The sequence below is a fragment of the Lactuca saligna genome, chromosome 5, assembly GCF_052625555.1.
Source record: "Lactuca saligna cultivar CGN05327 chromosome 5, ASM5262555v1, whole genome shotgun sequence".
NCBI lineage: Eukaryota > Viridiplantae > Streptophyta > Magnoliopsida > Asterales > Asteraceae > Lactuca > Lactuca saligna.
In genome coordinates, this window is record NC_136421.1 from 148,927,273 (window position 1) to 148,999,361 (window position 72,089).

Sequence of the window (72,089 nt, forward strand, 5' to 3'; positions counted from 1 at the left end):
AATCATGCTGATATCCTTTGCTACAAAAAAGCCATCCGTCTCAATCTTCCTTCGGGTCAAACTCTCATAATCTATGGCGATAAACTCAGCTCCAACCTTCGCATCATTTCCTGCATCAAAGCTCAGAAACTCTTGCAAAGGGAATGCCAAGCATTCCTAGCCAATGTAATCAACGAGAAACAGGAAATTAAAGACCTCGCGAGCATCCCCGAAGTCTGTAACTTTCCTGATGTCTTTCCGGAAGAGCTCCCAGGAATTCCTCCCGAACGTCAAGTCGAATTTCGCATTGACCTAATTCCTGGACCTACCCCCATAGCCAAGTCTCCATATCGTTTAGCTCCAGCAGAAATGCAGGAGTTATCCAGCCAACTCAACGAGTTACTCAGTAAAGGGTTCATCAGACCGAGTTCCTCACCCTGGGGAGCTCCGGTTTTATTTGTAAAGAAGAAAGATGGATCCTTCCGGATGTGTATCGACTAGCGTGAGTTGAACAAGTTGACCGTAAAGAACCGATATCCCCTTCCGCGAATAGATGACCTCTTCGATCAACTTCAGGGAGCCAACTACTTCTCAAAGATAGACCTTCGGTCAGGGTACCATCAGCTACGAGTTTAGGAGAGTGATGTTTCCAAAATAGCTTTCAGAACTCGATATGGATACTACGAGTTCGTAGTGATGCCCTTCGGTCTAACCAATGCACCGGCAGTGTTCATGGAACTGATGAACCGGGTGTCTCGTCCTTTCTTAGACAAATTCGTCATCGTGTTCACTGATGACATCCTTGTCTACTCCAGAAGTGTAGAAGACCACAAGCAACACTTGAGGTTAGTGTTGGAAACCCTTAGATCCGAGAAGTTGTACGCGAAATTTTCCAAGTGTGAATTCTGGATCCGGAAGGTAACTTTCCTCGGTCACGTGGTAAGCGAGGAGGGAATTCATGTGGATCCTTCCAAGATTAAAGCGATAAAGAATTGGTCGGCACCAAAGACACCCACATAAATCCGTCAATTCTTGGGTCTCGCCGGCTATTATCGGAGATTCATCCAGAATTTTTCCAAAATCGCCAGACCCCTAACCACTCTAACACGGAAAGGTGTACCCTTTTGTTGGAGTGAAAAGCAAGAATCAGCATTCCAGACATTAAAGCAAGCCTAGTGCAGCGCGCTAGTTCTGTCTTTACCCGAAGGGACAGAAGACTTTGTTGTCTATTGTGATGCGTCTAATCAGGGCTTAGGTTGTGTGCTTATGCAAAGGGGAAAGGTAATTGCTTATGCCTCGAGACAGCTAAAGGCACATGAGGTCAACTACACCACGCACGACTTGGTGTTAGGAGTCGTAGTCTTTACACTGAAGATTTGGAGACATTATCTCTACGGAACCAAGTGTACGATCTTCAGTGACCATAAAATCCTGCAACACATCCTCAATCAGAAAGACCTAAACATGAGGCAATGACGATAGGTAGAGCTACTCAGCGATTATCAGTGTGAAATCCGCTACCATCCCGGCAAGGCCAATTTGGTAGCAGATGTCCTTAGTCGAAAGGAAAGTTCGAGCCGTAAAGTGAGGACACTGACAATGACTATCCATTCCCAATTATCCATGCAAATCCGAGACGCACAGATAGAAGCCCTCCAACCAGAGAATGTGTCAAGCGAAGCCTTAAGGGGAATGGATAAGAAACTTGAGATTAGAGGTGACATAGTCTACTATTTCATTGACCGAATCTGGATTCCAAAGTCCGGAGGATTCAGGGAGATTGTCATGGAAGAGGCACACAAGACCAGATACTCTGTTCACCCAGGTTCGGACAAGATGTACCTAGATCTCAAGAAACAATATTGGTGGCCGAACATGAAAGCTGAGATCGCTACATTCATGGGCAAGTGCTTGACTTTCACCAAAGTGAAAGTCGAATACCAGAAACCCTCGGGTCTGTTCTAGCAACCTGATATAACCGAGTGGAAATGGGAGATGATTACCATGGATTTCATCACCAAGTTACCCAAGTGTCCGAGTGGGTACGATACCATTTGGGTAATTGTCGATCGTTTGACCAAATCCGCTCATTTCATTCAGATTAAAGAATCGTTTAAGATTGAAAGACTCGCACGGATCTACATCCAAGAGGTAGTTTGACTACATGGTGTACCTGCGTCCATTATCTCTGATCGAGATAGCAGGTTTACGTCCAAATTTTGGCAGTCTCTCCAGAAGGCTCTTGGAACTAAACTACACATGAGCGAGGCTTATCACCCTCAGACCGACGGACAGAGTTAGAGAACTATCCAAACCCTGGAAGACATGCTTAGAGCATGTGTCATCGATTTCGGAAAGTCGTAAGAAAAACATTTGCCTTTGATCGAGTTCTCGTACAACAACAGTTACCACACCAGTATCAAGGCTGCTCCGTTCGAAGCTCTCTATGGTCACAAGTGCAGATCCCCTCTGTGCTAGGCCGAGGTAGGGGACACGCAGGTAGCCAAGAGTCGATTCCCCGACGGTGCTCTCACTAGTCCTGAAATCATCCGTGAAACCACCAAAAAGATCATCCAAATCCGGGAACGATTGAAAGCTTCACGAGATAGACAGAAGAGTTACGTCGACATACGAAGAAAACCTCTGGACTTCCAGGTTGGAGACCGTGTCCTGTTGAAAGTCTCGCCCTGGAAAGGCATGATACGCTTTGGAAAGCGTGGTAAACTTAATCCGAGGTCCATTGGACCCTTCAAGATCCTCGCCAGGATTGGTCGGATATCCTATAAACTTCGATTACCTCACGAGCTTAGCAACATTTATCCCGTCTTCCATATATCAAACCTTAAAAAGTGTCTATCCGATGAAACCCTCGTGATTCCTCTTGATGAGATCGAGATCAATGAGAACTTAAACTTCATGGAGGAGCCCATCGAAATCATGGATCGAGAGATCAAACTTACGAAACAAATTCGCATCCTGATAGTGAAGGTTTGTTGGAATGCCAAGCGGGGACCGGAATTCACTTGGGAGCGTGAAGACTCGATGAAACAGAAGTATCCGCATATCTTTCCAAATCCATGATTTGTGTCTTAATTCTGAATTTCGGGACGAAATTCCCTCTAACAGGGGGATAATGTGACAACCCAAAGTTCGTTCCATTATTTGTAACCCGTTTTCATTAATAAAGCCGTTAAGTTCTAAAATTTTCCGATAATTTTGTTTTTAATAAATTATTGTGATTTCTATTAATGTTTTAAAAGTGTTGGAATACATTTTAGAAACATTAAAATATTTTCTATTTCATTTAGAAAATATTTAGTTTTATTTAATTCGTAAATACGACAACTTTATCGGGTGCGACCAAAAGCATCGTATAACGTTGGTATCGGGTAGAATTTCACCAGGTCACAAACTCAACCCCTATATAAGGGATTGAGTGACATCATTTTGAGGCTTTTACTCTCTCTCTCTCTAAAAACATTCTCTCACTACTCTCTCTCCCTCTCTCTAAAATCCGAAAACTTAGCCAAAATCATCCAAAACAAGCTCCAAATCACTAAGATAACGTCCCTAACTCATGAATTAGCATCTTAGACCTTCAAATTCGAAATTTTTATGAGGAATGAGACCATAAAAAGTGTTTACGGTCTAGGAACCTCCATAGGCCATGAACACCTCATATGAGGGTTTTGAAGCCTCAAAACCCCTCCAAGACACTTCTAGGGCTTAGATTCAGCCTAGAAACTTGCATGCATGAACTTAGGACCCCAAAATCGTATCATATGATGTATGGACATGAGTTTACGGCCCAAGCATGTTCTTGGACCGTAAACCCTCCTTCATGGACCATAAACTCATTTTAATGAGTCAAAATGCCCTTAAACACCTTCAAAATGGTTCAATGGGAGTGTAGAATCTCATAAACCTTCATGTGAAGCACCAAATCATCATCAAATGGGATAAACTTGAGTTTACGGCCCAAGAACATTCTTGGACCGTAAACCCACCTCCTTAGGCCGTAAACACCCGTCAAAGGGTGTTAAGGTGCCTTTAACCCCTTGAATAGCTTGGATTTGGACCTAGAATCGCATGTGATTAACCTACAACCACCAAAGCCCTTGATTCATGGACAAACATGAGTTTACGGTTTTAAACTCATGAGTTTAAGGTAGTAAACTCCCCAAGAGCATCTCCTTAGACCGTAAACTCATTTCCAAGGCCATTTCAAGTCTCGATCACTTCCTAAGCCATGGAATCGACCCTAGAACCTTCCCGTGTGCATTGTATGACCATTTGGCATCCAAGAACCCACCAACATGAGTTTATGGCCGTAAACTCACGGGGATATGGTCAATGGGCCGTAAACTCCATATTTAGGACCTACACACCCTTAGATGCTACCCGGATCACTCCTAACACTTGAATTGAAGTGTTTTCACGTCTTGGAGTGCATATTCATGTCTAATTAGTGGTTCAAAGTCTAATTAGATACAATTTCATATCATTTCATATTACATAGGAACCTCGCGCGTAATCAACCCCCGAACCATCACATAGCATCCAAACCGTCGCGTTTTCTCGTCTGGTGAGTTCATACCCTACCCTTTTTCAATGTTTTCACTGTTTTCAGGGGGAATACAAGCAAAGTACTAGTGATACTTGTACTCAAAACTTGTTTTATATACATTGTGTTTCATACTATATGTTCTTTTAACACTGACACTCGTAACAAACAACCGTTTGAACTTACAGGACACACTATCATGTTATTTGTGAATTACATTATAAATTATTGTATTTATATTTTCACAAATGTTTTCCCACAATATAATAGTTAAAAGCATAACATTTGAACATGGTTTTGTCCTCGGTAACACTTCACAGAGATACGCATGCGGAGGATAGTCAATTGATCTTTCAGTATTATCACTAGTAAATTTGTTAATACTATAATTGGAGACACGTCCTTGGTGAACACTCCACAGAGATACGCGAGGAGATTCACCCCCGTAACCAGAATCTCTTAGATAGGGAGCGTGACTTGAGTGTATAGATCTATACAGGGCTAACTACCCCGCACCTGGCTGCTAGCTACAGCCGAACGGAAAGGTTCAAGGGTGACGAAGGTCATATAGGGTGATGGACTATTTATTGCCCTAATTAGTCTATTTTATTGTTATGGAACTCGCAATTTGGATAACAGAGATTTACATAATAGTAATAATGGGTTAAGTAACTAGTTTACTTGGTATATGTTAGTTTTATAAACGTGTTAAAACTAATACATTTTCAGAGTACATCTTTTACATTACATTTTGGGTTGGTGAACTAAGACACACAATACAAGGATAACCAGGTTTTCAGTATACATCTTTCACATTACGAAATTATGGGATTTTCCTGGGATAACAGTTAAACATAACCAGAACCGTGTAACCTAACAGTTAATCAAACATTACTTTTAAGAAAATATGGGATTTTCTTGGGTTGTAACATTTTCAGAAACCAAAAGGGAACTCGTACATTTTCACAAAACAAAACCTCTTATGAACGCACCAGCTTTATGCTGATTTTCAAACTGCTTGTATTCTCAGGTCCGCGTTAGATAGGTACCCGATGATCCATTTTGGTGAAGATGGAGTGCGTAGAAGACTCGTCTTACTTTTGTTCATATATATACTATGTATCACAACTGTACAACTTTACTTGTGATCAAATGTAAATTTCTATATGTAATGTAATGGTTGTTTACTTTACTTACTATGTGCATTGGATTTGATACTCAACGTGGAGTCCGCCCCGGAAATGTTTCCGCCTTGGTTTTCGGGGTGTGACAGAGAGGTCTTTCAGCCATTGGCGTCGATGCAGATTTGGCGTCGTGAAACCCAAACTTGTCAAGAATATCTTCCACATACTTGGCTTGATGTAACAGTATCCCAGTTGAATTTTGTTTGACCTGAAGCCCCAAAAACATGGTCATTTCCCCCAACGAACTCATTTCTAACCTCTATTTCATAACAACTTCAAATTCTTTGCATAGTTGCGGACTGGTCGACCAAAAGATAATGTCATCAACATAGATTCGCACCAGTATCTGATCATTACCGACATGATTGATAAACAAAGTCTGATCGATAGTGCCATGGGAGTAACCATGCTCGAGAAAATGCTTTGTCAAAGTTGCATACCATGCTCGAGGAGCTTGATGTAACCCATACAATGCTTTGTCCAACTTGTAGACATGATTAGGAAACTTTGAGTCAACGATCCCAGGAGGTTGATCAACATAAATTTCTTCCTTCACCTTGCCATACAAGGAGGTGGTCTTGACATCCATTTGGTAAACAGTAAAGTTCATGCAGGAAGCATATGCTAGGAAGATAAGAATAGCCTCCAAACGAGCTATTAGAGCATAAACTTCAGTGTAATCAAGACCCTCGACCTGTCGAAACCCGCAAACCACCAATCTATCTTTGTTCCGCACTATAACTCCTGAATCATCTTGCTTGTTTAGATACACCCATCGTGTGTCAACAGACTTTTTTCCCTTTGGCAACTCAACTAGCTTCCAAACCCTAAGTTTTTCAAATTGATGTAACTCTTCATGCACTGCATCCACCCAAATGGGCTCATTCAGAACCATTTCAACATTCTTGGGTTCTATTTGAGAGATAAAGTAAGAGTAAAGACATGTATTGGCATCTCCACTCTGACTTTTGGTTTTAACGTCGTCGCCCAACTGGCCAATGATGTTGTCGATCAGATGATCACGTTGAATCCTTGAGGGTATTTCCTGGCTGATGTCATAAAGAGAGATATGAAGATTGTGAATATTTACACCACCCTCATTTGCTGATTGAGTCGCGCCAGACGACTCTGCCACAAACTCATTTGAAAAGTCTTCAAGAAAGATTAGCTCCATAAATGTTGAAGTAGCAGCGGAAGAGTCTTTGGACATGAACTCTCTTTCTATAAGAGTAAGTGGTGCTGTTTCAGCATCAGGAGAAGTATTCTGAACTGGAGATTTCAGACTATCAGGATGTACAAATGACTCCCCCTCAGGTGAAGCGAAGGAATCCCCCTCAGGTGAAGCAGGAGTCTCCCCCTCAGGTTGTTGAGAGGAAACTGTTGGAGGTCTATATACAACTTCTTCATCTTTGTCTTCAGAAACCTTTTTCGAACCAGAGATAGATACAAATGAGCTACCTGAAGACACATGTATAGATTTGAATAGAGATGTGTAATCAAACAGCCAATCCGGATCTACTCGAGCATTCGTCTCATTTTCTTCCAACTAGCGCACCTCATACGATTCCACAACTTGCTTTTTCTTATTGTTATACACCCGATAGGCGGTGCGAGCAGTATACCCTATGAAGTAACAATCATCAGCTTTGGCATTGAACTTTGGGTTGGACTCTAAGTGAAGAAGGGTGCAAGGGCAGTCAAATACACGAAAATGATTGACTGAAGGCTTGTGACCATATAGAATCTCGTACCGAGTCTTCATTTGAGCTTTGTTGATCAACACGTGATTCTGAACGTAGCAGGCAGTGTTTATTGCCTCACCCAAAAGAAGACTGGCAGTTTGGAGTCAAACAGCATCATCCTTGCAGCGTCTTTCAAAGTTCTGTTTCTCCTCTCAGCCACACCATTTTGTTGGGGTGTGTGAGTGGAGCTGTATTGATGCATAATACCCTTTTTTGCGCAGAAGTGATCAAGAAAAGAATTCTTAAACTCTGTTCCGTTGTCAGTACGAAGCGCCTTCACTCTGTTGTTAGTTTGGTTCTCAATTAACACAATGAATTTCTTAATCAGATCAGCAACTCCAACTTTATTGGATAGAAAGAAAACCGATGTAAAACGTGAAAAATCATTAATCACGACTAGACAATAGGAATTTTTGTTAATGCTGAGAACGTTTACTAGTCCGAATAGATCCATATGTAGCAATTGAAGCACCTGACTAATTTCGTTAACCTGTTTTGGTAGGTATGGTTTTCTATGATGCTTACCTTGGGCACATGACACACACTTCTCAAACGTGATAAAGTCCTTGACAGGAAAACCATAGACCACCTCATTCTTTGCAAGACAATTTAAGTTCTTGGCGTTAGCATGACCAAGTCTTCTGTGCCACAGCATTGCAGTTTGTTCGAAAATCCTTGAGAAGAGGCACGTAATTTGTTCTGCAAGATTGCTATTCATATCAACGATGTAGGCATTCCCATCTCTTTTAGATTTTACAAGAATCCACTCTTCAGGAATGACAAAGCCTGGTTTGAGAATCATACACTCCTTCTCAGTGAAATGTGTAGAATAGCCTTTGTTGCATATCTGAGACACACTCAACAAACTATGCTTCAATTCCGGAGAAAAGTTGACATTTTCGAAACTCAAAACCCCATTTGAGACAGTTCCTCTTTAAGTGATTTTGCCACCTTCTCCACCCTCAAAGGAGATATATCCCCCATTAAAGGATTGAATGTTGTGTAGTTGGGCGATATATCATGTCATATACCGGGAGCAGCCGCTGTCGACGAACCAGGGTCTGACGACATTCCCCCGCAACTGTCCCTGCAAGATGTGCGGGTTTAATTAGATTTGGGAACCCAGGTCATTATTTTCCTGGATGGTCCCGATGCCATCTCAGATTTATTATCATTTACGAATTTTTCAGAGGACATAGATGATAAATTGGAAGCTAATTTGGGCAACCATTGATAATTAGGTTTTATAACAGTCCCGTGTGGTTTTGAAATAGAATATTTATCAGTTTGCTTGAAGCATTTGGGTTTTCTAATAGAATTAGTTGAACACCCACTGCTGCTTCTTGACGAAACCAACCTTGGTTTGGCTGTGCTCGGTTTTGGCAAACGGCATGGGACTTTGTTATGAAAGACTTTTTTATGTTTTTGAAAAACAGCCCATTTTCTACTCTGATCATTTATCCAATCATCATACCGAGAACGATTTCTAGAGGACTTTCTAGTTAAAGACCTTTCTCTGAATTCATTATCTCCTCTTGGAAATTCGAAATGTACAAACATACGATTTTGACAATTTCTAGATATATGACCACCAACACCACAATTGAAACAAATCTATTTGTTATTGTTATAACTTGTGCTACATTGATCATATTTGTTTTCCATACTAACACCCTTGCTTATCTCACAAGAACAGGCACAAGAATTAGGTTGTGAGACAAGTGAGGGTACATTAGATGGAGAAGCTTGTGAGACTGGTGGTTTTTCAAAATTATCATCAGAAACATCAGAATTGTCAACCAAATTGTTCAAACTAGTATCAGACACTTTAAAACCATTCAAAATAGTATCAGAAGAAACATAAACACCACAAAAAACATTGTCATTTGAAACATCAGAAAAATTATTGTCTTTATTTAAAGCTAAAACTTCAGGTTCAAACTCAATTTTATTTTCAGAAACAGATCCTTTAACTTCGTGCTTTGACTGATTCAATGATTGATCTGTAGGAGAAGTAGAAATGTTAGTACATTCAACATTAATAAATCCTCCCGAAACAAAACCAGATGGCTTGCCATAAACCATGAATGGTTCATTAGAAATCTCTTCTTTGGATAGGGGTTGAAGATGATATGTATGGTTGAAATGAGGAGGCAATTGATTATACCCTAGACCCTTTAACTGATTTCTTTTAAATTGCATGTAGTGGTCTATCATATTTGCAACTACCTCACTCGACACATCAAATCTTCTAAAGTCAAAATAAGCAGTTTCAAACTTGCCTTTTAATGATTCAATTTCAGCCACTAATTCAGTGTTCTGTTTCATTATATAGTCATAATTTTTGCATTTATTACTTTAATCTTCCTGAAGTTTCCTAAAGTCCTTTATTTTAGATTCTAATTGGGCTTTAAGAGGTCTTTTTTTTTACCTTTTCTGAGTTGGTAACCTTCATATCTAAGATCTTCTACTTCCCTTTTTAGTGAGTCGTTAAGTTCACGGAGAATTTTAAGGTTCTCTACTTCACTACCTAATGTCTCAATTTTCTCATGCAGAATTTTAACATAATCAATACAAGATTGAGAGCATGAGTGATGCAGGCCCTAGTGTGGAGGATCGGGCCCTTGCGTTCCTAGAGGCCCACGATCGTGTGACTAAAGGAGCTTCACGGAAATAGCCATAACTTTGGCTACGAATCTCCGTTTTGGGCCTACGACCAGTCAAATCGAAGCTTGGAGCAAGGAGCACGTCTAGATAAGTACCCAAAGGGGACTTACCTATTTTTGAGTCCAGAAATCGCTATCTAAATGGAGTTATGAACAATTTTGTTATTTTTCCTTAATTTTTGGGTTTTGTTTTTGGGTTTGTATTTGGCCCATGGACTTTTAGGGCTTCATTTTAATTTCTACTTCTTATTTAACTGTTTTGATGTAATTTGGACGGTCGATCATCAATTTTATGAACTTTCGATTTTCTCCCAAATTCTGTGTGTTAATCCAGATTTGAAGCCAATCCCACGGTATTCGTAGAATCAACGTGGTTTTGAAGATATTGTCCTGGCTATTCTTTTAGAATCAACAGGTTCATTCTTGTTTATCTTTGTGTTGTTTTTTGCGCTGCATCAATGAGGGTAGACTTACCTTGGTTTTATTAGGTTCATGAGAAGAAGATACCATCAATGCAAACTGCAGCTCCATCATTTGATCTTCAGCTGTAACAATCTCTGTTGGAGCATCATCACTAACCTACGCCAGGTGAGCATTTTTAGGTCCAAATAAGTTCAGGGCCTGCATCTGATCCGCCTAGTCAAACGATTGTGCAATCATAGCCTTCTCGTTGTTGACCTGACCACCACTTCGATTGTTCCCAACTACAACTATTGTCCTGTCATTATTTAATCTTCTGTCTGGCTGTGGACAATCACGAGCAAAATGCCCTGGCTCGTGGCAGTTAAAACACCGCAACTTTCCCTTGCTAAACCTAACCTTCTTGTCAGCACTCATCCCCCAATTGTTCTTTCCGGTCTTCTTGGCAGACTGTTTTTCCCGAAAAACTGCCATGGCAATCTGCCATGTAATATGCATCACTTCAACATCTTCAGGGTGAATCTGATCAAGATCGGCAAATGATAGTTGGGGTGGAAGATCTCCAGCTACGAGTGCATTGTAGCAATTGACAAGCCATGTAGCAAGAGCGCGATTTTCATCACCCTCCTTTCCTTTTGAAGAAGAAGCCACATTGGAGGAGGAAGCAAATTGAGCAGCCATGAACGATTGGTTCTGTAAGAAAGCCATGGCTGATGCAAAGGAAGCTGATGGAGTGGGGTGGAACTGAACCTGAGCTTGCTGAGTAGCAAATGATTGACCTATAGAAGGAAAAGTGAGAGATGAAAGAGCATTGTTAGAAGAAATTCCAAGGTTTCCAGCTAAGTATGAGTTCACATGGTTAATCTCTCGCTGCTTGTCATCAATATCACTGGCATTGATGATAGCCATCACTTCAGCAAGAGAGAGTTGGCTAAGATCCTTAGTCTTCTTTATGATAGCTACATTCATGTCCCAAGACTTTGGGAAAGCATTCAGTAGCTTCTTGTTTATCTCAGACTCTGTGTAGAAAATCCCGACCACAGTCATTTTAGTGTTGAGAGATGTGAACCGCTGCAGCTGTGCTTCAAGAGTTTCTCCCGGAACGTAGTTGAACATATTGAAATGTTGTCGCAACATATCTTAGCGACCCTCCCTAATATCTTCGTTCCCTTCATAGACTTCAATTAGGGCATCCCACAAAGCCTTAGCAGAAGTGTACCCCGTGAAACCTTGAGCAATGTATGGAGATAGAGCCATGGTCAAGGTGGCTAAAGCCTTTTCTTGCTTTTCAACTTTCTCGAAGTCTTCATCAGTGTAGTTTTCCATCTTCTTGTCAACCACTTGCCCTGCAACAGTAGTGGTTATTCTGATAGGATCTTTTATTATCCTTCTCCATATTTTGAAGTCCTTCATCTTTATGTACTACTCAATTATATACTTCCATTCTGGGAAGCCTTCAACGGATAAGAGTCTAGGAATTCGGGTGGTTGTGCCCATAACTGAATCCATCTCGTGATGGTTTGTTTGACTTTGAGAATCCATTATTATTATTTAATTAATATGAAATAGAAATTAAATTACTTATGATTAAATTAAGCTTCTGGTCAAACACAGTCAAAACACTATTAGCGGACGTAAACAGAGTTCACGGTCAGATGAGGGTTTGCGGCCATAAACTCCGAGTTTACGATCGTAAAGTGTTCATGGATTAAAGATCACGGTCCAAGAATAGTCAGTTTCCGGTTTATGAGTATTCCTTATTTACGGCTCAATAACACAATTTACAATACAAGAACTTTGAAGAGTTTGCGGCTGTAAAGTGAGATTACGGCCGTAAGCTAAGGCTGTAAGCTCTTAAACTTGAGAGATATTGCAGATCTTTCGATGAAACTGAGAACCCTTTTGCAGAAATCACCAACTTTAGTCGCAAACAGATCAGAACTTGCTCCAAAATCGATTGTAGAGTGCCTTTGACGTTGGTCTTGCTCTGATACCAATTGTAAGGTCCTGAAAGAATCTTACCAGTGATCAAATAGTAATAACAATCAGATAAACAAACAATAATGAGTAGAATAAGAATCAAACAAGCATGCACACGCTTTTCTATTAAAATCATGTCTGGTACAACTTTCAGTTTACAAGAGCTGAGAATACCGAGGCATCAACAACCACAAAAGACCTAACATACCTCTATATATATTATCATGGGCCAGCCTTGGGTTTACGGCCGTAAACAGGCTTATGGTCATAAACTTATTACAGTGACCGTAAACTCCAATCACAATACTATAAGCTATCAAATGACCAAAAGAACCTATTACATGGAAAGCCTAGACCAAACCACTAATTGGACCCTTCAAGAAAGCCTTCTGTAATGTATGTATGGGTGGGTTAAAGGATTGTAACGTCCCAAAACTTAGCACCCAAAAAAAAAATTTATGTTAAATAAACCATCAACCAAATACGTTTATCAAAACCATAGAGAGACCAGAGTATATCAATAATCATCCAAAGATACACCAAAGTCAATAAATCAAAAAATCATGATATGTGCAATGCGATCTTCTCGAGCCCTTCCCCTTCGAACTAGAAGTACTTGAAAACGGGCTACTGGCCAGTGAGCCATCCTTCAATTTTGACATAATCTATTAAGCCCTTAACATCTATCCAACGTATCTACTTCATTTTAAGGTCTTAACACGTAAAGTTAGCAACTTTACTCCTTTGCATATCTTAATGGGACTGAATACGCGTTTTTTTTCCATATAAGTCCATAATATGAACACCAAATCTTGCATGGCTCATTAAAACCGTTCAAGATGGTATTTTTATGCACTAACAACATCAGGAATGCTAAGATCTAACATTCTAAGCTCCTGGAGTGGCTCATACTCACAAACATGACTCAAGGGACCATAATATGCTCAAAATAAGGCCCTAGACAAGATCTAACACATTGGGTCATCCAAATAGAAGCTCTATAATTTAATGAAGCTGAGAAATGAGAGATGATTCTGGATCTGTAAGCTCCAACTTGATCAACGATCCTTCTCCAAGGTTCACCAAACACCCACTAAAACACATACATAAAGGGAAAAATCCAAGTAGATGAGTTAGGTTTTTGAAATGAGGCTTAAAAACGTAGTGGAGGCTATAAAATGAGAAAACATTGGGGCTTAAGGTGGTTTAAATAAGGTCCAAACCCTAAAATTAGGGTTTGTCCCCTGACCACGTATGCCCAAGGTACACAAGTGTATGCCTAGCGTACGTACGCTATCCCTAAATTTTCTTTAAACCCTATACTAAGGGTCAAAATGGAAAATACCTAAAATCGAGAGTTACAATTCTCCCCACTTGAATTAGACTCCGCCCTCGAAGTCTCCTGCCATAAATACCTCTGGATAATGCTCCCTCATCTTGAACTCAAGCTTCCATGTCTACTCTGAAGCCTTTCAGTGTTGCACTGAACTTTCACGAGATCCACAACCTTGTTTAGCAGAGTCTTCATCCTCCTATTAAGGATCACCACCGGTCTCTCTATATAGTTCAGGTGATCATCCACCTAAATGTCATCTAATGGAACCACTGTAGAATCATCAACCAAACATTTTTGTAGCTGAGAGACATGAAAAGTTCTATGGATTATACTAATCTCTTGAGGCAGATATGAATGATACGCAACCATGTCCACCTGGGCTATCATCCTGAAAGAGCAATATACCTGGGGCCCAACTTACCCCGCTTCCTGAATCAGGCGACAAGTTTCCAAGGTGACACTTTCAGGAGTACCATGTTCCCGAAATGGAACTCTAAGTCTGACCGAAGTCAATCTTCATAGCTCTTCTATCGACTATGTGGTTTTTGAAGTCTGTTGCGGACATGCTGAATCAATTCTGTCGTCTTGAGTACCACCTCCATACTCCCCATAACCCGTTCACCAAACTTGCCCCAACATATCGGGGTCTTGCACTTCCTCCCATAGAGCGTCTCAAAAAGTGCTTGATCAATGCTGGCATGATAACTGTTGTTATAATTCTGCCAAAGGAAGATACGTATCCCAACTCCCACCCAAATCTAGTACACAAGCCCGAAACATATCCTCCAATGTCTGGATAGTCCGCTCACTTTTACCATCAGTATACGGGTGGAAAGTCATGCTAAAGTTTAGATGATTACCCAACTCCTCATAGAATCTCTTCCAGAACTTGGAAGTAAACCGAACATCCCTCTCAAAAATCACTGACACTGGCACCCCATGCCATGTCACAACCTCCCGAATGTAGATGTCGGCCAACTTCTCGGCCGAAATTCTCTCGTACATCGGGATAAAATGTGCGCTCTTGGTCAATCAATCCACGATAACCCTTATAGAATCCACTTCGTGCGACATTTGAGATAACTTTGCGATAAAACCCATCGCAATCTCTTCCCATTTGCAAACAGGAACACCCAACAACTCCATTTTTTCATATGGTCGTTGATGCTCAAACTTGACTTTCCTATAAGTGAAGCACCTCTCCAGGCCACATCCCTCTTCATTCATGGCCACTAATAGTTAAGCCGGAGGTCTCTATAGATTTTTTTTCGCTCTGAGATTAATAGAGAACCTCGAATTGTATGCCTCCTCCGTCAAAATGTAACGTACACCACTCTAATATGGAAACCACACCCTCCGATGATGGGTCAATAATTTCCAGTTATCATAATCAAAGGAACCCACCTGACCCACTACGTGCTCACTCTTCCGGTTCTCTTCCTTCAAGGCCTTAACATGAGCCTCTCGATTCTGCTCTAAGAGCGAGGTAATCACGGTCATCCTCAAACATATATCCTTGATCAAGGCAGTAACCACCTTGCGGCTGAGAGCATGGGCCACCACGTTGGCCATCTCCGGGAGATAAAGGATCTCACAATTATAATCCTTCACCACATCCAATCATCTATGTTGCTTTATGTTCAAATTCGGTTGATCCATCAAATACCTCAGACTCTTGTGATCTGTGTAAATAGTAAAATGGACCTGATAGAGGTAATGTCGCCAAATCATGAGGGAGAAAACCATAACCCCTAACTCCAAATCATGTGTAGGGTAGTTTGCCTCATGAGGCTTCAGCTGCCTCGAAGCGTATGCAATTACATGACCGCACCACATGTGATTGATGCATCACAATATACCACAAAATCATCGACACCCTCAGGCAGGGTTAAAATCGGCGCCTCACACAATCTATGCCCCAGAGTCTTAAAAGTCGCCTGCTACTCAGGCCCCCAACGAAAAGTAACCGTCTTCTTCGTCAACCGGGTTATAGGAATTGCTATCTTGGAGAAATCCCGAATGAATCTCCGATAGTAACTAACCAATCCAAAGAAACTCCGAATCTCGAATGGATTCCCACTTCATCACCACATCCACCTTAGTCGGATTGACCAGAATACCGTTCTGGTTGACAAGGTGTCCCAGAAACTACACCTCATGTAACCAAAACTCACACTTGGAGAACTTCGTATACAACTTCTCCCTTCTCAAAGTCTCCATTTCCTCTTTTAGATGTTCTTCATGCTGCTCATCGGTCTTGGAATAAACCAGAATGTCATCAATAAACACAATCACAAACCGATCTAGCATAGTCTTGCACACACAATTCATGAGATCCATGAATGCCTCTGGAGAATTGGTGAGGCTGAAGTGCATCACCACAAACTTGTAATGACCATAACGAGTCTGGAAGGCTGTCTTCTGTATATCCTCTTCTTTGACCCTCATCTGGTGATATCCTTGTTGGGTTATGAGAATTCTAACACTCCTAAGTGTACATGCAACCCTAAATACCTTGGATCTATGTTTTCTCTATTATACATGCAAATATGAATATCCAAGGTATTATCCTAAACTAGCATACAAAACTATCAATATAACAAGATAGAATACATACCTCTTTGATGGTGCTTGTCTTCATGAAGCTTGAGTGCCTAGTGCCCCAAGTGTGACACCTCAAATGGTTCACAATCATCAAAACACTTAGAATAACTTAGAGAGAATTCTACACTTCATGAAATCGGCTAGCCCTCTTCAAGAATAATACTAGTCTCTCTAGTGGCCTATTTTCCTCAAGAATAAGATGCTTATATAGTTATATAATTAGGGTAAACCCTAATTGTCATGACTTTCCATTTCCTTGGATCCATGGGTTCAAATACACCATGGAGCATCCATGGAGCATCATATGGGTTTTGGCCCAACTAGATAATCCATGGAGCATTAGCCCACTATACAAGTATGGATGATTTACACAATCAACCCACATATTTAATTAGTCTTCTTTTGATCACTCAATTAATGCTAGATTAATTCTTGATCAATACTAATTAAATAATCTCATTATTCTTATTATTAATATACTAGAACTTATAATATATTAATAACCATAAGTGTCTTATTTCTCTCATTATAGTCTATCCAAGTGCATGATGCCATGCAACCCAAATGGACCATGTCGGGTCAGGTCAAGTCTTACCAATTATAGTTATGGACTTAGACATTAATCCAACAGTCTCCCACTTGGATAAGTCTAAAACTATTATTGCGTATGACTTCAGGAACCAACTGGCAATCGTAGCTCTCAAAAGCTTCTGTCGAACTCTGACCTTGTTGATGAACTCTAACCTTTGTCAATGACTTGTCCATTAGATAAGGGATCATATATTCCTCCATTCTAGATATTATATGGACTGAGACATGGATTATAATCATTCTCTCTGTCCATTTGTTGTTTCCCGATTTCCGATTTATGACGACTGACTAATTGAACAAATCAAATCAGTCCTGGCCCGGCCGAGCACTTCCATTTGTCATCATCAAATCATCAAGGGGCCCACAGATATCGCTTTTATCCCAAAGGTAAAAGGATTGGATAAACTTCGACTCATATGGCTTATTCTACTACTTGTTGAATCATACACAAAGGCACGTTTTATAGCACCGAGTTACCAGATGCGGTTTCGTGCAATCAATGTACAACCAACTCATAGTAACAACTCATATCTCTAGGTTTGAAGAATATAAGATATTATCATCTCATGATCACTCGTGATAAAATCCATGAAGTGATTCCAATGAGCGCGGGTTGAATCCAATACTCAGAACTTATGAGCACTCATGAGTGTTGTAGCCATTTGTCCAACACCTTAGACCTCTACAAGCCAACCCATGACAGTCTTAATTCATATCTACTTCCAACATATGACCGACTGTGGATGGTTTGAATAACTTAGTCATTCCGGAAGAATAACCTAGTTTATTCGGGAAGTCAAAACATGCAAAGTGAAACACAATAATAATTGAATCCAATATGGTATCAAAACCTATGAACATAAATAAAACACCTTTTATTTATCACCATATGATTACACATTATTCATTGTATACTGTTTCAGCTATCAACTTTATTCTTGAATTTAAAACAATAGTTGTCCCATGCTCCAAGCATGTACACTATGTTTTCTAAACACTAGTCATGCCATACACCAAGTATGCATACTATGTTTTTCTATGATCTTTACTTTGTGAACTAGATCAATTGAACATAACTTCAATGATTCTCTTTTGACACTCCCAAATCCTTACTGCAAATGCAAGAATTCCAAATTCATGCCATTTACTGAAATCTGTTAGATTCTAAACTTATATGCATTGATCCTCTTGTAATGATTATGCACAAAGTCATAAGGAATTGACAACAACCATTATAGACCATTCCAAAGGAGATCAACTCCTTAGAAACATCCTTCTTGCATTAAGTTTCCTTAATCTTACACAGATTGAAATTTCTGACTTTGAAACATTTCCAGATTCATTTTGACTATCACTTCTGAATAAGAGTTGCCTCCTTACAGATTATGTCAATATGTTCCTTCCAGAATTATCACTATACTTCCAACTGTCCTTGAGCAACCAATCTTTGGTAAACCTTAGATTGTCCTCGACAATTGTTTAATCCTTTTAGTCATATCCAGTTCTAAACCTTTTAGAACGGATAACTATAGCACATGTAATCGATCCTATATCCGAAGCATATGGGACACGATTCATGATGTCTCCCATTTCCATTTCTATTTGCCAAGTTCTCATAATTCATATTATGAAAAGGGATGCCGTAATCATAATCGAATTTTAGAACGCAAATAATGGAACCATATACAGAATTTCCTTATGTTGAGCCATTCTAACATGAAATTCATATATATCCTTGACTAAATGATTAAAACCTCATGATCTAAGCTTATAGATTTGAGATGAAGTATAATTTCCTCTCCCTTAATTATAGCAAAACAACTTTTTCCCAATTGAAACCTTTTGTTTTCTATAATTAACATTGCTAACTTGCAATACTTATCATAATTATCATGCTCCCACTAACATGATGATTATTAGCATAACACTTATGCTCCCACTAGCTTTGACATGTACTCAGAAATCAGTTGACTTTCTTACCAAAGTTCAGATTTCTGATACTAGTTTGTTTTGATAAAACTTTATCAAAATCATACACCTTACCTTAGATAGCACACTTGTGTGTCTAAACAATTATGAAGAGGGATGCCGTAATCATATGGTTAGACCTTTTTGCCACTTCCCACAAGTCCAGGTTAGTGTGCCGGTAAACCACACACGCTCTACTAACGACTTGAGAATGCAAATATCACAATTGCTATCTATCTAAAATCTACTTAGTGAAAGTGTTTCCTCACCATCATTTTCATGAATCGGAGAGAAACCTTATGACTCTTAGATTTAATGGTGTATGTGTTCTTATCCATGTGAATTCTCAAAGCCATAGTCACAAGACAAGGATAATGACAAATCTGAACTCATAAGGACTGAACTCAATCTTAATTTCTTGCCACCTGGCAGCTCAAGGGCCTGCCATTGCTTCCAAGTTGTTGTGCAACACATTAAGAACTCTAAGAACTCATATGCAAAACCAACTTTAACTGGAATGGGCACAGAATATGTCAACACGATAGGTTATAAACCTCAAGTTGTGTGCTAGTGAGGAACTTCATGTTTCATTCTTGATTAGTTCTTGAGACTTTCAAGACCTTTAAGACTCCCACTGTCCTCTTGACCTATAAGACTCCCTTGTAAAACATCCAAGAGATAGTGTGGATTCTAATCAAGACAAACACTTCACACAATTGGCCGAAGTTGGTCTTTGTTTTATCCAAAACATCACAACTTACCAATTTCAAATGTACAAGAGTAGAAAACTTTTACTCTTACATTTGTCAAGTGTTTTAAACCTTCTTTAAGACATGTCACTCAAATTACAATCTTGGAGTATGACTCTAAGACTTGTATTGGAACGAAGTATGACTCATCTTCTTAATTTAACCATTTCAACAATTCAAGATCCCTTCTTCTTAGTCATAAGAATGCACTAAGACTTCCTTAGAGAACTAATTTTTGATATGGTTTCTTAATCATTAAGATGATCACAAAGCTGATACTAAAGTACTCTCCCATCTTTTCAGATTTGAGAAACTTTTATCCTTCTGCCTAATTTGATTCTTCTTATTCGCTCTTCCATAGATTGGAACCTCTTTCCAATGTCTCAGAGTTACACTTAAGCTTGTAAGTATAATCATATTTACTGAGCTTTAGTAAACTATGACGAATAGTCTTATGAATCTTTTGTGGTGGACTTAATCAGTGCACATGACTATGTACTCGATGCCTTAGTCCATTACTTGACTCACACATCCATGTGAATAAGTAATTAGTCTTAATTTTCCAATACTTGAAAGTTCTCATTCATCATGCTATACACCTTGCATGATTCCAAGTTCCGGTCCAATTGAGACTTGGGTGATGAGAATCTTTCCTTTATTTGATAAATTTAGACATTACCACAAATGAAGGAATCAATTTCATACTTCCACTCTTGCTATAAATGGAATCATATAAGCAACAATTTTTCCTCAAATGCCATTGTAAGGATATTTTAAAATAAATAAAATCAAAAAATTTTCTTTTATTTTAAAACTATGCGGAAAAACTTATCCTTACAATCCACATGAAAACCTTGTTGTTATCTATACCTAAGCAACATCTCATAACTCCTAAGAATTAGCTCAAGAATCCGATTTTCAAACTGCGCGATAGAAATCCATCTATGCGATCAGATTCAGCATATTCTTTCTTTAAGTTCCTTTACTTTTCTTTGATTCTTAAAACATTACCATGTGACCCAGTCACATCATGTATCAGGAATCTCAAAATAGAAACTTAACAGAGTTAGATTAGTGGACTTTACCTGAAGTAGAGTCAACCTTATTGACTTTAACATCCTTAGGTAAATTTGACAGCTTCGCAACTAATGCCACTTCCTTTGGCAATATAAACATATGGACCCTTTGATAATGGTACACGGGACTATCACAGACTTAGCTTTTCTCTTTACCATTTGTTCAACCGAGTTGACTATGGCCGATCCCTTTCCATTGGGAAGAGAATGCTTTACTAGATATCCAATGTCATCATTGTCAATGTCCATTAAGTTTTAAGGAAGTTGATCTTAACAAATAGATAAGATCATTAAGGGTCTTGTCATCGTCTGTTTCATAGGTGTTCCAAAAGAATTCACTATGTGACTTAGAAAGTGATTGAACCACCAACTTTCTCAAGACTTTGACACCCAACTCTCCCGGCTTGTCAATATGTGACTACATCTCAAAGATGTGATCACACCAAGACCTTTACTTGCCAATAGGGCTCGAGTGACTTTAAACTTTTAAAGAACTTGTGGGTTAGGGAGAATAATTGGAGGAGGTGACAGAAGTATGATTTCCATTGGAACATCATCTTCATTTAGGAAAGCTAGTTTCAAGAGATTTGGGAAGATCATAAATGTCTAAACCAGACATGTTTTGGGAGATATTCAAGATAGTTGATCTTAAAGTCCTTAATATGACACCCAATATGAAATATTAAGGCTAGGACCCAACAGACTATTTTATAACTTAGAAGAGGTATGCCGTAATCCAAGCTATAAAACAATTTGAAGGTAGGTGAATGACGATTCACCAATTTCCACCAAGATAAACGAAATGTATTATTAGGTTTTAATTGGTTTTGAAACTCCTAGATCTTTTGAGATTCATTGAACTGTTCAATGGCATGTTTCAATCTCGAGTGTGCCCTTCAGGTTTTGTGACTGGGATGCCGAGGATCACCAAAACAAGGTGTGAAGTAACCATGCAAATTACTTGGTACCCTTAATAAATTACCCCTCAATCGATGTGCCGGTTAACCACACACGCTCCATCGATACTATGATAAATATTAAGTCACCCTTTACCTACCTTGTTAAGTCCAAGTTAGTGTGCCAGTTAACCACACACGCTCCACTAACGACTTAGACAAAGTGTAAAGTGTAATTTCATGGATTAGCACCTTATTCACATTTTCCTAAGTAACTAAGATTGAGAATTATTAAGAGTTTAGTTACTTAGTATTTATCATTAATACTTTTAATGAAGGGAGAATTATAGTCCTGTCAAACCCGTTCGGCTAACGACCCTCCACCAGTCAAGCAAGCGGTGGGTGAGAGTGGACACCCATTAAGCTGCCATTTTATAGGCAACAACCTTATACCCACCTTATAGACCGACTTCGTGAATGAGGCGTACTAGCGGTAAGACCGACTTTACTCTTATACATATATATATTATTAACTTATAATATTATAAAGTATAAGGGTTGAATTTTAACTTTTAAAATTCTAAGGGCTAACTTGGAATTAAAGTATTCATATGAGAAAACTTTACAAATTCCAAAACTTGAGGGCAAGTTTTGAAACTATTCAAAACTAATTAATTCCATAACTTATGTATTTAAAGTAGTTTTAATCCAAAAACTCTTCAAGTTCCATAACTTGAGGACAAATTATGGAAGACTTTAAACTAATAAAGAATTAACTTTTCTTTATTTTATAACTTATGGAATTAATTAAGGTTACATTATTTTTTATTTATTTATTTAATGAAGAGACTCTTGGTCCTCCATAACTTGAGGACAAATTATGGAGTCATAACTCCAATTAATTAGAACTAGACTCTTCATTTTTGTAACATTTGCCAACTTTTATGAGTTTTATGAAACTTAAATGTGACTTTTCATATAACTTGAGCACAAGTTACAAAAACACATTTTAGGATCAACTCTTAGATTAATTTGGATTGAAAACAACTATTTCATTCAACTTTTCTATTAATCTAAGCAACTCATAAGAACAAGATAATTCAAATCAAACTTTTTCATGTAATTAGTCTAAACCTTAAACTAATACAAAACATGAATCTATTGACAATTATCTTTGAAAATGGATTAGCATGAACATTACTACATCAAAAAAACAAGTTTATAAGTTCAAAAACAACTTAGGGTAATGTTCCTAGTCCATTTCTAGCCAAAAACCTCGAAAATATGTTGTCTGGGGTCCAACTCGTCGAGTGCATGAACAAAACTCGGCAAGTTGGATGCATTTTGCCTTGGACTCGTCGAGTCCCTTCATGTACTCGGTGAGTCTGCTGGGCTGACAGCATCAAAACTCGATTTTTCAGCTCCATTTGCAAGTATAACAAGAAAATAAGCCTAGGCTCTGATACCACTGTTGGGTTATGAGCATTCTAACACTCCTAAGTGTACATGCAACCCTAAATACCTTGGATCTATGTTTTCTTTATTATACATGCAAATATGAATATCCAAGGTATTATCCTAAACTAGCATACAAAACTATCAATATAACAAGATAGAATACATACCTCTTTGATGGTGCTTGTCTTCATGAAGCTTGAGTGCCTAGTGCCCCAAGTGTGACACCTCAAATGGTTCACAATCATCAAAACACTTAGAATAACTTAGAGAGAATTCTACACTTCATGAAATCGGCTAGCCCTCTTCAAGAATAATACTAGTCTCTCTAGTGGCCTATTTTCCTCAAGAATAAGATGCTTATATAGTTATACAATTAGGGTAAACCCTAATTGTCATGACTTTCCATTTCCTTGGATCCATGGGTTCAAATACACCATGGAGCATCCATGGAGCATCATATGGGTTTTGGCCCAACTAGATAATCCATGGAGCATTAGCCCACTATACAAGTATGGATGATTTACACAATCAACCCACATATTTAATTAGTCTTCTTTTGATCACTCAATTAATGCTAGATTAATTCTTGATCAATACTAATTAAATAATCTCATTATTCTTATTATTAATATACTAGAACTTATAATATATTAATAACCATAAGTGTCTTATTTCTCTCATTATAGTCTATCCAAGTGCATGATGCCATGCAACCCAAATGGACCATGTCGGGTCGGGTCAAGTCTTACCAATTATAGTTATGGACTTAGACATTAATCCAACAATCCTAAATGTAGATCAATCTTGGAAAACCAAGACGCACCATGAAGCTGGTAAAATAAATTGTCAATCCTCGGGAGCGGATAACGATTATTCACCATTAGCTTATTCAGCTCTCGGTAGTCGACACACATCCGATGCGACACATCCTTCTTCTTCATAAACAAGATTCACGCTACCTCAGATGAACTACTCATCTGAATAATTCCATTGTCCAATAGCTCTTGCAGTTGTGTGGACAAATCTTGCATTTTTGGAGGTGCTAACCGGTAAGGTGCTTTGGCTATCGGAGCCACACCTGGAACCAAGGCAATCCGAAACTCCACCTGCCTCTCTAGGGTCACTCCATGCAAGTCCTGTGGAAAAATGTCTAGGTATTCCCAAAAAATTGGTACATTACACACAGACACCTCATCCTTCTCCCGGGTATCCATCACACAAGCCACAAATCCTGAACAACCTTGCTAAGATAACGTCTAGCCCTTGCTGCCGAACAGAGAGTCGGTCCTTGCTGCATACCTTCTCCTTGAATCACCAACTCTCCCCCACTTGAGGTCCAAATACGCACCAGCTGATGTTCACAATGAATCATTTCCCCATTGGGGCTCAACCAGTCCATCCCCATAATAACCTTGCTCTTGCGTAAGGGGATGGGAATCAAATCGATTGGATACCACTTACTAAACAACTCTAATATATATCCCCTCAATATCGAATCAGAAACCTTGGGCCTCTTTCCCGAACCCTCTGAACTCTTAATCTGATACGACTTCCTCTTCTTCTCCATCTCCAGGTCTATCTCCCTCTCTCTGGCTCATGCCACTATATCATCTAGTGTCCTGCAACTGGATATGCTCACAAAATGCCTAATATTGCTCCTTCACATATCGTGGTATCTAGCCTTCTTCATCTCCTTGTCTGCCACATACTGCAAAACTAGTTATGCCCTCTCACGGAACATAGCGATGATCTCCACTACTGTCTCAGTAGTCTGTCGAAGGTCCTGAAACTCCCTCGCCAACTTTTGGACCTTAATCACAGGTGCAAACTCAACCCAAAACCTTGTCATAAAATCCTCCCAATTCATCGACTCGACCGCCTCGCTTCCAAAGGCATGACCAACCTCCTCCTACAAGTCTCGAGCTTTGTCCTTCAAAAGACAGGATGCAAGTCTAACCTTTCCCCCCCTCGGGGAAACAGCTAGTGTGGAAGGCATTCATGACATCCGCTAACGAATTCCTTCTCGCAATCGGTCCCTTCTCCCGAAACTCTCAAAAAGTAAAAGTGCGTGCTCTCACCATTGCCACCATCTCATAATGGAAAGTGCCCAAGCTCTCATCTAGAATATCCATGATACACTCTTTTCTCGTAAGGAAGATCACATGAGTCTGCTCAAGAATACTATGGGTAATCTCTCATGAGATGAAATCCCACATCTGATCATCCATATGCCAGACCCTACAGCCCAAAACTGAACCATCGCTGGAAGTAGAACCATCATCGGCACCCATATCTCCACAAGAATTTCCTTGAGTGACAACCATACTAAAAAATAAACCATAAAAACCATCAAAATAAACTCAAAGAATCCCACATTCTACATGCCATCCTATCATTGACTGGTCCACTACTAGCATGCAAGTCTCTGAGGTCACACATAAGTCATATAAAGGCATCTCTCCTATCATTCTATCATGAAATCCCGAGTAGATCCTTAGCCCTATTCTACCATGCGATTCACAAATTCACAATCCAAGGCATATCACAAAGAACATGCATGGTATTTTTGGAAAACTCACCTGATCTCGTTCGATTGCATGCACCACACCCCTTTCTTTTATTACAAAACCCTTTAATTAAAACGTTTCTTTTTATCAAAAATATGTCAGATCCTCAGTTTCATTTCAGACACATCCGAGAGTATGCCCGAATCCCTCAAACCAAGGCTCTGATACCAACTTGTAACGTCCCAAAACTTAGAACCCATTTTTTTTATTTTAAATACACCATCAACTAAACATGTTTATCAAAACCATAAAGACATCAGGGTATATCAATAATTATCCAAAGATACATCAGAATCGATAAGGCAGAAAATCATGGTGTGTGCAATGCGATCATCCCGAGCCCTTCCCCTTCAAACTGGAAGTACCTGAAGCATAAACTGAAAACCATAAGCACAAAGCTTAGTGAGTTACCTAAAATACCCCACACCATACATATAATGAGCCATTTCCGCCATCCATCGGGTCCTACCCGACATCGAGCCCCGCCCAGTACAGATCTGTCAGTAATAGGCAATGCGCCTCGCCCAACACACTCCTATGGCCCAACCTGGCATCGAGCTCCACCTAGCATACATACAATACATACAACACATGCAAGGGTCAAAAAGACAGCTAGCATACAAATAACAATAATCCATGGGCTGGCATTGGAGCCTTTGGCCCGCCAAATACTGCGAGGAGACTCACCTCAACCTGATGATAATCAAATAGATGCTCAGACTGATGATCCGGAAAATCCCCACACTAATTAATCAAACAATACCTAATTAATAATTAGGTCATAAACCAAGACCTAACAATAGCCAAAATCAAAAGAATTGTGGTCCAACAAGAGCCTAAAACCCTAGAGTCCATAAGTGGCCTAAAATCAAAATGTCCCCTTGCACGGTGTACGCCCGATGTACTCAGCCCATACGCCCCGCGTACGTGTGCTAACCTGAAAACAAGTCGCTGACCCAGTACGTGCAACATACTAAGGAGTACGCCCGATGTACTGGCTGTGATCCATCCTTCAACTTTAACTTAATCTATTAATCCCTTAACGTCCAACCAATGGTTCTACTTCTTTTTAAGGTCTTAACATGTAAAGTTGGCAACTTTACTCCTTTGTAGGTCTTAATGGGACCCAATACCTGTTTTTATCCATCTAAGTCCATGATATGAACACCAACTCTTGCATGGCTCATTAAAACCCATCAAAATGACATGAACACCGTCTTAGTATTTTGCTGGAGGTCCTGAACTCCCGTGCCAACTGCTGCACCTCAATCACTGCTGCAAACTCGGCCCTAGACCTTGTCAAGAAATCACTCTAGGCCATCGCATCAATAGCGGCATCATCTCCAATTGCATGCCCAACCTCCTCCCACCAATCACGTGCCCTTTCATTCAGGAGACAAGAAACAAGTCGGACATTGTCCCCCTTGGGACAACGGCCGGTACGAAAGGCGTATTATTGCTCTAAGTACTGTATACGAGTCAGGTGGAAAACAAATAATTCATAACAAACAACTCCCAAATGATTTATACAAAGTGTAAATTTAAAAATCGTTAGTGGATGCAACATGCATAATTGACATAAGAAAAAATGTTTTGAAAATAATTCAGAATGCAGTAGGTGGTTTTTTGCATGGCCAAAGAATCAATTGATTTTTGATGAAAAGGTGCATACATGTGTTTTATCAACCTATATATATATATATATATATATATATATATATATATATATATATATATATATATATATATATATATATAATTCTTCATATTTAATTTAATGTTTGATATATGTGGCTTTTATTTACTATAGGTCACTACCAACTTCCATTCAAAATGTTGGTGGGAACAAAACTGCACCTAAATTACAAAATAAGCGCAAAGGCATTTTTGTTTCTCGTGAAAACGTGCAAAAGAAACTGAGGGCCAACTTGAAGAGGCAAAAGTCTTTAAAACTGTTGTTGTTAAATGTATAGATCATTTTGATATGTTAGTTGAGGATTTTATTATGTACGACATTCTAATTTTAGTTTTGGTTCAATTATGTACATTCAAATTTTGTTGTGTTTGCGTTTGTTTTGTATTCTACAAAATATATATATATATATATATATATATATATATATATATATATATATATATATATATATATATATATATATATATATATATATATATATATTATTGATTTGTTAAATGTGACTAAAATGTGTACTCACATAATATGCCACACTTATTCACACTTTTGGCCACTTTTTGTTTAATTTATTGTATGACTAAATATTAGAAAATGCCACACGAACATAAAATTCTTGTGGTCATTGGATGAATAATAGTCACACAAAATACACATTTAATTGATTTTAAAAATCATACAGTCACAGATTTTACGACTTTGGCTACTTTTTGCTTAATTTTATGTGACAAAATCTCCCCAAACAAACTACTGTTGTGTGACTAAATTTTACAAAATGTCACACAAACATAAAATTCATGTGGTCATTGGATGAACAATAGTCACACAAAATGTAACGCCTAAAAATTTTCAAACAATTTTTCACATTTTAAAAACACATTTTCAATCATAAACATTATAAAATCTCATTGTTTCACATATCAATCCATATATCACAACCCAAGATCATAACGTATAAAAACTCCTCATGTGTGTATTGATCATGATGTCACCTTCCTGCGATCGTCACTGGTACCTAAAACACATAACACCAAACACTGTAAGCATAAATGCTTAGTGAGTTCCCCAAAATACAACATACAACACATATTAGCCACTCGATGATATAACTCTGTATGACCCTCTGGTCAAAGTGTCTCAGTGGGACCCTCCAGTCCCATAACTCTATGGACCCTCTGGCCTTAACTATGTGGACCTTCAGGTCCTAACTCTGTAAACTCTGAATCACATATAGCACAAAATCACATAGATAACACATAGCGTATAATATACTCTGTCATGTAACTCGAATTACCACTCTAGGTAAAGTATAGTGAGAAGACTCACCTCGGGTAACTCGGTAAACCTCAATCTCTAAAATACTGCACTAGCCTCCGCCTAATCACATAAATAATTACTCTAATTAACACAACTTCTAAACGCTAGGCTAACCCCTCTCTATAAGTTCTCTAAGAAGGGTAAAAGACCATTCTACCCCGCTAATGGCTCATAAGTCCAAACACTAACTAAACCCTAAAAGTCAATAAAAGTCAACGGTCAAACTTTGACTCGACTCGCCGAGTGCACTCACGTGACTTGGCGAGTACATCCGTGTCCTCATTGCCCCTGGTCCTCACTCAACTCGCTTAGTAAACCCTTCAGTCAACGGGTTATAACAGGTCACGAATCGCAGGGCAACCCGAATCGACTCGTCGAGACCACTTACGAACTCAGCGAGTTACTCCCATGCCAACACTAAAATGACCTCTTGAGGTCAGATCCGCTTTCCTAATCTATAGATCTGGCTTCCCCATGACCAAAACCCACGTAAAGGTCAAAACTTGACCCGCATGCAACATGTACAAGGGTATCTTTGGCCAAAAGGCTTCTAAAATGGCAATCTAGACTCTTTTCTTCCTTAAACCAACATAAAGCGGATTGGGGAAAGCTCTCTAGACCTCTACGGATCCAGATCTAAAGTCCAACACCACAACGGACCATGAAATCAACATAACAACCTCAAAAGGGGGTATAGAAAACCCTAGATCATAGATATTAATCCCTAAATAGAAAAGGGAACTCGATTTGGTAGCTCAATAGTGTAGATCTGGGCTTGAAACTCTGTATCCACAGCTCCCTTGACCTCCTCTTTCTTGGAACCACTTCTCCTATGCTAGAACACACCCAAATCGATCAATATGGCCTTATCTCTCTATCGACTCGCTCAAGCTCTTAAGGGGTACTCTCTCTGGATAGGTAGCCGCAAATGGAGGCCATAAAGGCCTTTAAATAGGGCACAGACCCCGAAAATTAGGGTTTCAATCCACAGCGCGGACTCGTCGAGTCCACTCTTTCCGACTCGTCGAGTACATTCATTAATCCAGTCAGCAGTCGCGGTCCTACTCGACGAGTCTACGACTCAACTCGTCGAGTCCCTCTCTTTTTCTCAAAATAAAATGATAAAATATAATACTTGGAAATCCGGATGTTACACAAAATACACATTTACATGACTTTAAAAAGCATTTGGTCACACTTATTGACACTTTTGGCCACTTTTTGCTTAATTATATGTGACAAAATTGCCAAGAAAACAATCTTTGTGTGACTAAATATTACAAAACACCACACAGACATAAAATTCATGTCACCATTGGATGATAATAGTCACACAAAATACATACTTACTTGACTTTATAAAGCATGTGTTCATACTTATTAACTGTTTTGGCCATTTTTTGCTTAATTTTATGTGATGAAATCCCCTAAAAAACAATCGTTGTGACTAAATCATCACAAATACCACATATACTATACGTTCATGTGGCCAAAGGACAAACAATAGTAAAAAAAAATACATATTTTCTTGACTTTAAAAAGCATACGGACACACTTATTAATAGTTTTGGCCACATTTTGCTTAATTATAAGTGACCAATTCCCCAAAAAAACATTTCATGTGTGACTAAATCAACGCAGATTCCACATAAATTATTTATTTGTGTGGCCAAAGGACGGACAATAGTCACACACAATATACATTTACTAGACTTTAAAAAACATATGGTTACAGATTTTATGGTTTTTGTTATTGTTATTTAAATGGATACAGTAACTAAGTCCCTAATGTAACCATATGTACCCTATGGTCACTCCACCTTTCATCACACACATGATGAAACTGCAAGTGTGACTATATGTATATCATCAAAGTTTTTTGGTGTGACCATATCTCATTTTTGTACTAATGTTATTCACTCCAAAATCCATAGTCGGTTATTATTTTAGGAACAATAATGATGTATGACTAATATGGATTGTATTGGTTGAAAAAATGTTGTAACCAAGTTCATAGGTGGTTGCTAGAGAGCAAGTACTGGATTAATATGTTTAAGATCATTTCATGGATCGTGATAATGAATGATACTTGGTAAAGGTAACTTATTTATATCCATAATACTTGAGATACATATTTAGGACTTAAGTGTGGGGAATGTTATGCTTCAATGTATTCAAATGTTGTTTTCTAATCAGGAGGTTATAAAGGCTATTATTAAGTATGATGTGAACCATGAAAGAGGCATATATAGTTGAGATATGATTTGTTCTTTGTATTTATTGAGAGTAAGACATCAAAGGCCTTACTGTAAGTTGAAAATTAAATGAGATTAACTATGATCTATATCTGATGTTGAACATGATGTCTGTGGCAAAGGGATAACTTACTTACCTGATACATCAAGTGTAGGCTATGTAGCCTTGAGCTTTTGGGGAATTAGATGTCGATGAATGGCACTTATTCTTGTGTTATTGGGACAGTGAAATTTTGCTAGACATTCACCACTTCTAATATCATTTCATAATGAAACTTAGACAAGTGTGAGACTAAAAGATATTTATGATCAAACATCATTATGGAATAATATTTGCTAATAAAAAATCAATGACATAAAATAGAAAGAAAAAAATAAAACATGAATAAATCTATTATCACTTGTCATAAGGACCAAATTGACCAAAAAATAGGTTGCATGACCTTTTAAATTTTAAACAAAATTTAGTTACTAAACAAGCACTTATACAATAGTTTATTGGAACATATCAACCTTAACCCTTTCAAATATTTTTAACTCTCTCTATTTAATTGTTTATTCATTAGTAATGTTGGAGCTTATAATACTTATAATACATCGACCCAATTCATAGTTTCAACTTTAATTAGTTGAACTATAAAATATAATAATAATATATGGAACATGGGCCATGATTAAAATTAAAGTCTGGCCCATTACCCTCTTCGTGATGCACAAGTACCATAAACAACAACAAAAAGAAACCCTAGCCGTTCGAGTTTTATAAGAAATTAAGAAAATCATAAGAGTAGCAAAATCGATTTGTACGACTATAGATGTCAATTTTGGTAAGTTCTATTACATGTTTACTTTGATGTTTGTAACGACTCAATCATGTATATAGAGATAGGTATATGTATTTTCTAATTTCTCAATCAATACAAATTTGATTACCACTAATGATTTTTAATTTGATATTAAGTGTGATCGGAAACAATATCAAGAAGTTAAACTTGTATTTAAACAAATAATGCGCTCACAAAAACATGAATGATGGATCGCTAGGGATTTGTAGAAAATTTGATTACATTATAACTTAGGTTAGGTAATATATAAAGGTTTACTAATTCTATTTTTTGTTAAATACCACTAGATTAGCAATTAGATGATTAGTTGAGAAAAGGTATACTAATTATTATGTTGTAAACAAGATACCTTTATGATACACACAAATAACTGATACTTAGTATGATATTTTGAGATTAAGTTTTCGTTAACATTTAAGAGTATGTGGGCATTTCATTGATGCATTGTTTGTTGTAATGAATCAAGGCATATTATGTCCAATTTCAGAGTGATGTTATATGTCTTTCACATTTACTTTGTTTAATATTAAAATAAGTAGTGTGGGTTTTATGTGTGGATTGGCTATGAATTTTAGGTCCATACACATTTAAGTAGGAATCACAATGAATATTACTTACTTTATTAAAATATATGAACATAAAAATTTTCTAATGGGTTTGTAACTAATAACTTATTAGAATAACTTATTAGATACTAACCGGATATTACCTTTTAGTGTACCACTTTAGGATACTAACTTTTATGTACTTGAAAATGATAAAGTTTCAATTTGGAATGTCTCATGAAATGGTACAGAATAACAAAAAGCATAGATTGATAATTTCTCAAAATTATAACAAACAAGAAAATAATAAAATCATTTAAGTTAATTCGTAGAACACATAAACAAAAAAATCTGTAAGTCATTACTTTATTAAAAGGTTAATACTTATTTTAGTTATGCTATGTAGTAATTTTTAGTATGATATACAGATGGAGTATAGAATACCTTCATGAATGAGTATAACCTCTATATCAACCAACTCTTTGATAAAAATATAAATCAAGTTGTTTCATATGGTAGGGAGCAACAAAAGTTGCCTTGTCATAAAATTATTCCCCTGATCATTACTAAAATGTCTAAAATTCTAAATAGTCATTACAAGAAAAATTGGCATCATCGATTAAAATATAAGAGGTTGATTAATTAGTATCGAATACCAATTAATCAACCCCAATACTACTTAAAACTAATATCAATATGTGAAGAACCAAAGGGCTTGTAGCCCAGCGGTATCCGGTGTTATCTTCTCTCTTTGAGGTTGAGAGTTCAAGTCCCGTCCTGGATATATGTGGATTTAAGAAGCATTTTATGAGTAGCTTAGATTTCCAACATCAAAAAAATATGTGAAGTGATTGACCAAAGGTATTCGACAATGAAATTCAATATGTTTAGGCTAAATTACATGTGTAGCTTAAAGTTATTTGTGGTTGAATTTATTTCTATGATAGGCTTGTACAATTTTGACAATCCTTATAAAAAAATGATCTCTTGCACCATTTGCTTTATTGATTACCTTGATAAGTCGAAGTGGGAAATACTTATCTTATACGAACCTTCATTCTGTTTCAAGGCCTATAACATCGGTGTGATGGATCGATACTTATCACATAACTCTTGCTTAAATGCACTCTAGAATTCATCAATTAGCACCACCACTAAGTCATTAATTTCCTCCAACTCAAAACTTGTGTTTGTATTCTTTATACAAGTTTACAATAAACTGATATCTACATGTTGCATATAATAAAAGTATATAGTTACACTTTTGGTAAATATATGCTACTGAAAATAATTATGTTATTGACACTAACAATAAATTGATAATTCTTATACAAAATTGATACATTAAATTGTAACTAATTTGAACGATAAACATCTATTAGAATCATATTATTTAGTCGCATGTGCTCGCAACTTGCCTATGAATAAATTACTTATATTTCTCCATTTACTGTTAGTTTTATCACTTAAGAAAAAAAGTTATTTGTCATTTTGTTTAATTCGATTATGATGACCACTTAGAATATTAATCATTATTTGTAAGATAATATAATTTTATCTATAACTTTTTGTTATCCTTACCTATTATTAACGGTAATTTATCTACAATACTTATCTGGAGAATTTTTAATTAAAATAATAATACTTTTTTTTTTAAATATTTCTAGTTACTTTGACATTTCAATTTAGGTTTTTTATATGGGTTAATGACTTAGAAATGTAACGAATTTTTTTGGTCTTTGTTCATATTTAGGTAATTGTGTTTTTTTTTCCGTTCACATTTGACCATTGAACTTGATTAACATGTTCAAAGTATGGTAATATGACTAGCAATTACGGTAATATTACACTATTATGAACATGTCAAACAAGTTTATTGGTCAAATGTGTACAAAAAAACATGGTTACCTAAATATGGACAAAAACCAAAGTTTCTTAGCGTTTTGGTAATATTGGACAAGAACCATCTCAGTGACTGTGCCTTGGGATCAGGCTCCGACTGTCAATGAACAATTAGGTTAGGCTTGGTCTAACCCAGTACAGTCTTGACTAGTCATGGACTAGGATATCTTGCTAGGTTTTTAAAGCACATACAACCTAGCCCCTTAAGCGTATACAACCTAACCCCTAACTAGCTGAGCCTAAACTAGGTTGGCCCAAGACTTGACCATCTCCTAATATTATCAATATTATCAAAATGGGTAAGGAACTTTAGTTTTTGTCCATATTTAGGTAACTATGTTTTTTTCGTACATATTTGACAAGTAAATTTGTTTAACCTATTCATAATAGGGTAATATTACTGCTAATTACCAATCATATTACCTTATTTTGAACATATCAAACAAGTTCAATGGTCAAATGTATATGAAAAAAACATAGTTACCATAATGTGAACAAAGACCAAAGTTTGTTACCTTTCTAGTTCATTAACCCTTTTTATATTTAAAGAATTTATTTTTAGTAACTATGTAAAAGAAAAAGAATTTCATTACGCTTAATTTATTTGATATTTTAATTTAGCTTTTACACTTGACATAGTTAAATTGTTTTTAATTCTTTTTAAAAATAGTAATTCATTTTTTTTAAGTATATTCGATCTTTTTATTTAAGTATTTTGTTTAATATGTATATTTATATCCATATGTTAATTATATTATGCTAATAGTTCAAAAAACCAACCAATTTTTGTTTAGATTTTATATTGAACTTTATATTTAACAAAAGTAATAATCTAAAAAATATCTTTTAATAATTTTCTCTAATTTATTAAACTTCCCATTTTTATTTTGAAATTGAAATTATATTTAAATTAAGAAATTAATTATGTTTGATTAATAACTTTAAAATGTTATCATTAAAAGATAAGTTTACATCCAATTGAAATTATTAAATTAAACATATTAGCTTTGAAACGGGAAAGGTAATATTATAGTTAGAATAATAATTGAGTTTAATGTATTATCTACTATTTTTATTTTTAATTTTAATCATGATCATGGTTAATTGATATCTAACCATTGTTTGTATGTTAATACAATATAAGTTTTTCATCGTTTGTAAGTTATCACAACGTACTTTTTTATGTTAGTTATTTAAAAACCACTTATTTTGAAAAAATTAAATTATAATAAAAAGTAATTTTTTTATATTTTTTATTTAATTTGTATTTTTGTTTTATATTTAATATATAAACATTCTTAAATATTTTGAAAATAGTATTCGAAATACTTTCTAAGTTTATTTAAAATTTTGATTTACTTATTGGATTCAAACTAACATGTAAACTAACAAACAAGTGCATTATAATTGTCATTTTAAAAGTCTACCAATAATAAAATAATATTTTGCATTGAAAAACATATTTTAAATTAATAGATTAATTATATTAAGTTTAAGGGTTTAGGTCATTTTCGATCACTTAACTTTTGGTTTTATGCCCATTTGGTCACTTAACTCTTTTTAAGTTTTAAAAGATCATCAAACTTTTGGCTTTGTGCTCATTTAGTCACTTAACTTTTGGTTTGGTCACATTTAGTCACTTACCTTTTAAAATTGTGCTCACTTAGTCACTAAACTTTTAAGTTTTCTCAAAAGTTTAGTGACTAAATGAGCACACTTTTAAAAGTTAGGTGACTAAATGAGCACACTTTTAAAAGTTAGGTGACTAAATGAGCACAAATCTAAAAATTAAGTGACCAAACCAAAAGTTAAGTGACTAAATGAGTACAAAGTCAAAAGTTTGATGACCTTTTAAAACTTAAAAAGAGTTAAGTGACCAAATGAGCACAAAACCAAAAGTTAAGTGACCAAAAATGACCTAAACCCTAAGTTTAAAATTGAAAGGTCATTGATGCTTCTAATGCATAATACATTAGTATAGTAGGTATGATTTTTAACTATTTCGCACATAATTGCTTTTGTTTAGTGGGTTGCCTTTTTTTTTTCCCTTTGCATTTTATTTAGTTATATTTCTTTTTATATGTAAGTGAAAATCTTGTGAGAGGCTTTGGCATATATACGTTGTTGGATCTGTTTGTGCTTGGAACACCTTTGCTCATCTAAAAGGAATTCTAGATCTCGAGCATATGAGTTATGAGCGTTTTGTATGGATTACTTTTGTTTTATCATTTTTTTATAAATTTTTTTATTCAAAGTCCAAATTACTTGATTTATTTTTTATTCACATTCTTTGGTTTAGTTATGGATACAAATAAATGTAACATTGAAATCACAAACTAAAAAATTATAGTTGTACTTTAGGCTTAAGCACCTTTTATTTTATTTGATCACATACCTTGTTTATAAAAGTGATAATGACTTAAAAGGGTACCATATTTTTTGATTTGTACACATTTAGTCACTTAGTTTATTTGTCAATATTTTCTCATTGAAGTCGTTGAACTGTTCAATAAACATCATCATGGCCTGTAATCAGTGTTGTAAAACTCGCTGAGTTGGCCGATTACTCCTCCGAGTACTCGCTACTCCCCCCATTGCCGATGCGAGTTACATTATCCAGAGTACTCCCCGATCAGCCCCTTACGAACTGAGTAGTGTTGTTAAATTCGGTCAACTCGGTGATTAATATATAATATACTTAATGATTTATTATTTAACACACACACACATGTGATTATTACTACATATATGATGCGACATCACAGAGCAAAGTCGTTAGAGCCGCCCCAGGGACTGTGCCCTGGGATCAGACTCTGACGGTCAAGTTAGATCATCTGGTAGATTTGAGATGGTTCTCTTTAGCTAGAGAGAACCATCTTGGTGCTAGTGGTGGTGTATGGTGGCTGACGGCGGCGGGTGGCGGTTGAACCACCCTACCGGAGTATAGTGTGGTGGTTGAACCATGGGGAAGAGGGAATCTAGGAAAGGTTCTAAGGGAAAGGTTTAGGAGAGGTCCAAGGGAAAAGCTCTCCCTTCATGGAGGAGGCACTGTACTATTCTATTTATAGGGGAAAACTAGGTCATGGGGAATTAGGTCAGGCCTTGGGCCAACCCAATTCAGGCCCAACTAGCAAGGAGTTGGGCAAGGCCGCCGGAGGCGCCGGACAGGGCTGGTGGGCACATCCCAAGAAAAGCTAGCGGGCGCGCACTAGGAAAGACTGGCAATGGGGCGTCATGAAAGGGAGTGCCAGGCCGGTCTGGGAGGAGAGTCCTCAGGAAGGATGACAAGGGAGCGGCAGGCCAGGCTGGTGGGAGAGTTCCCAGCTACGCTGACAAGGGAGCGCCACGTCGGGCTGACGGGAGAGTCCCCAGCAAGGCTGGCAAGGGAACGCCAGGCAGGGCTGGCAGGAGCGCACCAGGCCATCAGTCTAGGCTATGTCAATGGATCATATATCATCAATATATCTTATATTTTTAGTAATTATTCACAAAGTGAGACCATTATGTGTTTTTCATTTTTTGTGTATTCACATGTATCCAATTTTGTTATATATTTCAATTAACTTATAATTTTATCTTATGATTTTGACATATATAATTTCCCTAAAAATATTTCTACAAAAATTTCTAAATCCGAGTACTCCCCGAGTACTCCCGAGTACTCGCTACTCGGTAGTTGGCCGGACAGGTACCGAGTAACGAGTTCTACAACCTTGCCTGTAATCATAGGTTTCTTCGGTTTCCAGCGTATTTGACAACTCAAGTGAGTCTCCGGTCATATTCTCCAGCAAGGCTGCAATGTTCATGATTTTTCTGGCGAAACATAACCTTTTTAGAAAATAAAGATCAACACATCAAATATATTCCAGATTCAAGAAAACATACACAAATACACATCAAATTACTATTCATCGTCTTCAACCTCCAAGCCACCATTAAAATCGAGTTATAGGGTTTATGATTTTCAGATGATGGTGTTTGATGGGGATTGAAAGGTGGTATGTGTTGTTCCAAAATCAACTTCAGAAAGTAGAAAAGAGAGAAATGTACGTGTGTTGTTCTAAAATCGAGCATAAACACACACTGATTTGAAAATCATTCCAAAAACCTAAAACCCAGATCTAGGGAAAAGATGAGCATGATGAAGATCTATAAACAAAGAAGATGAACACACACTTCTATATCTTTCTGGAGGATCAAACACGTACATCATATATGAGCATGAACACACACACACGCACTTCGATACGATTTGTTGAGCAAAACTTCAATTTTTTGAAGAATAAAACCCCAGAAACAATTTCCTGAGCAAAATGATTTCATCAATCACAGATCTAGTAAAAAACGAAATCATACACACATGTAGATATGGGTTTGTGTTCTGATCTAACACACACACACACATTTAAATCTGAAGAAGCTCTCAAGAGCAAGATGAACAAACCAGATGAACCCGATAAAGATCTCAAGAACATGAACAAACCCATCAGAAGCTCTCGATAGATCTGGAATTTTTAATCGAAGAAGATGAAGATGGAGAATTATTTTCTGGGATTGAGTTCTTGAGTTTGAACAACAGAAGATGAAAATAAAGAATTGATTTTTAGGTTTGGGTTCTTGAGTTTGAAAATCGAACACACATATGGGTTTATGTTTGAAATTTGTTCAGATCTAACACACACATACACACACTCACACATAAATCTGAAATTATTTATGGTGTTTTTAGCCGGAGATTTGTCGGAGCCTTTGGAAGCCACCTAAACCTCTGATAGCAGGTCATAAGGATGTTTTTTTGAACCGTTCAACAAATTCAATAGAAAAATATAGACAAAAAAGAAATCCAATGACTAAACATGTACAAATCTAAAAATATATTAGCCTTTTAAAACATTATCCATTTATAAATGGAACTGATTCATACACAACATTTTTTCTTCGCACACAACAATTTGTGTTTTAAAGTGTTATATTGTATAATTCTATAATGCATAAATTATTGTGTATGTCAAAATATTGTTGTGTACCAATCACTTCCTATTTATAAAATTATAACAACAAATAACTTACTAGGCGTACATGACAGCCCTATCTTAGCTTCTATCAAGAGTCAAAGACTAGAAGTCAGATGGGCTTTCTGGTCAATTACATTGGGCTCCTTAAGAGAGTGTATTGGTCTAGGGATCGATTAGTATTTAACCCTAGTCGTTGACATGAAAACCCTATCATATCTTTCCCGTCGGATCACACACCTGACTGTCTGCTGAAATCTCGCCATGGCTTTTTTATTTCTATATATATTCCATCTCTGCCCCCATAGTCTTGTCGATTACCGAAGATTTTGCCTTCTTTTCTGATTATCTGGATCTTCCAGATGGTGGAAGAATCTCAAATTTTGGTTTTTCCATTATGATTGCAAATTGTTGGTCTGATTCAGAGGGTCAACCACATGTAGACAAATCGTTTTCCCACAAGAATGTTAAGTCCCTTTTTTCTGTTTATTTCTCCTCTTTGATTTCTTGATTTCTGTCCTCACTTCCATAGGTGTTTTATTTTTGGATTTGGTGAATATCATGGCATTTTCATGGACATGAAGTATGACTTTGATGGTGAACTGGCATAGACTCTCACAAATCCTTTCATTTAACTGGTAACTCATTAATTTTCTCATTCCTCCATTCTCTTGTTGTTGGTTATTGGACTATTTAAGGAAATTGTCATTGGTATAATTTTGAGATAGTATATATTATTCAGAATACAATGACTAGATCCATGAATCTAATTATATAATAGCTTCATTCGTCCAAACAATCTATAAACACCAACAAGGGGAAGAAGAAAGTTAATTTGTTACCAGCGAAACACAACGATTTTTGTGAGTCTATGTCATTGAGATACCATACGAAAGGGATAACTATTGGTTCACCATCAAAGTCCCACTTCCTGTTCATTAAAATGCTATAATATACATCAAATCCAAAAATAAAACACCTATGAAATAAAGGATAGAAAACAAGAAACCAAACATGAGAAATAAACAGAAAAATGTTGTTGAACTTTATTTTCTTGTGGGAAAATGAATTGTCCACAAGATGTGGTTGAGGCTGGAATACATTTGAATCCAGCAAAAAAGGAGCATTCTCCTTGGTTCAGTTTAACTCCTTCCTGTGATCAGTTAGCTATATCCCTTTTAAATTTAATCATATAGCTAATAGTATCTTCACTATATATCTTATCTTTTTTTATTTTCTTATCTTTGAACCTTTCTGTTTGGTTCAGTTTAACTCCTTTGGTGATTATTCCTTATTGAGATATAAAGCTTCCTTTTAAATTTAAATGTATAGCTAGTACTATCTTTACTATCTTATCTTTATATTTATTATCTTTGATTGTCTCGGAACAGAAAGAACATTTTGCAACAACTAGTGCAACCATACGTAAGTACATCTGCATTTTTGGTATAACGTTGTTTATATAATGTCTGTTTAGTAGGATATAAATTATTGACCATCTTTTTTCTGGTATTTGTAATTGCATATACTGATTAACAAGTTATTCTAGTGTGGATAGGAATTTTCATCCATATGTCTCTGTTCTCATGAAGTATATCGTGTTGCAAGTTAAGCATGTTTGCCAACAGGAGGTATGTTCTTTTTTCTATGATTCAGTTAACTGGATATAACTATTGATTTTGTTCATGAAAGAAGTGTTGTTCTTTTCTCGTGATCTCCACTGAGTTGATTTTAGTTAGAGAGTTTTAAACATATATAATGTAGTAAATGTAAACCCCTTTTGAAGTGCTGTGAGGAAAAAATCCATTGAAACATGGAGCTTTCAGTGCATGATGCAGAAATTGGTATACTAAACACTAACGGATATTGTCCCCATGTAAATTTAATAACTAAAAAGCATTAAACTGTTAAGAGAGTATGTCTTGCTTTTCTTAATTGTTTGCATAAACATTAAACCATGCAACCCTTAACTACATACAGCAACGTGAGTTTTGGTTGACTAAAAAAACTACAGTTTTGGTTAGACTTAGCCAATAGAACAAGTACATCTAGTGGCCATGCGTATGTATTTGTTCTTTGTTTTTTGGATTTTTTTTTACAAAAATATTTCCTTTAGTGACTTATATTTTTAATAATCTGAACAGGTTGGTATATTCATGAATGGTAAACTTTTTGCCCCGGAAATGAAGCTCCTTGATGTGGTGAAGCAATGGATGGCTATTGTTTGTTCAGAGAGAAAAATAACCGAAGGATGTTCTTCCGAGAACTTCTGTGTGAAGCTCACTTTCGCTCGAAGAGAGTAGACAAGCAGTGGATAACTATTTTTGGAATCACCAGGAAAACATCCCAATTGACATTTGATTCTAATGCTTCCTATCAGTCCAATAAACTTCACAAGGGTTTTGAAAAATGCTACATATTTATCTTTAAATGATTGATCTTGATCTTTTTTTCATGAGATTATTGATTTATCTGTCAATTTCACATTCATACACTATTAGGAAATCAGTTTTCATCCTGGTTGCCGCCCACGGTAAAAAAATAAACATTATTGATGAATGGTCACAATATGTTTTACAAATTTAGTGATGAATTCGCAAAAACTTTATAACGTGCTGTAATTACTTTGTTTGAAATCAGCGACAAATTTGATAGAGAACAGCTATGAATTTACCCATGTTGCTCATCATTTGAAATAGTTTTCCATACTCTATCACTAACTGTCACTGTATCTCTGCTGTTGATCCACACGAAGTTTCCATTAATAGTTCATCTTAAAGTTTCCATTACAAACTCTATCCTGATCTCATATATTTTTATAATTGTGAAGCATAATAGCATGGGATAGGCCTAGGCATATCTCAAGATTTTTGGCTTGTTCAAGCCGTTATTCTTGTGTTGCTAAGCGTACTGCAATTGCATAAATGATGAATATGCTATAAATATTATATTTACCGATAAATACGGGGAATAAAGGAGAAGATAATTTTATTGTACAAAACATAACATAAAACTGTCTCATCATACAAAAGAATAACATAATGGTTTTTAGGGGTATCAAATATTTCTGACACAACATGAAAATGATTTATATAACATGAACACGACAAAACAGAATGTCAAGTTTATTCATGAAAAAAAATCAATTAATACACGACAAACACGGCACGAGATGAAAGTTGTCTTGCTTGCTTGTTTTCTTTTTGTTTACGCTTAGTGTAAACAACACAATAGCATAGGCTAGGTTTGACTTGTCTTAACGGATACCAACACAACAATAGCCAATAAAATATAAGCAACACAAACCATAATATATATGTAGTTCCACTTCTCAAGCTTGCTCCACTAAATAAAAAGTCACTAATAATTTAGGAACTAACTAAAGGTTACTAATAATTTAGGAACTACAACAAGGATACTATAATATATTAAATTCCACATTATATAATAACATAAACTTCTTGTCAACATTATAACCTAGTTCTCATAAATTAGTAGAACATGAGACATTTGTTGAGCTTAAACCATGGAAATGAATATATGCTTTACGATGCCAACTATTTACGAAATTTATAATGGTAAATGCACCATGTCTTTGCTTTCTTGGGAAGGCTAAAAAAATCTATCTTAGAGGGGAAGCTTTTACTCTGAATGCTAGGCCTTTTGGCTCTAAATAAAGTTTTTGTAGCATAATCAAAGTGAAGGTATGGTGTTTAACAAAGAACATGACATATATCTAACTCTGGGTTTCTAAGTACATAACTCTTGAGCACACGAGAAGATATGATCTCTTCGTGACTTTTGTGTAAGAATCATGAGAATTTGCTAACCCGAGAACCTAAGACAATACTTGATTCTTCTCGGAGAGATACTTTAATAACTTTAAAAGATGTGTCATGACCTTCGATGCTTGATGTTCTCTAAAAGTTGTGTTGTCCAAAGGTAACTCTTCCAGAAATACGTGCATCCAAATGTTCAATTATTGTATCTACGATCTCAATAGTGTCTGCCAGAACTTGGAGTAAGCTACAAAAGAAGAATACGACAAGCTCAATGGAAGGAAAACAAATTCAAAAGAAAACTGGCTGAAAGTCTTCGGTTGTTGTTGCACCAATAAAATATTCTTTTTCGCAACTAAGAAATTGTAAATAGGACTAATCACTCCATATTCTTTTTCGCAACTAAGAAATTGTAAATAGGACTAATCACTCCATCAATTTTGTGCTCCTAGCAGATTATATCAATAGTACTAGTCCATCCAGGATGTCATGTTGATTGTATCAGAAAAATAAACTATATAAAGTAATAAACCACTTAACTTGCAATATTTGCGGGCTATAGAGGGTTTCATCATCCAAAGATCCACATGTCTGTCTTCGTGTCTTTTCATATATATATATATATATATATATATATATATATATATATATATATATATATATAAATGTGTGTGTGTATGTGTATGTATCCATATATACGTATGTATGTATGTATGTATGTATGTAAAATATGTATGGACACACATATTCATATACAAATATGTACATACAAACACACACATGTATATATAAAATCTTATTTTACAATTTTGTATAACATTAAACTAGGTTAGAGACCTGTGTATTACACGGGTTTGTAAATTAGAAAATCAAACTACATTGATATAATAAGAAAATTTTAAAATTTAATACTAAATATGGTGAAATATAGAAAATATTAAAGTTTAATTATAAAACTATAATGATGAATAGGTATGAAGTATGGCTTTCAATGTAGAATGTTATTGTACTTTAATAAACGGGACTTTAAACGTACAATGCTAAAATACTATTAATTGGAAGTATAATGTTGAAATTTTATTTATTTATTTCCATATAATACAAAATTGATATTGCAAATACATATTTATAAACTTAAGAATAAGAGAATAAAGATGGAATGTGGAAGAAGGATTGGAGGAGAAGCAACTTCGATGCTTGAAATCAAAATCGTGAGTATCAAAAATCATGTGAGTCAAAAGAATAAGAAAAATGGCATTTATAGAATAAATTGAATATAGAAAAAAAATTGATATCAAATTAATTTGGATCCTAATCAATAAATAGAATAATTATAGGCTATATTAAAGGTAATATATCAATTAAGTGATTTCAAATTTCAAAATTATTAGCAGAGTTTAATTTTTTTTTATTGAATTATCGGTTGATATGGATTAAATATGGATTATCTGTATTTTAATTTTGAATGAACCTAAAATTCCCGTTTTCAAAATTAAAAATGAATATATATTTCTTTTGATGATTTATAGAGTACATTAAATGAAAATATTTGTTAGATATTTTATTTATTTAATGTCAAACCCTATAAAAAACGATGTAAATAAGGAAGTAATTTTTTGACATTTAAAATCAATTAATTGATTATCAGTATTTTAATTTGGAATAAAGTTAAAATTTCGGTTTTCAAAATTTAAAATGAATGTACCTTTCTTGCTGATTTATAGATTACATTAATTGAAAATATTAATTAGATAATTTATTTATTTAAAGTCAAAACCTATAAATAAGGAAGTAAATAATGTAGTAAATTATGATTATATCGACTGTAAATATGTATGTTACAATTTTTTTAAAAATTAATTGGGATTGATTGTGAGGAATATCACTTCAAAGGTTTCTGACTTATATTTGATTAAATAGATATATCTATATCTACAAAAATAATCAATAAAAGTCACAAAGTATCGTTCACCATGCCTTGTTGTGGATCTTAAACGGTCTAAACATATATGTGTGTATAAGGTCCAACAAATCATTGCCTCTTTCATAGTTACATATGAATGGTGCTTATGTCATCTTGCAAAGTAAGCATGATTTACATACATGTCAAATGATTCCAAGATATCGTTCGATTGAAGCTTGGTGATATGTTTCTTTTTTATATGGTCAAGACGACGATGCCACATACATGATTTATCTGAAACATTTTCGGAAGAATCAATGTTTATGATTAGATTATTAGATTTACTAACACAAATAACATTTTCATATGTACCATTATTAGATTTACTAACACAAATAACATTTTCATATGTACCTTTCTCTTGAGACCTTGATTGGACTGTCCAACCAAGGTATTTCACTTGCCTTTAGGAGGAGAAACCTTTTTCCTTTTAGCAGTACCATGGCCAATGGTCAATCATTAATATACCCAAAATGTGCACTTTCAACTTTGGTTGAAATTAAAATGTCAGGAATATATGAACCATGGACCATGATTAAAAATTAAAGATTAGGCCCATTAGCCTTTTTGCAATGTACAGGTTCCACAAACAATAACAAGAACAAACCCTAATAACTCTCCTTTCATCGTACACAACCGAGAGAATTAGAAGAAAAATCATTTAGATTGGGAAAGAGAATTCCAGGAAGGAGTAACGTAATTGATTCTTAGAACTATCAATGTAAAAGTTGGTAAGTTTTATTACATGTCTAATTTGAAGTTCGTAACGATTCAAAAATGAAAGATGTATATAAATGTGCGTGTCTTCTAATTTCTTAATCACTACAACATTGATTACCATAATGATTTTTAATTTGATTTTAAGTGTGAATGGAAACAATATCATGAAATAAAACTTGTGATGAAATAATTTATGCCTTAACAAAAATATGAAAAACGAATTAAAAGGGGTTGTAGAAAATACAAACACTATTATTTTGTTAATATTGTTGGAAAATCATTTCGATGATGAATCGACCATACAAACCATCATGTTATGCACAACCTGCTTTTTACCGTACAAATAACTAATAGTTAACATGATATTTTTAGACATTTTTATTTTCAATATATAAGAGCACGTGGGCTTTTCATTAATACATTAATTGTTGTATAATGAGTTGAATAAGCTTATGGATAACTTTATAGTGAGGTATATTCATAACCATTTTAAACAAATCTTTTATGGTTCTTTATTATTATTATTATTATTATTATTATTATTATTATCTTATTTTATTTATTTATTTTTTTAAGAACAAATATAAGTATTTTGTTTTAGTGTTAGTCTGTACTATGAATTTTAGGTCCATCCATAGTTGATTAGGAATCATCATGATCTTTAGTTACTTTTTAAAATATATAAATTTACAAAATTAGTATATAAATTTTCTTAATATGCCATGTGAGTTCATTTGTAACCAGGAGCTACTTAACTACTAACCAAATATAACATTATATTTTACCACTTTTAGGACACCAACTTTTATATACCTGAAAATTATAAGGCTTAAATTTGAAATTTCTCATGAAATAGTGCATGATAAGTAACAAATTTAGACCAATAATTTTTCAAAATTATACAAACACGATCAGTAACAAAAACAATTTAATCTAGTGCCTCGAATAAATAAAATGAATAATCCCTAAATAATTAACTTATTAAAAAAATAGAATACTTACTCTAGTATATATCAGTAGACATTTTCAGCGTGTTATATAGATGGAGAGAATATCTTCATGACTAAGTATAACCTCTAGATCAAACAATTCTTTGAAATGATACATAAATTGCTACAAAGCAAGTATGTTAAACCACTCGTTAATAGGTCACCTAGTAAGACATGTTAAGCTATATGTCATAGAGACCCATGTTCGAATCTAAAGAGATGCTAAGGGATGTCGAGTGTATGATGTGTAATGCAGTGCTGTCAATGGGAAAAATTTTTCAATTTGGGTCATAACTTAGGGATCCACAAAATATAAAACTATTCACGTTGCTCATAACTAAAATATCTTATATGGTTACAATCACTGTAGTAGAAAGGATGTATTGTACCTATTCATTTTATGATTACCTTGATACATTGAAGTTAGAAAGATTTATCTTTTTGGAACATTCATTTATTTTTTTCAAGGCATATAACATCTTTTCTTTTACTGTAGAATCATTTCACAACTCTAATAATACATGAATTTTATTTTACTAGGAAGTATAAATATATGTCATAAAGCATTCTGAAGAATTGAAACCTATTAAGAATCTTTCACATAAACACACGCTTGAATTCATCGATTAGTGCCAAGATCAGGGTTATAATTCCATCCACTCACTAGTTTCCTCTATCTTCCTTGATTAGCTTTACAATGAATATGGTAAATAATTTTCTTTTGTATGAGTCCATGACAATTCAAGGATTGTAGTTTCCAAATGGCACCCTTTGTGTATCATTGCTTTTTTAGAAAGTATAATTTCCACTCCATTTTTATGGTTATAATTCTTATTATATTTCAAATAAATTCTTGTCATAAGCTTTGGAGAATATATTGTGTTAGATCGCTTGGTACTAAAAGTTCACCGTTGCTCAAAGGTTGCAAACCATACATTAACTAAGTTTAGATAGTCCTGCTAGAAGAAATTTAAATCTCTAAATTATGACTTATGTATGATTTAACCATTTGTGCTTTATCATCATGTTCTTCGTTATTCAAAGTTTGGTCTTAAAAATAGCGTATGTATTTCTAATATGGAAATTTCTCCTGTAATCATGACAAATCAATTTCAAGTATCTATAACAGGCATAAATTTAGTGTAGGTTTCAGAATTTTGATACTTTTTATGGTTATAGTAGCGGCTATTCATCTAGACATAATTTTTATATATATATATATATATATATATATATATATATATATATATATGTATATATATATATATATATACACAAATTAAATTAGTGTTGCCCCATTTATGGTCAAGTTTTGGGAAATTGAAAGAGTGTGGTTTCTTTCAATCATGAATCCTTCATTACGTCTATTAGTTTATAAGCAAAGTCCTTGCCTTTGCTACTAGTACACACATATGCAATAGTGAAACATACAAGCAACCATAAGCTGCAATAAGCTTATTCGGCAATTTAAATTTTCTACATCATAAAGTCATCATAGACGTAACAATAATACGATCATCATATTGTTAAAGAAACATGTGAAGAACAACAATTTATAACTATAAATAATATTGACTTATACATTTGGGCTTGTCCCCACCATACTTTTGGGTGAACTTTGCTTGGGTCACTAGATAATCACCCGTTTTAGCTTGCATTTTTGGATCGCAATATTGTGTTGGTAACCTATCTACTTTATATCAGTACCCATGATGTAATGTCAAGCGGACCTCTACACATACGAGATACCCATGGATAACTAGGTAGTCCCACATGAACACCATTTTCAAGATAAAAATCATAATAACCATAAAAATAGCTATGTTTACTCACCTTGATATTTCATGGTTGAAAAATTCCTAACTCCTTGTATTGATTTGCTCCCAATAACTGAGAAACTTGTGTTTTACCATCCATGACTTTCTATTGTCAACATACACCACTTTAAATAGCATCAAACAAGTCTGAGTTATATAAATCCACAAATCTACTTAATATTTACTATAGTTTAGTCTAATTTTAGTGTTTTTCACTTCAATTGACAACAATAAAAACAAACCATCATACAAGATCTAATTTATTATCACCACAAGTAGATACCAAATCAACTACTTAGGGATTCATGAATCTAGATATAATTATGGAATAAACAAAATACTTTTTACCTCTTATTTTGTAGCTAAACATGTAATATAATCTACTTACTAAATTTCATCAGTAAGTACTCGTTCTTCATGATTGGCAAATCCTTTTCCTTTTCCCTAATTCGAAGGATAGAGAATGAAGAGTGTTTACCATTTTGATCGTGGGTAAAAGTGATTGATAATTGTTGATGAAAGACTAATCAATTTGATATTTATATAATTTACCCTAATCATTCCCCTGTAAGTCTCTTTTAATGTTTAAAATTGAACCACACGAAGAATGTTGTGAAATAATAATTACTCACCTAATTAAAGACAAACCATTTTTCACACGTTAAAGTTGCGTTTACCGAGAACCTTTTTTTTTCTTAATTTTTTATTTATTTTTTTATTTTTTTAATGTGCTGCCCACAGTGGTTGGCCAACTGAAAATCTTCAAAAATACGATATGATTGGGCCACATATATTGTCCTTTCAGATGGTGCGCGGGTCACATGTAATTCTTTCTTTTATCGTTTTTGACGTAGCTTTCACTGCCACCACTTCATTAAAGTAGATAAGTTCCAATCATCCATAGTTTGTAACAGATGGTCATGATAGGTCGTTTTATAAACGACCATACATCATTCCTTGTGTATGTTCATCTAGATAGTTTGTTTTTCATGGCCTATTCTTCTGAAGGTATTTAAGCTTAAGATGAAACTCGAGATGGAAACAAGTTAAAATCCTTATGGTGTTTCTACTTTCTTGGATTATCCTTGGACCTGCAAAGCCCCATGAAGATCTGTTGGTCTGCATATTGGAGGAAGGAAAGGTTGGGCCTGGAGTTATGCATGTCAATCCGGTGAAAGAAAAAACATGTCCCTGGACGTGTGATAGGTTGTAGGTTGATTGGGCTGCAAATTAATGTTTCTTTCCTGTGTTCTATTCCTAAGCAATGCCCACGACTCCAAGATTGGTATCGGTTTGGACAATATCAATAGAAAATAAATGCCCAAAAGATAACAGGCTGCTTCTCTCAAGAGTCAAGACTACAAGCGATATATATGAGATTTCTGGTCATTTACCCTAGGCGTGCCAAACATATCTTCTGCCGCCGTCAGATCACGCACCTGATCACTGTCTGCTGAAACGCTGCTATCCGATTTTTATTTCTACGTTCCATCTCTGCAGCTCTCCATCGTCTTGTCGATTATAGAACGTTTTACCTTCTGTCGTTGATGATTGCTATTTTTATCCTCTTATTGGCGCCGGCTCTAAAGAAGAGGAACAAATAAATAGCAATTATAAGTTGGAGATTCTTCTGGAAGATCAAACTCACCGGATAATCAAGGAAAGAAGGTAAAACAATGACTTTATCCTTGAGTCTGATTATATAATCATCAGTCATTTTTGGCATTCAGATTTCTAGACCTGTAGACCTAATCCAAAATTCTTTTTTGTTCGCTTAATTAAATATGTATGTGGCAGATTCAGTCGTCCAAGCAGGCTAAAGATCAATCAACTACGGATATGAGGACAGGAATCAAAAAACGAAAGAGGAGAAATAAGCAGCAAAATACTGTTGAACTTGCACCTTCTTTTTGGAACAGGATCTGTCCACAAGATGTGGTTGACGCTGGAATGCATCTGAATCCAGCAAAAAAGAATCATTCTGCTTGGTTCAGTTTAACTCCTTCCTGTGATCAGTGAGCTATAAAGATCCCTTTTAAATTTAATCATATAGCTAATAGTATCTTCACCATCTTATCTTTTTTATTTTCTTGTCTTTGATTCGGTACCAACAGAAAGAACACTCTGCAACTTCTAGTGGAACCATACTTACAGATAACGTAAGTACATCGGCCTTTTCAGTATAATGTTGTTTAATGTCCATATAATTCACCAGTTTATTAGGAAATAAATTTTTGACATTCATTTTTCTGGTCATTGTAACTTGCATGTACTGATTAAAAACAAATTATTCTAGCATGGAGGGGAATCCAGATGTGTCTATTCTCATGAAGTATATCGCGTTGCAACTTAAGCATGTTCACCAACAGGAGGTATCTTGTAATTTTTCTGATTCAATTAACTGCGTATAACTTTCGTTAGAGCTCAGTTGTCCGTTAATTGTTCTTTTTCCATGGAGATTCAGCAAATATAGACTTTACTAATAGAACAAGGACGTCACAGTCTCATAGACATGTATTTGTTCTTCTTTTTCATGTTTTTGTATCAGAAAAATATTTTATGTAATGACTTATATTTTAATAATCTGAACAGGTTGGTATCTTCTTGAATGGAAAACTTCTTGCCCCGGAAATGAAGCTGCTTGACGTGGTGAAGCAGTGGATAGCTATTGTTGATTCAGAGAGGAAAATAACCAAGATAGGAAGTTCTGCCGAGAACTTCTGTGTGAAGCTGACTTATGCTTGAAGAGAATAGACAAAACTATGCATTTATAATAAAATCCGACAAATGTTTGTTCCTTAATTATGCCATTTAGCCGATTGACTTTTACAATTTCTTGGTTAATGTTGATGGAATGAATTAATTAGGTGGTTCCATGGTGATTATTAGACTTTTAAAATTAATAATGGTTACATTGTTTTTGAGTAACCAACTAGCAATGATCTTTGAAAATAACATACATCGGAGTTAGGGCTCATTGACAAGTTCTAAATTTTTAAGATCTGAATTTATAAAACTTCTAAATTTCTAAGAGTTTGAATTTTGAAGATCTAAGTTTTAAAATGTTGTTTAGTTGAAACATTTGAATTGTTGTGCATAATGATAAAAATGACCATTCCCTTAAGTTTTATGTATTATTTTTTATAAAATAACTGACTAAAGTTATAAAATAATTATAACAAAGATTTAACACAATACAAAATCAAAATTAAACATATAATAACTTATTCATAACATATCATAACCATAAACTTTGCTCCCAAACATCTGCTAGTAAATTCCACAGCTAGAAAGGACCAAGTCAGATAAATACAAAAATACTTTCATTTCATTTGCAATTTGGTTGTAACGAGCCAAAAATACCGCTAAAATTTCATTTTCAAAACACCCAAAAAGATACAAACAAATGTTCCAAAACCAACCACAATATAAATATTCTCAACATCAGAGTAAACCCAAATAACAATGAGGAATAAAAATCAAGGGGGTGTTTTGATCACGGCGGACCATTCCCTTTGAAACCAGAAACACCTGAAATGTTTTAACCTTTCAACTATAAGCATAATGTTCAGTGAGTTCATCAAAATACCACATACGATACGTAACATTAGGTCCCACCCTCAAATTTGCCCCGCGCATCATAACGAGCCCTGCGTAGCATACAAATGGGTCTTACCCAACATACAAACGAGCTCGTCCAACATACATGCAAGAGTCACAAAGACAGCTAGCATCCTACACGGTATAGTGAGAAGACTCACCTCACTCATAAAGTCATACAAATCCCAGCTCGACCTCACGAAATAGGTGTTACAACCCACCTATCGAGTCACACAAGGTCACACCTTAGTCTACACTTTAGAACTAGCAATATGACCAAAACTCAAGGTCAAAAAGTCAACGGTCAATGTTCTTTGACGATATATATACATTCTATATTTTTGTATTTGATTTTATCCATACAATGTTTATCCTTTCCTTATTTACACGAATGGTTCTCTATTTATAATTGATTTTGTATAATGAGAAGAATCAATCGAGAATACCATTTTTATGGTATCAGAGCCTTGCCCTAGCCCTAACCGTCGCTGCCCTCTTCTTCACCAACATCCATCTCATAAAACATTGTAGCACCAGGCGAATCTTCTTATTCTTGGAAGACACTATTCCACCCAACATTCACTGTCACTAACATTAAGAATGGTGTCCCTCTCATTCTGAATCAAACTGAATAGCAATATGCTTCGTGGGTACTGTTTCACATCCACACATGTGTTTAGAATCTCCTGAACACATTGATCCGAACACTCCGTGGCCAACATACATCAAAGAAGAAACATGGAATCGTCTTGATGCTATTGTTAAATCATGGATTTACAACACCATATCCATTAATTTACTCCAATCAATCATGAAACCCAGCGCAACCGCTCGTCAGCTTTGGACCCGTCTTTAGGAAATTTTCGAAGAACAAAAAACTACCAGAGTTGTTTATCTCGAAGAACAGTTCAAGAACACTCGCCTCTCCGCGTTCTCCAATATGTCGGATTACTGTGCTTATCTCAAAAATCTTTCAGATCAGCTCCCTAATGTTGGAAACCCTATTTCAGAAACGAAGATGGTGCTCCAGCTAGTTTCTGGCCTTGCAAATGGAGATTTCGACAATGTTGCCACTATCATTCAACAATCGGACCCACTGCCCAGCTTTAATAAAGCTTGCTCTCAACTTTTGCTTCAAGAAACAAGAAGGAACAAGCAAGACTCCCATCTACAACAGGCAATGATAACTCAGTGACCAAATCAACCTATCTCCAACACACCGCCGACAACACAACATGGCACTGAATACAATGGTCATGGTCAGAGCGATGGTCAACGCGGTAGACGATCATCTTGTGGAAGTCAGTGTGACGATAGAGGCCATGGACATGGCAGATCCATGACGCCCTAATTTCTGTTTTGCCCCAGTTGGTACCCTCAATAGCCATGGATTGCCCTGCGTTGCCCATATCCCATAGCAACTCCGCAAGCCGGTATCATGGCTCCTCAAACCAACTCTTGCCCGATCCCTTCTTCATAGCCGACTCAGTTTGGAGGAAATCAGGTACACCTCAACACAAATCAGGAATCGATTTACAGTAACCCCATGACACCTATAAAACCTGATGATGCCTTTCACACCATGCATATGCAACCTCTAGATAATTCATGGTATATGAATATGGGCTCTACATCCTACCTAACTAGTGACACAGGTATACTTTCTGGTTTCTCTCATTTTCATAATGCAAATTATATTCTTGTCGGTAATGGTACTCGAGTTCCAATTCTTGGTCAAGCAAATGTCGTCACCTCTTTCTCTACTGTTCCACTCCAACTTAACAAAGTTTTTCATGTGCCAAATATCATAAAAAATCTTATTTTTATTAGAAAATTTACTCAGGACAATAATAGTTCTGTTGAATTTGACCGCTTCAGTTTTACTGTGAAGGATCTCAACACAAAGAAGGTTATAACCAAATATGACAACTCCGATGAGATTTATCATGTCACTCCCACAAATCCCATCAAGCATTACCTATCTGGTATTATCACCTCAACCACCTGGCCCAACCATCTTGGTCACCCTGCCGTTTTGCATTTTTGTAATAACGTAAATTTTAAAACAAATTTTTCATTTTTGCAACATCAAAACATCGTTTAATATTCCAAATTCAAATGTGAACAATGTTATCATAAACAAATACACCCCATGATCATAAAAACTGTTTCTCCGACAGTGTGTACAATCACGCCAGCGCCTTCCCACGGTCCTCGCTAGTACCTGAAAAACATAACACAACAACTGTAAGCATAAATGCTTAGTGAGTTCCCCAAAATACAACTTACGCATATACGCCTTTCCAGGCCCTGACCTTTCGGTCCATGTGTCTCAGGGGACTTCCGTCCCGACTAGGTAAACCTTCCGGTCCTACCTGCATCAACCTTACGGTTCACATCACAACACCTTCCGGCCTATAACATATACGCCTTCCGGCCCATAACATAATGCCTTCCGACCCATATCAAGCATATCATACATGGCAGATATAAACGATTAACTTATCACATACAATACATATAACTCATAACATATCCGACCTTCCGGTCACACAATAAAACCCTTCCGGGTATAGTATAGTGAGAAAACTCACCTTGTGGAAAGTCTAAGATCTTGCGTACTCGCTATCTCCAAATCCCAACGACGACTCTACCTCGCCTAATCATAAAAATATCATTTAATAATCAAAGACTTCCACAACTAAAACTTTACCCCTTATCATCATTCCTCAGAGGGTAAAAGACCATTTTACCCTTCCTTGACCCAAAGTCTTCATGTTGACCAAAACCCTAAAAGTCAACAAAAGTCAACCCTGTGAGTACGCGGGGCGTATTGCTTGATGTACGCGGGGGGTACATCACCAACCCATGGATCGGGGTCTCCACCTAGTACGCTGCGCGTACTGGGAGTTACGCCCAGCGTAACCATCAGATTCTAACATACTTCATTTATGGTCTTAATCGGTTAAGCCATTACTCCAACTTCTAGATCCGACTCTGTTTATGCGTCTAAACCTATAAAGTCGAGACCTTTAAGCCTTGGCATGGCTGTAAAGGCTCCAACACTTCTTAACATCATTCTATTCCAACTCAAGGACCTAGATCTCATGCATGGTGCAACATTCACGTCCAAGATATCATTTTTATGAGTCTACAACTCCAATAGACCAGAAGTATGATGGATCTAAGCTTATGGAGACCATTTGCACAAAAAGTCTCCACCTTTGGGACTAAAACCCTAGAAAATGGTACTTGAAGCATATAACATGAACCAAGTGACAAGATCCGAACTTTTTACATGATAATGAAGCTTCAAACCTTGCAAAGCTTAGATCTACACTTGAACACCACTTCTAGCCTTCCCAATGAGCTCTTCTTCTCCTGTGCTACCTTGGAATGGCACCACCAAGCTTAGAATACGAACAAAATGGCCTAAGAATGAATGCACACTCTCTTTAGGGTTTCTCTTTGAGGGATGGTGGCTGAGAAGTCCAGCCCTACATTCCTTTTATAGCCCTCCAAAGGAATTAGGGTTTTTAGGTCTGGACCGGTTACGCCTAATGTAACCTTGGGTACGCCCAGTGTACCTGAGGGTGAACGCGTCCAAATGAAGTGCGCGAGTACGCGCAGCGTACACCTTATACGCCCAGCGCACTCGCCTAACATGAAAGCCCTAAAATGACAACATGACAAAGATCCAGGGCCAAATAGAAGGATACCTAGATTTCGGGCTGTTACAATTCTCCCCCGCTAGAACCAGACTTCGTCCCCGAAGTCTCATACTGAAAACAACTCCGGATAATGATCTCGCATCTCAGACTCAGACTCCCATGTCAGCTCGGACCCTTTCCGATGTTGCCACTGCACTTGTACCAAGGGTACTTCCTTGTTCCTCAAAACCTTAACCTTCCGATCCCTGATCGCCACTGGTCTCTCCACATAGTTCAGGCCTGCATCCACCTGAATATCATCTAATGGTACCACTGTCGACTCCTCGGCAATACATTTCCTCAACTGCGAGACATGAAAGGTATTATGGATCTGTCCCAACTCAGCAGGTAGATCCAACCGGTAGGCTACCCTGCCTACCCTAGCAATTACCCTGAAAGGTCCATATACCGAGGTCCCAACTTGCCCCTCTTCCTGAATCACATCACTCCTTTCCAAGGAGAGATCTTTAGGAGCACAAGGTCTCCAACCTGAAACTCGAGCTCGGACCGACGCCTGTCCGCATAACTCTTCTGGCGACTCTGCGCGGTCAACAAACTCTTCCTGACCTGCTGAATCTGCTCGGTCGTCTGGAGTACAATCTCCGTGCTACCCATCACCCGCTGCCCCACCTCTCCCCAACAGATGGGGGTGTGATACCTCCTCCCATACAACAGCTCAAAGGGTGGCATACCAATGCTCGAATGATGGCTGTTGTTGTACGAAAACTCCGCTAAGGATAAATAGGTGTCCTAACTCCCTCCAAAATCCAAAACACATGCTCGGAGCCTATCCTCAAGCGTCTGAATCGTCCACTCGCTCTGTCCGTCCGTCTGTGGGTGGTATGCGGTACTGAAATGCAGCCTCGTACCCAACTCCTCATGAAACTTCTTCCAAAACCTGGAAGTAAATCGTACATCCCGATCTGAAACAATCGACATCAGAACCCCATGTCGCGATACCACCTCCCTCACATATAATTCTGCCAACTTCTCCGCAAAAGAGCTCTCACTGATGGCTAGAAAATGAGCGCTCTTCGTCAATCTATCCACAATCACCCAAATTGCATCGACTTCCTTCACAGTCCTCGGCAATTTGGTGATAAAATCCATGGTAATCTGTTCCCACTTCCATTCGGGAATCTCCAGCGGCTGCAATTTACCATGCGGGCGCTGGTGCTCTGCCTTAACCTGACGACAAGTCAGGCACCTCTCGATGAACCATGCAACATCCCTCTTCATACAGGGCCACCAATACTCCTTCCTTAGGTCCAAATACATCTTAGTAGCCTCGGGATGAATCGACAATTTCGATCGATGCGCTTCCTACATCAAAATAGTACGCGTACCGCCCAAAAACGGTACCCAAATCCGACCCTGAAAGTCATAAGTCCCAGACCATCCGTAACGAATTCCGATACCTGACCGACAACCCGCTCCCTTTTCTGGTTTTCTGGTTTCACAGCCTCAGCCTGAGCTCCTCGGATGGTGTCCAAAATCAGGGTCATCACCTTCAACCTCATACAAATATCTCGGATCGGGGCACTTTCCGCCCTACAGCTCAATGCATCGGCCACCACATTAGCCTTGCCCGGGTGGTACAGGATATCACAATCATAATCCTTCACCACATCCAACCATCTCCTCTGTCGCATATTTAGATTTGGCTGATCCATCAAGTACTTTAGACTCTTGTGGTCCGTGTAGATGGTACACCGAACCCCATAAAGATAGTGCCACCAGATCTTGAGGGCAAACACCACAGCCCCCAGTTCCAGGTCGTGGGTGGGATATCTCGACTCATGAAGCTTCAACTGCCTCGATGCATAGGCACCAGCCCTAAACCCGATATAGATGCATCACAGTATACCACAAAATCCTCCATCCCATCCGAGAGTGCAAGCACCGGGGCCTCGCACAATTTCTGACGAAGGGTATCGAATGAGGACTGCTGCTCCGGTCCCCATGAAAATGCAACACCCTTTCGGGTCATCTTAGTAAGCGGCACGACGATCTTGGAGAAATCCTTGATAAAACTTCGATAATAGCCGGCCAATCCCAGAAAGCTCCTGATCTCAGTGGGCGATCTCGGTACTTCCCATCTCATCACTGCCTCGATCCTGGCCGGATCGACCAATATCCCTTTCTGGTTAACAAGGTGCCCTAGGAACTGGACCTCTCGTAACCAGAAATCACACTTGGAGAATTTGGCATACAACCTCTCCGATCTCAATACTCCAAGAATTTCCCTCAAATGCTCCTCATGCTGCTCCCTAGACCTCGAATATACCAAAATATCATCAATGAATACGATCACCGACGGATCCAGCATCGTCTTGAACACCCTGTTCATAAGATCCATGAACGCAGTCGGGGCATTGGTGAGCCCAAAAGGCATCACCACAAACTCATAATGTCCATAACGAGTTTTGAATGCAGTCTTCTGAATATCTTCGTCCCGAACCCTCATCTGATGATAACCCGACCTCAAGTCTATCTTAGAGAACCAAGATGCCCCCTACAACTGATCGAATAGATCATCGATCCTAGGTAACGGATACCGGTTCTTAACCGTCAACTTGTTCAACTCCCAGTAATCGATACACATCCGGTGTGAACCATCCTTTTTCTTGACAAATAGAATCGGCGCTCCCCAAGGTGAGCTACTTGGTCGAATAAACCCCTTTCCCAACAGCTCCTGAAGCTGCGAGGATAACTCCTGCATTTCTGGTGGAGTGAGGCGATAAGGCGCCTTGGCGATGAGCACCGCTCCTGGAACCAAATCGATACGGAACTCCACTTGCCTTTCCGGAGGCACACCAGGTAATTCTTCGGGGAACAAATCCGAAAACTCGCATACTACTGGAACGTCGTCAACCGAATTGGGCCTCCCCGCGGCCACTCGAGTGTCCATGACATAGGCTATGAATCCACTGCAACCCTACTGCAAACTCTGCCTCTCCCTGGCATCCGAACAAAACGCTGACCCGCACCGGGTCCCCTCGCCATACACAGTAAGCACTCCCCCACTGGGGTCTCGTATAGTCACCAGCTATCTCTCGCAGTCAATGCCTGCCCCAAACTTACTCAACTAGTCCATGCCCACGATGATGCAGACATCCCCCATCGCTATAGGAACCAAGTCTATAGGGAACTTGACACCACAAATCTCGAGCACACATCCTCGAATCACGTCGGTGGCGTATACTGCTTTCTCATCCGCTATAGAAACCCACAGGGGTCGACTCATCACCTCCCGATCAATACCGATGTGTTGGCTAAAAGCCAAAGATACAAAAGACCGACTCACACCCGAGTCAAATAATACCAAGGCAGGTACAGAATTCACAAGAAAAGTACCTACGCATATCATAATATAAGCACAATATCTTAGCATAAAAGTAAATACACAAAAGAATACATACCAGGTATGACATCGGGCACCACGCGGACCTCCTCTGTAGTCAATTGAAAAGCTCTCCCACGAGCCTTCGGAGCCTTGGCTTTCACCGGCCGAGTCTCGGTAACCGTAGCAGTAGGTGCAGATCCCTGGTGAAGCTGAGGGCACTCGGGCTTCCGACGGCCGGTCTGGTTGCAATGAAAGCAAACCATAAATCCCTTGGGGGAATCCCTAGCAATGTGCCCCTCTTTGCCACACTTGTAGCAAGCACCCGATCGACATGCCCCCTCATGAACCTTGCCGCACTTTCTGCAAGTGCGACCCTTCTGACCTCCCGTCCTCGAATCAGCGGATTGGTCCGCTTGGCTGCCGGCTGGGACTGAGCCGGCCGCCGATCCACCCGCTGAGACTCGGCCTCCTCCCTGGCCTGGGTCTCCAACTCGATCTTTCTCTTCTTAGCATTTTCCTGGAGCTCAGCAATGATCTGGTATGACGAGTTCGATACGAACTCCCAAATATCCCTCCTCAGTACACCCAAATATCGGCTCATCCTAGCCTGCTCAGTGGACACCTACTCAGGGCAAAACATCTCCCTTTCATGAAACTTCCGAGTGATCACCATAATAGAATCATTACCCTGCTTGAGGGTCAAGAACTCCAGAAACAACCGTTCCCTCTCCACCGGGGGAACATACTCGTCTCTGAACATAGCAGTAAACCTCTCCCAAGTCACGGCTGAAACCTCCGCAAGAGTGACGTTCGCCGTCACGAACTTCCACCAATCCTTTGCTCCCAGGCGGAGCTGGTTCAAAGCGAACCGTACCCTCAGATGCTCCGGACATGAACAAGTGTAGAAGCATCCCTCAATATCAGCAATCCATCCCATCCCAGCGATCGGATCCTGTGTCCCGTCAAACTCGGGTGGCTTCGTGTTGCTGAACTCCCGGAACAGCAACGAGTCACCTCCTTGTGGTCTGGCAGTGGCCACAACTACGGTAGCTGCAGCGGCTGCAGCCTCAGTCACCGCGGCGTACCACTCATCAAAAGTCTCCACAGTGTGGTCTTAATAGACCCAAACATCTCCGGAATCTCGGCCCGGATCACCGCAGCCACCTCCTCGTGAATCATCTGATGAAGCTCCTCATCACTCACACTGCTCGTACCAGGTCTGTGGCGTGGTCCAACCATAATGCCTCTGAAATACAACATAAAAATATCAGAGACTCCATCAAGTATAATCGCACTCGATAACGCAACCCTACTCGGTCTCCGATACCCAAGGATTCTTACTTGGGTTGCCCACTGACCCGGTGTCTTTAGTAGTACGGGCCCAATACTACCAACTACACTGCATCAGCATTCACCCCAAGTCCTCCGCCCCGAACCCCGGATCATGAGTACTCTATTCTTGCTATGCACTGGCTACCCACTCGCTCTCAAAGCATCTCATAGCAGCAGTTTCCCCTAGACTAAGGCATCACAAATCATGCCACTCTAGTCCTAATATGAATACCTAGTCTACTAGCATGCGTATCAAATCGACATATCTCATAACACATATTGTAAGAGTATTTTGGGGATTTTACTGTTCGGGCGCTGGCTGACCGTACACACTGCTTCTCCTTTGGTTGTTTCGAAATCTTTTATCCAACTTTTATTGCTTTAAAAAAAACAATTCCTCAAATCCCCGGTTTGAGTCCAGTTATGCCCGAAGGTGTATCCGAATCCCTCATACCAAGGCTCTGATACCAACTTGTAATAACGTAAATTTTAAAACAAAATTTTCATTTTTGCAACATCAAAACATCGTTTAATATTCCAAATTCAAATGTGAACAATGTTATCATAAACAAATACACCCCATGATCATAAAAACTGTTTCTCCGACAGTGTGTACAATCACGCCGGCGCCTTCCCACGGTCCTCGCTAGTACCTGAAAAACATAACACAACAACTGTAAGCATAAATGCTTAGTGAGTTCCCCAAAATACAACTTACGCATATACGCCTTTCCAGGCCCTGACCTTTCGGTCCATGTGTCTCAAGGGACTTCCGTCCCGACTAGGTAAACCTTCCGGTCCTACCTGCATCAACCTTACGGTTCACATCACAACACCTTCCGGCCTATAACATATACGCCTTCCGGCCCATAACATAATGCCTTCCGACCCATATCAAGCATATCATACATGGCAGATATAAACGATTAACTTATCACATACAATACATATAACTCATAACATATCCGACCTTCCGGTCACACAATAAAACCCTTCCAGGTATAGTATAGTGAGAAAACTCACCTTGTGGAAAGTCTAAGATCTTGCGTACTCGCTATCTCCAAATCCCAACGACGACTCTACCTCGCCTAATCATAAAAATATCATTTAATAATCAAAGACTTCCACAACTAAAACTTTACCCCTTATCATCATTCCTCAGAGGGTAAAAGACCATTTTACCCTTCCTTGACCCAAAGTCTTCATGTTGACCAAAACCCTAAAAGTCAACAAAAGTCAACCCTATGAGTACGTGGGGCGTTCTGCTTGATGTACGCAGGGCGTACATCGCCAACCCATGGATCGGGGTCTCCACCCAGTACGCTGCGCGTACTGGGAGTTACGCCCAGCGTAACCATCAGATTCTAACATACTTCATTTATGGTCTTAATCGGTTAAGCCATTACTCCAACTTCTAGATCCGACTCTGTTTATGCGTCTAAACCTATAAAGTCGAGACCTTTAAGCCTTGGCATGGCTGTAAAGGCTCCAACACTTCTTAACATCATTCTATTCCAACTCAAGGACCTAGATCTAATGCATGGTGCAACATTCACGTCCAAGATATCATTTTTATGAGTCTACAACTCCAATAGACCAGAAGTATGATGGATCTAAGCTTATGGAGACCATTTGCACAAAAAGTCTCCACCTTTGGGACTAAAACCCTAGAAAATGGTACTTGAAGCATATAACATGAACCAAGTGACAAGATCCGAAATTTTTACATGATAATGAAGCTTCAACCCTTGCAAAGCTTAGATCTACACTTGAACACCACTTCTAGCCTTCCCAATGAGCTCTTCTTCTCCTGTGCTACCTTGGAATGGCACCACCAAGCTTAGAATACGAACAAAATGGCCTAAGAATGAATGCACACTCTCTTTAGGGTTTCTCTCTGAGGGATGGTGGCTGAGAAGTCCAGCCCTACATTCCTTTTATAGCCCTCCAAAGGAATTAGGGTTTTTAGGTCTGGACCGGTTACGCCTAATGTAACCTTGGGTACGCCTAATGTAACCTTGGGTACGCCCAGTGATTTTCTCAATAAAGTGGAATATTCTCCCTACATTACTCACCCCACCTCATTCCTATTGGATAAGGTGTCTAAGTCCATAACTATTTCTGGTAAATACTTGACTCGACCCGGCATGGTCCATTTGGGTTGCATGGCACCATGCAATTGGATAAACTAAATGAGAGAAATACACATATGGTTTATTAATATATTATAAGTTCTAATATATTAATAATATTATTTAATTAGTTTTGATCAAGAATTAATTTAGAATTAATTAAGTGATCAAAAGAATAACTAATTAAATATATGGGTAGATTATATAAATCTTCCATTTCTTATATAGTGGGGTAAAGGCTCCATGGATTATCAAGTTGGGTTCTACCCATAGGATGCTCCATGGAGTTAACCCATGGATTGAGAAATGAAGAGTCATGTTACATTAGGGTTTTACCTAATGCAACACACTATATAAGGACTATGTCTCTCCCCAAAATCGGCTAAACAAGAGAAACAAGAGGGCTTGGCTGATTTTAAGTGTGTTAGAGTATTCTCTCAAGTTTATACTTTGCATTTGGTGTTGTGTGAAGCATTTGAGGCATCACATTTAAGGTGCTAGGCTCACAAGGTTTCAAGGAACACTTTCAACAACAAGGTATGTAATTCTATCTATTATTTAATTTAGAATTGTTCCCCATATATGCTAGATAGGATCATAGCCATGGAAATCAACTTTGCATGATAACTAGACAAACATAGATCCAAGGTTATTAAGTTTGCATGTACACTTACGAAGTGTTAGAATGCTCAAAACCCATCAGTGGTATCAGAGCCTAGGCTTGGTTGTTTGTTATTTGTGCTAAATAGTTGAAAAAAGTCGATATTTTTTCAATTTGACTGATGAACTCACCGAGTCCATGGGGGGCTCGCCGAGTTCATGTGAATCTTCAACCTACTCGCCGAGTAGGTTCATGCACTCGGCGAGTAGGAGCCTCAGATTGCATTTTTTCGACTTTAGTTGCTGGAAATGGACTAGAAACATTACCCTAAACTACTTTGGTACTTGAAAACCTATTTTAGATGGTGTAATGTCTTTGCTAATTGTGACAACCCGAAGTTGTCCATCGCCGAAACCCATTTCGTCCGAAGAACCCGTCTATAGCGATTCGTTCTGATTCCGTTTTTGGGCTAAGTTATTTAATCTTACGAGTTTGGTTTATTCTTATGAGTGTTCAATTCCCTTAGAAACTCATGAAAATGGCTCAAAATCATTAAATTGAAAATTTCCAAATTCCATCCCACCGGATTGCGGTAACTTAATCGGGTGCGACCAAAAGCCCCGTTTAACGTCGGTATCGGGTAGAATTCCACCGTGTCCCGAACTTATGACCTATTTAAAGCTCAAAAGACTTCATTTGAAGCCTTTCCTCTCTCTCACTACTCTCTCTCTCTAACCTCTCTCCTCTAACTCAAGATTAAGGTCCAAAAACACCAAATTCAAGCCCTAAATCTTCAAAGTAACCACCCTAACTCCTAGTATAGCATCTTAGACCTTCAAATTCGAGTTCAAATCATGGATTAAGACCATAATCATGTGTTTACGGTCCTGGAACACCCTTGGGCCGTGAACACATATAAAATGGGTTTTTATGCCCTAAAACTCTTCAAATCGACGTTTAGGGCTTAGATATGACTTGTAGGTTATTGGTTTTGGCCTTGGAACACCTTGAACATCAATTTAAAGGAGTAAGCTTGAGTTTACTGCCCAAGAACAAGCTTGGGCTATAAACTCCTATTCTTGGGGAGTAAACTCCTCTAAATGTGTTAAAATGCCATTTACACACACCATAAGCCTTGGGATAAATTCTAGAAATGACCACAAACAAGAGTTAGACTTTAAAACATATTAAAACACCCTTTCAAGGAGTTCATGGCCATGAGGGGGTTCATGGGCCGTAAACTCCTATAACCATGTCAAAAATCCCCTAAAAATCCATTCAAGGTTTAGGAAAAATCATTGGAATCACATGTGATTGTTTAAAGACCAAAACTTAAAGGATTTGATGTGAGGGGGAGTTTACGGCTGTAAACTCCATGTTAACTGCCGTAAGCTCCAATAAATGGTCCCTAAGTGAGTCTAAATTCATCCCAATGCCTTAGATGCAATCCTAGCTAAATTATCCATGAGTTATGAAGCCATTTAGCACCCAAAATCACCATCCATAAGTTCACGGCCGTGAACTCATTTGGATGAGGTATATAGGGCAGAAAACTCGTGTATGAGTTTACTCTTCAAGAGTAAACTCAATATCCAAGCCTTATGTGTCCTCAAATGCAACCCGGGTCCTTCCAAAGACTTATAATGGGGTGTTTCCGCAACTAGAAGTGTATGTCCCTAACAAATAAATAATTTATGTCCTAATCAGATACAAATATGTATGATTTGATAATCCATAGGAATCTTGTGCGTTTGCAAACCTAGAACTGACGTTTAGGATCCAAACCGATGCGTTCCTCAACCGGTGAGTTCATACCCTTACCCTTCTTCAAATGTTTTCACTGTTTTCTGGGGGGAATACAAGCAAAAGTACAAGGAAATCTTGTACTCCAACTTATTATTTTAAGTTCAATTGATTTCATTCTGTATGTTCTAATATAAAAAACTGTGTTTATCAAATAGTTCGAATTACGAAGTTAGCTTTTAGACTAATCATAGATTTCTTGATAAAATGTTACAATCTAAATTATGTTTCATAATCTACGAATAATTGATACTAATCATAATTTAGAACGAATAACGAATACAAATACGAATATGAATGTGAATACGAATACGAATAGTATTAGGAGTAGGATTAGGGATACGAATACGACTGTGAATACGAATGCGAATACAAATACGAATACGAATGCGAATACGAATACGAATAGTAATAGGAGTAGGAGTAAGGATACGAATACGACTGTGAATACGAATACGAATACAAATGCAAATACGAATACGAATATGAATAGTATTAGGAGTAGGAGTAGGGATACGAATACGACTGCGAATACGAATATGAATACGAATACGAATAGGATTAAGATTAGGTGTAGGAATACGAATACGAATATGAATATGACTATAAATATAAATAAAAAATATAAAACTGAACATGATTAAGAATAGAGATACGAATACGAAGGCACGCATCTAGGTACATTCAAGTGTAACACAATTAGGATATCAGAATACCTAGTAAATATAACAAGTATGAAAGGTACTCAAACAGTACATTGAAATTCAATATCTAACCTTACTTTTAGGAAAATATAGGATTTTCCTGGGATAACAATTGTTCATAACCAGAATCAAGTAATAAAACAGTTAACCAAACTTGACATATAAGAAAATATGGGATTTTCTTGGATAACAAACTTTTCGTAAAACCAAAGGAAACTCGTTCACTTTCAGAAAACAACATCTTATGAACTCACCAGCTTTATGCTGATTTTCAAACTGCTTGTATTCTCAGGTCAACATTAGACAGGTACCTAGCGATCCTTTTGGAGAAGACGGAGCGTACAGAAGACTCGTCTCTACTTTTGTTCATATATACTATATATCGCTATTGTACAACTTTACTTTTGAACAAATGTAAACTTTGATATGTAATGTAATGGTTGTTTACTTTGCTTACTATGTACATTGAATTTGATACTGAATGTGGAGTCCGCCCCGGAACGTTTCCGCCTTAGGTTTCGGGGTGTGACACTAATCCATTTACAACAACAAGTTATCAAAATTACAAAGTTTTAAATGTAATTTTTGATTCATGAAAGTGTTCATATTTATGTTCTTGATCTTATGATGTTTAGATGATCATAGGAATTGTTTGTAACCTATGTGGTAGATTAATTCATGATCATTATGTGTTTTAATGGAGTCCATAACTTGTCCTCAGGTTATGGAAAACCAAAAGTCACTTTGCTTTAAAACCATTAAAAGAACACATGGGTTATAAAAATGAAGAGTCTTCATTTTTAATACCCTAATAAACTCAAAAGTTACAAGAAATGAAAAGTTTTGAAAGTTTACAAAACTTGCCCTCAAGTTTTGGAACAAGTAAAGTCTTGATTAAAACTTTAGTTCAAACCCTTAGAATTTTAAAAGTTAAAATTCAACCCTTATACTTATAATATTATAAGTTAATAATATATATATATATATATATATATATATATATATATATATATATGTATATATATATATATATGTATGTATAAGATTAAAGTCGTCTTACCGCTAGTACGCCTCATTCACGAAGCCAGTCGATAAGGTGGGTATAAGGTTGTTGCCTATAAAATGGCAACTTAATGGGTGTCTACTCTCACCCACCGCTTGCTTGACTGGTGGAGGGTCGTTAGCCGAACGGGTAAGACAAGGACTTATAAATTCTCATTAAAAGTATGATGAATATTATAAAGTAACTAAATGTTTTATTAAATTCCCAATCTTAGTTACTTTAGGAAAAATGTGAATAAGGTGCTAATCCATGAAATTACACTTTACACTTTGTCTAAGTCGTTAGTGGAGCATGTGTGGTTAACCGGCACACTAACTTGGACTTAACAAGGTAGGTAAGGGGTGACTTAATATTTATCATAGTATCGATGGAGCGTGTGTGGTTAACCGACACATCGATTGAGGGGTAATTCATTAAGGGTACCAAGTAATTTGCATGGTTACTTCACACCTCGTTTTGTGATCCTCGGCATCCCAGTCACAAAACTTGGAAGGCACACTCGAGATTGAAACATGCCTTTGAAAAGTTCATTGAATCTCAAAAGAATCTAGGAGTTTCTAAGAACCGAATTAAATATTTTAATAATTTGACTTTGGTGGAAATTGGTGAATCGTCATTCACCTACCTTTCAAATATGTTATTACTTAGATTACGGCATACCTCTTCTAAGTAAAACATATTGTGATTGGGTCCTAGCATTAATACTACATTTGGGTGTTTTATTAAGGACTATTCCTATATCTAAACTAAACTTTTCTTCTTTTCAGATGTCTCCAAACACTGCTGCTTCTGGCTCTAATCCTAATGGCTCTTTTGTCTTATGAACTTGTGTGGCAAAGTCACTTTTGATGGATCCAACTTTAATGAATGGATAAGAAACATCTATCACACCCCAAAACCGGAACGGCGGAAACGTTCTGGGGTGGATGATGTCATGTCAAGTATCACAACATATGTAGTATAGTAAATCAAAGTACAACAATCATTGCATTAATAGTAATAGTTTTACATGGTTTTCATTACAATACATCAAAGTAATACAAGTAAATGTAATAAGAACAACATGGTACTAAGCTATCTTTATCAACAGCTCCGGGGATGTACCTGTCTAATGCTGACCTGAGAATACAAGTTATTTGAAAAGCGTGTATCAACATTTTTACAAATGCTGGTGAGTTCATAAGTATTTAGTGTCATTTTATTCAAATAACTTTAATAAAAGTGGTAGTTTTAGAGTATCCATTACATAAGTGACTTTCCAGAAAATCCTATATTTTATTTAATGAAAGCAGCCTTCTACCAAGACTGGACGGAGTTATGTGGTATGAAGTAGTTTTCCCCTAATCGCTATCATTATCAAAATACTAAATTTGATTATTAAAGAAAGCAAGGGAAATCAGGGAAATAACATATGCCTCAGTAGTGAGGACTGCTGACTAAGGAAAAAAGGAATCATAGACTCCAGGAGAGTATCGAACGAACGACACGCCTGGCTCAGTCTAACAAAAGGAGATACAGACCCCAGACGGCACCAAATGAAAGATACAACTAGTAAGGTCTAAACAAAGAATACAGACCGCAGATAGTATCAAATGAAAGATACAGCTAGCAAGGTCTAAAACAGAGAATACAGACCACATACAGTATCAAATGAAAGATACAACTAGCAAGGTCTAAAAACAGAATGACTCTGAAAATGGGTTCCCAGCATACAGTATAAATTGATGGTATAATACCATTACCTTAAGCCCATGAATTATAAGGCAACCTGGGATACTCGTAACCATACTAACCGACACTAGAGTACTTGATGCCCTACAAGCATCTATAAATTATGACATTTGTCACCCCTTGGCTAGGTGGGTAGTGGATTGTAGCTAGCAGTCAGGGTGCGGGGGTGTCAATCCCGTATAGATCTATACACACAATGTCCGCTCTCTCTCCAGGAGACTCTGGTTACCAACTAGACGATGGAGAAGGTCATGTCCCGAAGATGCATCCCAAATAGTGGGTAGTGGGCTTTATATGTAAGTGTTGAACTAGAGGTAGAGACTCATAACTGAACTAACTAGAGTAAACCTATATGTCTATGCTCGTATACATAACATACAACTAATGAATCAAACGACCTTCGGACGGCCATCCGATCCCACCAGACCACATCTCAACGCAGAAAAGGAAATAGGTGGTCAAGGCTTCCTAAGTCCTTCAATCATTATTTATATGCACCTATACAAGTACAGACATACATCTAACTACGACTGAGTGTGTAACAAGTGGAAACACATCGTGATGTATAATTGAGTCGTGGTGTAAATGTACAGTGTGGAATAACTAAATCATAAAGTGTGAACGAATAGTGTGGAACAACTGAATCATAAAGTGAGAACGAATAGTATGGAACAACTGAATCATAAAGTGTGAAAGAATAGTGTGGAACAACTGAATCATAAAGTGTGAACGAATAGTGTGGAATAACTGAATCATAAAGTGTGAACGAATAGTGTGGAACAACTGAATCATAAAGTGTGAACGAATAGTGTGGAATAACTGAATCATAATGTGTGAACGAATAGTGTGGAATAACCAAATCGTACAGTGTAATCAAACAATGTGGGATAATCAAATCATAAAGTATAAGTGTTACCAAATATAAGCGTATCACAAAGTGTAAACGTTATCAAGTAGGAGTTTAAACTAAGTAAAAGCTAAGCAGTGGCATCTAACAAGCAAGAGTATACGACATGAAAGAGAACTTTGATGAAAACCTTGGAAAAACCTTTATACTTAAGAAAGTCACAACTTGGTATTCTTTGATAAAATAAGTTTGAAAACCTTTAGAAATCCTTTGGAAACTTTCATAAACCAGTTTAAAATGAACTTTGATAAAACAGTATAAGTAAGAGTTATGAGCAATTGAAAACATTTTAGAAAACCCTTTATAGTATCCTACTCCGTAAAATAGTTTACAGTGTTGTAAATCCTTGTGCATGCGGGTTATCAATCACACGTGATTGATATGATAACTAGCATGTTTAACTTGTATTCCCCCCTATAAAACATGTGAAAACATTACAAGGTTCATTCAGGGGTATGAACTCACCTGGTATAAGTGGATTCCAACGAAGGTGTCGGTTGGGTGCTCGGTGTCAAGTAAAGACTTGAACACACTTAGTGACCTATTTAACATATGATAACATATATTCACATACAATTAGTATATTTAATACTAATTAAACAAGTATACGTGCTCTAAGGAGCGGAAAACACTTTGGTTAAGTGTTTGGGGTGTCCCGGGTAACATTTAATGGCTCAAATGGCTTAGGAATGGAGTTTACTCTTCAAGAGTAAACTCATCTTATGGTGTTTACGGCCCAGGGACAACTCCCCATGACTTTACGGCCGTAAACTCGTGGTGAGAGTGTTCTAGGATGTTTAAAGGCTTAATATCGATTGTGGAATTTTGGTAGGTCCAAATCTAAATTGTATGAGTGGATTTAATGCTTTTAAAGGGACCAAATGGGAGTTTACGGCCCATGAACCAACCCTATGGGAGTTCACATCTGTGAACTCCTATACTCTTGGTTTTATGGAAGTTTAAGGTCCTTAAATGATAGAGGGTAAATTCCTAAGCATTTTTACAAGTCAAATGGGGAGTTTAGGGCACCATTTAACCCCTTTATAGCAGTTTACGGTCTAGATACCCTTCCATGAGGGGTTTACAGCTGTGAACTCCTTATGGAGTTGTTTTAATTTTGTTTAAGGTCCCTAGCTTGTTGGTGATTGATTCTAGAATTTAATCGAAGGCCATTGGTGTGTTTAAGGGCATTTTTAACACACAAATATGAGTTTACTCCCCATGAAGAGGAGTTTATGGCCCAAGAGTGTTCTTGGGTAGTAAACTCATGTTTACTCCCCAAAATGCTAGTTCAAGGTGTTCTAAGTCTGATTCCATAAGCCTACAAGTCATATCTAAGCCTTAGGGACAATTTCGAGGGGTTTTGGGGCTTAAAAACCCCATTAAATGGTGTTTACGGTCCAAGAGTGTTATTGGGCCGTAAACACATCAATTTGTCCCTATTTTATGTTTTAAACTCGAATTTTTAGGCTAGATAAGCTATATAACAAGTTAGGATAGGTGGCTTACTCGTTTGGGGCTCGAAACAGATGATTTTTGGCTCGAAACTAAGTTGTAGAGAGAGAGTATAGAGAGAGAGAGTGAAAAAGGGTGAAATGAAATTTACTCTCCCTTATATAGGGGTTGGAGTTGGGGCTCACTGGAAATCTACCCGATATTGCCGTTAAACGGGGCTTTTTGGTCGCACCCGATTAAACGGTCAAATTTTGACTTGGTTGTAACTAGACATTTTTAAGGGCATTTTGTGGGTGTTTCTAATTTGTTTCAACCCTTACCAAGTCATTATAAAACTCCCCATATAATTAACCTCTTCCAAAAAGGTTAACGGACAGTTAAATAAAATGAAGCTTTTAACGGAAAAAGGTTAAAATTGACGGAATAGATTTCGGGTTGTCACAACATCCGAATGATTACCCGCTACGAGGACAAAGAATATGTCCTCGATAAGGAGCTTAAAGATATTGATGAGATAGTTGGTACTCCTCAAGAGATCACTGACTTTGGGGCACATGAAAGGGATGCCACCAAGGTGGCATGCATCATGATGGCCACTATAACAGTCGATCTCCAAAAAATCCTACGAGGACTACTACACTTTTGAAATGCACCAAGATTTGATGGAAAGATACCATCAAAGTGCATGAAAAGAGAGGTATGAAATCATCTCCTCCATGATAACAACCCAAATGAAGGATGGAGAACCCATCACGGGTTACATGTAGAAAATGCAAAGATTTGTGGACCACTTGCTGAAGCTTAATGTGAACTTGCCCGAGGAGCTAGCAATAGATATTATTTTGCACTCCTTACCTTCATGTTATGATCAATTCCGCATGACATACCACATGAACAAGGAAAAGGTTGCTCTCAGCAAACTTCAAGGACTCTTAAAGACCGCGAAAAGTGGTCTTAAGGGTAAGGTGGTTGTTACTACTACTACTCCTATCAACTCCACCCATGTCTTGGCAATCGGTAAAGGACGAGAGAAGAAGAGAAAGAGTTATTTGAAGGGTACCATGGTTAGGAACCTTGATGGCTCTTCT

At 37.2% G+C, this 72,089-nt stretch overlaps 1 protein-coding gene and 1 long non-coding RNA gene across 5 annotated transcripts; both read left to right on the forward strand.

Annotated features, from left to right (window-relative positions):
• The first annotated feature begins 39,580 nt into the window (after positions 1-39,580).
• Positions 39,581-41,804, forward strand: LOC145045543 (uncharacterized). 4 transcript variants are annotated; one of them, XR_013681846.1, is made up of 4 exons: positions 39,581-39,987; positions 40,741-40,774; positions 40,899-40,980; positions 41,494-41,804. It is a non-coding gene; the product is annotated as an uncharacterized LOC145045543 (long non-coding RNA). The 4 variants fall into 4 exon arrangements; XR_013681844.1 differs by having other exon boundaries at positions 39,581-40,774; XR_013681845.1 differs by having other exon boundaries at positions 40,741-40,980.
• Positions 41,805-49,555: 7,751 nt separating this feature from the next.
• On the forward strand, positions 49,556-51,419 carry LOC144997332 (E3 ubiquitin protein ligase DRIP2-like). The gene is made up of 5 exons (XM_078957210.1): positions 49,556-50,285; positions 50,415-50,632; positions 50,732-50,776; positions 50,914-50,989; positions 51,210-51,419. The coding sequence occupies exons 2-5, from the start codon at positions 50,457-50,459 to the stop codon at positions 51,360-51,362; spliced, it is 450 nt and encodes a 149-aa protein (XP_078813336.1). The 5' UTR covers positions 49,556-50,285; positions 50,415-50,456; the 3' UTR covers positions 51,363-51,419.
• Positions 51,420-72,089: the final 20,670 nt, after the last annotated feature.

Bases quoted from the DNA above. Each gene is read 5' to 3' on its own strand.
- LOC144997332 (XM_078957210.1), top strand. From the start codon at position 50,457: ATGAGGACAGGAATCAAAAAACGAAAGAGGAGAAATAAGCAGCAAAAT. The intron at 50,777-50,913 runs GTAAGTACATCG...AAATTATTCTAG, and splicing joins GAACCATACTTACAGATAAC to CATGGAGGGGAATCCAGATG. The intron at 50,990-51,209 runs GTATCTTGTAAT...TAATCTGAACAG, and splicing joins AGCATGTTCACCAACAGGAG to GTTGGTATCTTCTTGAATGG.